The 68,936-nt window shown below is 60.2% G+C and overlaps 2 protein-coding genes across 4 annotated transcripts; one reads left to right on the top strand and one right to left on the bottom strand.

Moving 5' to 3' along the window:
* The first annotated feature begins 9,729 nt into the window (after positions 1-9,729).
* Positions 9,730-23,510, top strand: LRPAP1 (LDL receptor related protein associated protein 1). Its single transcript, XM_061191909.1, has 8 exons — positions 9,730-9,989; positions 14,797-14,941; positions 16,603-16,727; positions 16,999-17,119; positions 17,452-17,610; positions 18,872-18,954; positions 20,091-20,267; positions 23,087-23,510. Exons 1-8 carry the CDS (start codon positions 9,780-9,782, stop codon positions 23,147-23,149), a joined length of 1,083 nt encoding a protein of 360 aa, XP_061047892.1. The 5' UTR covers positions 9,730-9,779; the 3' UTR covers positions 23,150-23,510.
* A 6,530-nt stretch (positions 23,511-30,040) lies between these two features.
* Positions 30,041-63,921, bottom strand: DOK7 (docking protein 7). Of its 3 annotated transcripts, XM_061191062.1 has the most exons (11): positions 63,868-63,921; positions 63,750-63,795; positions 53,599-53,829; positions 51,363-51,563; positions 41,005-41,124; positions 39,075-39,191; positions 37,564-38,261; positions 33,663-33,705; positions 30,554-30,580; positions 30,328-30,462; positions 30,041-30,177 (listed from the first exon to the last, which is right to left on the bottom strand). In XM_061191062.1, exons 1-11 carry the CDS (start codon positions 63,919-63,921, stop codon positions 30,041-30,043), a joined length of 1,809 nt encoding a protein of 602 aa, XP_061047045.1. The 3 variants fall into 3 exon arrangements, with proteins under 3 accessions (XP_061047045.1, XP_061047046.1, XP_061047047.1); XM_061191063.1 differs by lacking the exons at positions 51,363-51,563; positions 53,599-53,829; XM_061191064.1 differs by lacking the exons at positions 30,041-30,177; positions 30,328-30,462; positions 30,554-30,580; ... (2 more) ...; positions 63,750-63,795; positions 63,868-63,921 and having other exon boundaries at positions 37,546-38,261; positions 51,374-51,545.
* Positions 63,922-68,936: the final 5,015 nt, after the last annotated feature.

The raw sequence follows: 68,936 nt of genomic DNA, 5'->3' as shown, positions 1-68,936 counted from the left end.
AAACAACTTTATCTGCTAGTCTGTCCTCATGGCTAATGGATGCCAAGCAGATAAACACAGATGCTAGGAAAACACCAATCAAGGGAAGAGCTGGGACTTCCCTGGTGGCGCAGTGGTTAAGAATCCACCTGCCAATGCAGGGGACACGGGTTCGAGCCCTGGTCCGGGAAGATCCCACATGCCGCGGAGCAACTAAGCCCGTGCACCACAACTACTGAGCCTGTGCTCTAGAGCCTGCATGCTGCAACTACTGAAGCCCACGCGCCTAGAGCCCGTGCTCCGCAACAAGAGAAGCCACCGCAGTGAGAAGCCCGCGCACCGCAATGAAGAGTAGCCCCTGCTCGTCGCAACCAGAGAAAGCCTGTGCGCAGCAACGAAGACCCAACGCAGCCAAAAATAAATAAATAAATAAATTTTTTTTTAAAAAAGGGAGGAGCTGGCAGGGGGACCGACAGTGGGAGGAGGGTGAGCTGGGGGTGCTTATTCCTCTGGCTCCTCCACTTCCCCTGAATAAACTGTGCTCCTCTTCCCAAAACCACAGGTTCTCTCAGGCACCCAAAGACAGTTCACACATTAACACGTTAAAGACACAATGCAGGGATTCCCTGGTGGCGCAGTGGTTGAGAATCTGCCTGCCAATGCAGGGGACACGGGTTCGAGCCCTGGTCTGGGAAGATCCCACATGCCGCGGAGCAACTAGGCCCGTGCGCCACAACTACTGAGCCTGCGCGTCTGGAGCCTGTGCTCCGCAACAAGAGAGGCCGCGATAATGAGAGGCCCGCGCACCGCGATGAACAGTGGCCCCCGCTTGCCGCAACTAGAGAAAGCCCTCGCACAGAAATGAAGACCCAACACAGCCAAAAATAAATATTAAATAAATAAAAGACACAATGCAGGTGAGCATCTCAACAGATGCAGAAGAATTCGATAAAATTCCATTTCTGTTCTTAAGAAAGCATGTTAGCTGCTTCAGAGAAGGGAACTCTGTTAATCTGATAAAGGCTGTCTACCTAAAACCTCGAGTTAATGCGGAAGTGTTGAAAGCTGTCCCTTTGAGATCAGCAAGGAAACAAAGGTTCCCACTGGTATCGCTGTTCAATGTCAGCCTGGATGTGGCGGGCAGCACGGTGAGTCAGGTCAAGTTTGTAAAGAAAGAAACAAAACTGTCCTTATTCACAGGTGACATGGTCGCATGTGCAAGAGAATCTGAAAAATCTTCAGGGAAATTAGGATAATGAATAGAGAGTTCAGCAAAGTTGTTGGACCCAAAATCTATGTGCCATATTCAACTTTACTTCTGTATGCTAGCAACAATGTTGGAAAAATAAAATTTCATAATTAGACATTATTTATAACAGCATCAAAAATATCTATAGTCTAGGAATAATGTAGCAGATCACTATAAGGAAGATTCTAAGACACTGTCAGACACATTAAAAAAAAAAAGGTCTAAATAAATGGAGATAAGCATGTTCAAGGATTGGACGGCTCAATATAGAGCCTCCCCAAATTCACTCATTCTTACCATATTGATTTATAGAACCAAAGAAATTTCTATCCAAATCCCAACCAAGTTTTTGTGGAACTTAAAATACTGATTCCAAGATTAACATGGAAACACAGATTCAATTCAACACGTATTTACTGCTCCTGCCACTTGGGAGACAAGAGAATAAAATCAGCAAAGATCCTGTCTCATGCAGCTTGTGTTCCAATGGAACTGTCATTCAACACAGCACGTCAGCGAATTTCCCGGTGTGACCAGATAGTAGATGTTTGCTTTGGGGACACGAAGAGCAGGGCAGGTGAGGGGCACTGGGATGCTGGGGGCGGGAGGGAGGGAGGGAGGGCAGCCAGCAGATGGTGGCCGAAGGTGATGTTTGCAAGACACAAGCATGGCTGAAACACCAAATGATAAGAGGTGGGGTCTTGCTGTACCAGACATCAGGGCACATGATGGACCTTCATCATCAAGATGGTGTGGGGTTGGCACAGGGAAGACTAAGAAACGAGTGGGACAGAATAAAGACCCCCAAAACAGACCCTTGTCTATGCGGACATTTGATTTAAGACAAAGCTGGCAGGGGTTGGGGGGCGGTGTGCTCCTACCTAAAGCCATCCTCAAAAATCAATCCCAGGTGGAGTGAAGACTCCAACGTGAAAGGCGAAGCTACAAAGCCTTTGGAAGATAATACGGAATGTATTCATGACCTTGAAGTTGGAAAAGCTCCCTTAAGAAAGACACAAAAAGCGGTAACAATCAAAGGAAAATGTTGATAATTTCAGGTATATTAAACTGCCTGTACATCAAAAGACGCCTGTAAAAGAATAAAACCGAGCCGCAGGATGGGAGAAGACATTTGCAACACACAGAATGACGAAGCGCGAGTGTCTAGATTATATAAAGCGCTTCGGGGACTTCACAAAGGAGGAACTGATACAGACGGAGAAGTGCCTTAACAGTCAGGAAGATGCTGTTAGAGAACCCAGGCAGGGAGCCTGTCACAGCTACGCACTGCCCGTGGGCACACAGGTGCCTGTGGCCAAGGAGGGAACAGGGTGAGCTTGGCTGTCCAAGCTGCGGACACGCAAGCCAGGGGACCCAGCAATTCCGCTCCTGGGCAAATACTCCATGGAATGCAAGCTTGCGCACCTGCTCTCAGCAGCCTTGTTGACAGTCGCCAGAGACCAGGAACCAGCCAGGGGGCCGTCATCACTGGACTGGATGAAGGAGGTATGGCGAACTCCTGAGACGCCTGCCTGCAGCCCTGAGCATGCAGGAACCAGAGCTCCTCCGGGCAGGGACGCGTCTCCCCAACGGGGTATGTCGTGACATTGGTGGCGGGGAAAAGTTGCGAGGAATACACGCAGTGTGAGTCCACGCGTACAAAGTACAAACCAAACCCTATTGTTTAGGGACGCGATCAATGTTGTAAAGAAATGCAAGGGACTGATGACAGTAAACATAGGAGAGCGATTACCTTACCGCTAAGGAGGAGGAAGTCTGGGGAGGGAGGGGTCCCCGGGCTCACTCGTGCCGGGTGGCTTAACCTGGCCGGAGCCAGCATCGCACCTGCCTGGGCAGGAGGGGCTCCAGGGCACGTCACCATGGCGGTTTAGAAATCACTTTCGTGGGACTTCCCTGGCGCTTCCGCGCTTCCCCTGCAGGGGGCATGGGTTCCATCCCTGGTGGGGAGCTAAAGTCCCACATGCCGCGCAGTGCCTCCTGGGAGGCAGGAATCAAGTCGTGAGTGGAAAACGCGCTCTCCTAACGCCTGGTCTAGGATCCACGCTCAGGGAGGCCGGGTCACTCAGTGGTGGGACAGCTCATTGTCAGCACCGCCTGGTGACCGCCCAGCAGAGCACTGCACGCACCTGCCCTAGAAGGCGCACGCCCTCACACCTCCCAAAGGCAGAGACTCTAGTTGTTTGTTTGCCACTGTGTCCCCGGCCCCCAAAACAGCCCCTGACCCACGGTGAGGGCTCGGCAGTACTTGCTTAGTGGACGAATGAACCTCTGGCTTTGACAAATACCATAGCAATTGACCTTAGGGGTCGGAGGGCAGGATGAGAGGAAGGAGAATCATCGTGTCCCGGGCTAGATCAGCTGACATGAGTTCGAATCCTGGCTCTGCCACTTTCTAGCTGTCTGACCTTGGACAAGTGACCTCACCACTCCAAACCGTAATTTTCTCCTCTGTAAATGGGGGTGTTTACGGGACACTTCCTAGCAGAAAGCCAGGCACCCACACAACCCTCGCTAGGCATAGAGGTCCTCACTCCCTCCCTTGAGAGCAGGAGGCCCAGCTGTGCTGTCCCCATCAGATGGCTGCTGCAGTCCCAGAAGCGTGTGACCTTCTCGAGTCACGCACCTGTCACTCTTGTCATCAGAAAAGGTGTTCTTTCCCCCCACCAAGTGCAACCACCCATTGAGATGGGGCCCTGGGAACTGGGCCACTTAGGGAAGCGCTCAGGTGGCCAGGGGGAGGCGGGGGGGGGGCAGTGCCACGGGCACTAAGCACAAGTCTCGAGGCAGAGTCCTGGCCACGGCGAGGGGCTGGGCCCAGAGCCAATTTAACTGCACCTCAGCAGGCGTTGCAAAGTTGGAGTCACACAAAAAGTACCTGAGTGCACGTCTCTTTGGGGGAGGCTGGAGCGCGGAGGAGGATGAACTCTTACAAAAACGTCAACTTTTTAAAATGCTTTTCCTTGCCAAGTTTCAGCCTGGTGGGAGTTTCATGTCGGAACCACTAAGTAGGAGTTGATAACGGACAGGTTAATCATCCTCATGCAGGGGTGCAGTGCTGAGCGATGATCCAGGCACCCAGGTGAGGTGCTTCCCGGGGCTGCCAGCGCAGGAGACCCCAGGGAGAGCAAAGGGCACAGGAGCAGGGGGTGGGAGAAAGCGGGGGGGGGTCCCTATGTCCCCACCACAGTACACACCTGGGTGGGAGAGGCTTCAGGCCAGCCCCCATCCCCTTGGGACCAGGATGCCAGAGTCTGCAGAAACACTGGGGGTGGGGGGACTTCCCTGGTGGCGCAGTGGTTAAGAATCCGCCTGCCAATGCAGGGGACACGGGTTCGAGCCCTGGTCCGGGAAGATCCTACATGCCGCGGAGCAACTAAGCCCACGAGCCACAACTACTGAAGCCCGCATGCCCTAGAGCCAGAGGGCCGCAACTACTGAGCCCATGCACTGCAAGTACTGAAGCCCGCGTGCTAGAGCCCGTGCTCTGCAACAAGAGAAGCCGCCACAATGAGAATCCCGTGCACCGCAAGGAAGAGTAGCCCCTCCTCTCGTCGCAAATAGAGAAAGCCCGCACGCAGCAACAAAGACCCAACACAGCCCAAAAATAAAAATAAATAAAAAATTAAGAAATTTAAAAAAAGAAACACTGGGGGGCAGAGGGGAGTGGGGAGCTGTCTGGAGCCTGGCAAGAGTTTTGAGCTGCCTTCTCTCCCCCAACCCCCAGCCCCAGCCCCCTTCATCAGCCAGCACATCCTGATGGCTGATGTCTCCCCCAAGACTGTTCTGGATCTGAAGTGGGTATGAGACCTTCACCATCTATTCCTTTGCCCATCATCACCAAGGGCTTTGTGACACCTTGTTTTGAAGAAAAGGCAGCATATTCTAGGACCAGTCTGGGAACAAGGGAAGAATTCATCATGCCTCCCTCCATCCTTCCATCCATCCACCCATCCATCCATCCATCCACCCATCCCTCCATCTATCTATCCATCCATCCATCCATTCATCATCCATCACTCCATCCCTCCACCCATCCATCCATCCATCCATCCCTCCATCCATCTATCCATCCATCCATTCATCATCCATCCTTCCATCCCTCCATCCACTTACACATCTACCCATCCATCTATTCATACATCCATCATCTATCCATCTATCCATCCATTCTACACACCTTCATTGAGCATCAGCTCTGAGACCAGCCCTGTGTTGGAGACAAGGATACAGGAAACACAGTCACTGCTCTCAGAGAACATATGGTCCAGGAGGGACGAAGACATGGACAGAAGCACAAGACAAAGACACAAAAGAAAGGCTGGCTCATGGCCCACATCCCGTGGGGACAACTGGAGTTATTGGTGTGATGAAGAGAAGATTTGAGGGAACTGGCAATTGTTGCCAAAACTGTTGGGTACCCACCATAATAGCTGGCAGGGGAAAAGGAGGACAAGAGACGGTGATGAACAGTAAAAATGTTACCAGGTCAGCAGATTATAAATCCCAGCGGCTGAAGGATTCTTGGGGCAGGGCACTGGAGGGTCTACTGGAAAGACAGGTGGTGTGATTGCTGCGTGGGTGCTTGGAACCGTGTTCAGGAGGCAGGTAGAGTTCACGTAATGGGTCACAAAGTGCTCTGGCCATAGGAGTAGGTGGCTGGGGTAGGTTGAAGGTCAAGTTCATCAGAGGAGAGCAGGTGGATGGATCACCCACCTGGAAATTGAAATCACTGAGGATGATAAGGGGAGAGAGTTAAGGAGGAATGCTGTCTTTGAAGGACAGGGGAGCACCCATTTTCAGTTAGAGCGAGGTCAAGGTTCAGACAAAAGGTCTAGGATATGGCGGTGTCATGGCTCAGAAGGGCACAGCTGGAGCGTTTGGGGGGTCAGGGGGCCATGGGGGAAGGGTCAGAGAAGGGATGTACAGAGCCGCACAGACAAGGCTGGCCTGGGAGACTTGAACGTGACGTACAGAGGGAGAAGCAGCACGACGAGGCAAGTCTCCAACAGCTAAGTCAGCCGGCCCTTAAACACTCTCGCTCCTGGAAGCTGACCCAGCCCGGACGACACGGCCCCCAAGGTGAGCGCTTTGCTTTGCTCAGGGAGGCGTCCCCCAAGCACAGCCTCCCTTTGCCTCAGCAGGCAATGGATGCAGCCAATTCCTGCGACACAGGTCGAGGGCTCCCCCAGCACTGTGTCTGTCTGTGGATGGACGCACCTGCGCCCTCACAGCAGGCAGGGAGGGGTTTCTGCTCCATGTGGAGTCCTCAGCATCCAGCCCGGGCCGGGCAGGGTGGGTGCCCTGAATTGAGGAAGAAGAAGTCGAGTCGGCAGCTGCTGAAAACCAACGTCCAACCTTGGGAAATAAGCCGAGGGGCAGAGACGGGCCTCACCTGGAGCACCTGTTCGGTGCCAGGCCTGCTCTGAGTGCAATTCACTCACTGAAAGGAAGAGTTCCTATTTTGACGTGTAGAACGCACACCGAGGAGTGTTTAAAAATGTGGGCACCCAATTGGAAGAACGGTGACAAGACACACACCTGTGCTCTGCCCCCTTCTGCCAGAGGGAAGGCATCTTGGAAGTCCTGCATTGAAGATGGGGCAGGCTGGGTCCCTGCATCACCACCTGCATGACAACTGCCTGCTGATTAGGAGCATCTGCCTTTCAGATTTGAACAGGAGGAAGAAGAAACATCTCTCCTCTGGGGGCCTTTATGCATTTTGTTGTACGTATTTTGTTATAGTAGTTAGCCTAATGTAACTAATAAACAGGATAAGTGCATTAACTGTTAATAGCCAAGCAGCTGGGAACTTGTGCTTCTGACTAAGATGGAGTAACAGGGACTGAATTTACCCTTTTGCCTGAAACAACTAAACAACTGGATAAAATATATGAAACAATGGCTCTCAAGATACTGGACATGAGGCAGGAAGGACAGCAAATCACCTTAATTCCAGGCACCTTAAACCCCTTTCTGGAATAACACAGGCTATGATTTAAAAGTAACTAAATATCATATTCAGCTGAGAAAAAGACTGAAATAATGCTATTTGCAGCAACATAGGTGAGCCTAGAGATGATCAAACTAAGTGAAATAAGACAGAGACAGACAAATATCATACGATATTACTTATATGTGGAATCTAAAAAAAAAATGATACAGGGACTTCCCTGGTGGCGCAGTGGTTAAGACTCTGAGCTCCCAATGCACGGGGCCCGGGTTCAATCCCTGGTCAGGGAACTAGATCTCACGTGCAACGGGGCAACTAAGAGTTTGCATGCCACAACTAAGGAGCCCGCCTGATGCAATTAAGACCCAGCGCAACCAAATAAATAAATAAATTTTTAAAAAATGATAATAAAAATTAAAAAAAATTTTAAATGATACAAATGAACTTATTTACAAAACAGAAATAGACTCACAGACATGGAAAATGAACTTATGGTTACCAAAGGGGAAAGAGGGGGGAGGGATAAATTGGGAGTTTGGGATTAACAGTTATACACTACTGTATATAAAATACATAAACAACAAAGACCTACTGTATAGCACAGGGAACTATAGTCAATATCTTGTAATAACCTATAATGGAAAAGAATCTGGAAAAGAATATATATATAACTAAAACACTTTGCTGTACACCTGAAACTAACACAACGTTATAAATCAACTATACTTCAATTTTATAAAAAGTAACTAAATATCAATTCCTGGGACTTCCGTGGCTGTCCAATGGTTAAGACTCCACACTTCCACTGTAGGGGGCACAGGTTCAATCCTGGGTCAGGAAACTAAGATCTAAGATCCCGCAAGCCGGCGCAGCACGGCCAAAAAAAAAAAAAAACAATTCCTCCCAAGGTGCCCAGGTTTCCTCCACTCCCTTCCTTTGCCCTCATCGACCCTCCACTTGGAATGCTCTCCTGTTACCTAAAAACTGGGTTTGCCTCTTAGTGGGTGTCAAGCCAAAACACACAATCAATTCAAGAAGTGGGAGAAGGATTTATTACTTGCAGTAAGTAAGGAGAACATCGAGGCTACTTCCCAAAGCAGTGTCGCCCTGAACAGCAAAATTGGGGAAGCTTTAAGGTAAGGGAACATGCATATTCATGAGGGGGCTTGTGCAGGAGGAATTTAGCATAGAACTGGGGCAAGAGTCATCCTCGGTTGACAGTCCAGGTCTTAGTTGATTGAATCCGGCAAAGATCAGTATCGTCCATTCTCTGGCTCCAGTTAGTCTGGTCGCCAATTGTCCGAGGAAGTTCGGACCCTGTAAAACAGCTCGAGAATATGTATCAGACTAATCTTTACCTTTGAAACAGAACTGGGAGTCTTTATGACTGATTTAGTATCTCCGATATGGTTAAATTATTTTCCTGGCCTGGAAATAGCTGTTTGCTCTTACATTCTTTTGTTTCCTTAAAATCATTAACTACTGAGACCTGTTCTTCCGCAAAGGCAAGCATTGTGGCCAGGTTTAGATTACAACATGGCCTACACCTAAAGTGGCTTCTCTTATGTCAAGAAAGCTATGCCTGGTTCTCTTTCTTTGGGGACTCCCTTGTCCCCCATCTGCCTGCACTCCCTCCCAGACACAGTCCAGAGTCCTTACCAGATGGACTCACCCTGTCCCTTCTCGAACCATCAAAGCACCTAGGGGGTGCCTCTACCCGACCCTATAAGCTACTTGAGGGCAGCGATCTGCTTCTCACTCTTTCCCTGTTTCCTACTCTTCCCCCAGGGCACTGACCGGCTCACTGGCCCCATCAAATTGGCTGCGTTCAATTTTGCTCGATTTACTAGACAACAGCAGGTGGGAAGAAAGGAAACAGGTACACAAGTATCTCTAATACAGAACAAGTGCATGGAAGATAAGCGGGATGCAGTTCAAAGACAAGTGTTGGGGTGCCAGCGCTCCCTGGGTCATGGGGAAAGCTTCGGGGGGATGGGAGCGAGAAGCCCCAGGACCCCTGGGGCTCCCTGTGCCTCCGCTGTTTTCCTCTGACAAGTGAAGGAGTGGGCTGGGTGGGTCTAGGGTTCCTGACAGAGACACTGACGCTGGAGTGCCGAGCAGAGGCCACCTTCCAGAGACCATAATGACAAGGAAGGCTCAAGACCAAGGCAGATGACACAGAAACTATCTAAGGTGCAGCAGACACGCTCCCGATTTCTGAACTGTTTACTCTTTCTACGGAGTCGAAGGGAAAGGGCGCTCCGGTCAATCCGGGCTGCGGGGTCGGGGCTCTTTTCTCCACCAAGTCCGCAGCAACCCCGCAATCCCAGCTAGGGCAGCCCTAGCTGCAATCGGCGACGCCCGGCGTCATGAGGCCGCGGCGTGGTTGCCTAGGAAACGCCCCCGTGCCTCCGCAGGGTTCCCCGGGCCTTGTAGTCCGCCGGCCACCTCTCTTGGACAGGCCTCGCGGGGAGAGACTACAACTCCCAAGAGGCAGCGCGGCGGGTCCTGGTGGGCGGGGCCGGGCTAGGGCCTTTTCCCTCCCGCAGCTGCCGGGGTCTCCGCGTCTGGAGGAGGAAGATGGCGTCGCGGAGGGTTCGAACCGGACTGCGCGAGCTCCGGCCGCCGCCGCTACTACTGCTGCTGCTGCTTCTCGGGCCGTGGCCGGCGGCGGGCCACGGCGGCAAGTACTCGCGGGAGAAGAATGAGCCCGAGCCTTCCTCGAAGCGCGAGCCCGGGGGGGAGTTCCGCATGGAGAAGCTGAACCAGCTGTGGGAGAAGGCCCAGCGGGTGAGCGGCGGCCGGGCCCCTCTACCTCGGGGGTCCGCGGGGCCGGGGCTTCCTCTACCTCGGGGGTCCGCGGGGCCGGAGCTTTCTCTAGTTTTGGGGGTCCGCGGGGCAGAGGCTTCCTTTAATCCTGGGAACATCGGAGCCCGGGCCGGGGTCTTTTCTAATCCTGGGGTCCCCGGGGCCCGGGTCTCCTCTAACTTTGGGGGTCTACGGGGCCGGGGCCTTGAGCCTTTGACAGCCTCAGACCTGCCCGCAGATGTAGGTGTGGGTACCCCTTGCCTGGCGCCTCCGGGAAGAGGGACCCTGGCCTGGTGATGACAGGCGAAGACTGGGGAGGCCGTGGTGCCTGGGCAGAAGGGCTGCCCCGCCAGTTTGAACTGGCAGCTTTGCAGCTGAGACCGAGATCCCTCCCTGCAGGCAGACCCAGGTCTCCTGCCTTGCAGGTTTTTGCCTTTTCTCCTACATTGTCTTTCTCTGTATGGAGAAACAAGAAAAACAGGTGATGCTGAGCATGAAGACAAGCCCAAGGACAGCAGAAATCCTAGAAGCAAGCCAGTTCTTGTGAAATCGGGTGAGGGGAGATGGTGAGGTGAGAGGAGAACACCTGAAACTTAAGATGCTAGTGAATGAAATCCGACCGTCCTCATTTTAGAGAAGAAAGCAGCAAAGCCCAGAGGGCAAAGGGCGCTTCCAAGGTCACTCCACCTGGGGGTAGAATTGGAACTACAGCTTGCTGCTTGGGGTGTGACCTCGACCAGCGGCCTCCTCGTTAACATAACGGCCCCTCCTTTGTTAGGTGGGGTTTGTTTTTAGTGAAATGGGTATTTACAAACTTCCCCCAACCCTCTGGGCCTCAGCATCTTCATTAGATCCAGTCTTCCAGTTTTAAGCATTCCTGAGTCCTTGAGAAGGAGAGTAAAACAAAGTAAGGACTAAGTTTTGGAAGAGAGGAGAAACCGGCGGGAAAGAAAGGCGGGGGGAGGGGTAAAGGCTGGGGAAGGGATGTGGCAGGGAGATTGCAGGGTAGGCAGGGGCGGGTGGATGCCCCCAGGCCCAGCGCTGTTCCCAGACCAGTGGCCCTGAGGATTCTGCTGGGGACCCAGCTGTCAGGGCCCACTGTGTGTGTGCAGCCTGCCCGGGTGAGAGAGAGCACTCTGGGCTGGAGAAGCAGGGGGGCTTCCTGGAGGAAGGGGATCTTGTGTCCAGGAACCTGCCCTGAGCCCTTCTGCTTGCAGGGCTGTCCTGGTCAGCCCCGCCTTGTCCGTCCAGATGCTGCTTTGCATCTGCCATCCTGGGCAGCCTCTTCACACCTCCTGGCCGTCACCTGCCCTCGAGCTGCACCCGCCTGAACCCGCCACCCCCCCATGCTCAGTCCACTGGTGACCTCGCAGCCTCAGGTCACATCTGTCCAAGAGAGTCTGACTCTCTCCAGGAACCCCAACCCTGCCCCAGCCTTGGACGGACGGGCCTTGGACTGGATGATCTTTCCGGGCCCCTTGGCCCTGAATTCTACAATTGCACGTACAAGTATCTTCTGCTGAATGAAATGTGCAGACCTTCCAGGGTGGGGTCCATGCCTGGTGGCATTTTCCGGGTCCCTCCTCACATCCGGACGCCTCGTGCGGGTAGGCAGACCCACGGAATACAAGCTGGCCTGTCCCGGGCCCTCTAGGCTGAGAAGCTTCAAGGGCGGCGGTGGAGCTGGTCCTGGGAGGCAAGCTGTGCAGTCCTCAAGCCGGGCCGGGCCGGGCCGGGGTGGGCACTCGCGCTGCTCAGAGCCGGTGCCCAGGGCAGTGAGGGGCGCCCGGCACACCTGTGCCAGGGTTCTCAGCCTTGGACACGTGCTCTCTGAAAACATCAAGTGTTTCTTTGTTTTCTAAATATGAAACAGTTTCATAGTATGTCATGCTAGCGTGTACCCAGGGTGAGGGAGAGGAGTCTGATGAAGGCGCCCACCTCGCTCTCTCTTTCCAGCCCACTTTCTACGGGGGTGGGGGGCAAGTCCCGCCTTGGTCCACAGATGCCATGGTAGGGGGCCTCCCCCCCGTGAGACCAGTTCAGGGAACTACTGGTGTTGCTTCATCACAGCCCAGCATCTCCAGTCTTGACTTGCTGTGAAATTGTGCAGTTCCTCTTGATCCAAGCGCTTTAGAAGAGCTGTGGGCCAGACGGCAGGCACAGGGTTACTTCCAGAGCCCCGTGGTCTTGTGACCTCTCCCGGGGTGTCGCAAGGCTCCTGAGCAGGGAGGGGCCGGAGCCGTCCTTGGAGCTCTGGGGGGTGGGTGAAGCCGTGGGGAGTCGTCCTGAGGGGTGGCCCTGTGGAGATGTCTGGATGGCGTCTCCCTCCCGGGGTTGCCGCGCGCGCGTGCGTGTGAATTATGTCTTAACCCCGCTGTCCCTGTGTGCGGCCTTGTTCTCTGCACCCAGGCACCACATCCTCTGCTCCGGGGAGGACTCAGGGAGGGCCGGCCGAGCGACCAGGAGTCACCTGTACACCCGGCACTCCTGTCCCTACAGCAGCTCAGAGGCGGGCAGGGCTGTGTTCTGTCCTCGGGGCTCCTTAGCGGACTTACGGACGCTGTGAGCAAGGGGGCTGTCAGGCCAGAGTGCAGAGCTGTGGCTGGAGGCCGAGGCCTGCGTGGACGCTGCTTCCCAGGGACTTGTTTTGGTTTTTTTGTTTTGGTTTGGTTTGGTTTTTTACCATTTTTTGAGGTATGGTTGACCTCTAAAAAGCTGTACGTATTTAATGAGTTTGGAGGTAAGTGTACATCCCTGAAACCATCACCACCGTCTGTGCCATAAACACACGTGTCACCTCCCAGAGTATCCTCCCGCCCTCTAGTTTGTTTGTGTGTGTGTGTGTGTGATAAGAACTTAAGGTGAGATCTACCCTCTTGGCGAATTTTTAAATAATAAGTATGCGATGTAAATAGCGGAGAGTGTTGCGCTGTGCAGTGAGCCTCGGCACTTACGCTGCATAACTGACTTTGTGCCCTTTGACCCGCACCTTCCATCCCCTCTTGGCTGTTGTGAATAGTGCTGCAGTGAGCATGGGACCACAGATCTTTCTTCAAGGTCCTGATTTCAGTCCCTTCAGATAAATACCCAGACGTGGGATTGCTGGATCCCAGTGTATTGATGGTTCTCGTCTTCATTTTTGAGGCACCTCCGTACTGTTCTCCACGGTGACGGCACCAGTTTGCATTCCTACCAGCGGTGCACGAGGGTTCCCTTTTCTTCTCATCCTCACCAACAGTTGTTTTCTGTTTGTTTCCCATGGTAACCATCCTCATGGGTGTGAGGCGGTACCTCATTGGGGTTGGATTTGCATTTCCCCGATGATTCGTGACGTGGAGCGTCTTTCCATGTACCTGTTGGCCATTTGGATGTTGTGTTTGGAGCAATATTTATTCAAGGTCTTCACCTGTTTTTTTAAAAATCAGGCCATTACTTCTATTCAACTTAGTAGTGGAAGTTCTAGTCAGAACAGCTAGGGAAGAAAAAAGAAATAACAGTCATCCAAATCAGCAAGGAAGAGATAAAAGTATCTGTTTGCAGATGATGTGATCTTATATGCAGAAAACCCTAAAGACTTCACGAAATAACTTAGATCTAGTTCACAAAGTCACCGCGGTTACAGGATACGGAATCAACATACAAGCCTCGGTTGCATTTCTGTACACCAGCATCAGATGCTCTGAAAAGGAAATTAACGAAACAGTCCCATTTACGGTAGCAGCAGAAAGGATAAAGTACCCAGCGACATTTCGCCGTGTGTCCTGGGCCAGTTCTTAACCTCCCTGGGCCTCAGTTTACCCGAGCAGCCTGCAGGGTGATTGTGAAAGTTGCAGAGGCAGAGGAGAAGGTGCCGGGCTCGTGAGGCCCCGGGCTGAGAGCAGCTCCACGGAGGGCGTCCAGGATGCGGGCCCGGCGGCGCCCGTCCCCGGGAGCGGCTTCCTCCTGCCCAGCTGCTTGTCTCATGGGTGTAGGTGATTTACTCCACTTTCATATTTGACAGAGCCTGCTTTGCATTTGGTGTCTATTAACTGGTTCTTTTCACATGAGCCATTAACATTTAACTTCAAGTTGAGGTTAGGAGGGTCCGGAGAGTGGCCTTTTTTGCCTGGGCTCCGTGCCTGCCGTTGGGGGCACCACTGTCACCCGGGGCACCTCCAGCCCTGAGCCCGCGGGCCTCCACGTCTCAGAGGAAGGCTGGCACCAGATCACGACTCACCCTTGTGAAACGCAGAGCCTCGGACGCTGCTGGGCACCAGTCTGCAGCTCGGGGCTCCGGCCTGGATGTTGGCTCCTGGGGATGTGGACAGCCAGGAAAGTGCGCAGGGGTCAGGTCCCAGCGCCCTCACCCGCTGTCCTGTCATCTGCGGGGAGTGCCTGCCTGGGGTGGCACAGCCATCCGGGGAGCTGATGCGCCCAAGGGCTACCCGGGGGGAGCCCCGCACTCGCAGCCTCCCCAGGGCCCCGGCTGGGAAGGTGAGGCGTCCTGCTACAGGAGCCCCTGGGCCACCAGCACCTGCACACTCAGGCCGCTGGTGGCGGGCGGCTCCCTGGGGACTTGGGATCTGACGAGGCTGGAGAGCGGCCTCGGGGTGTAAGGGCTGGTGGTCTTCACGCTGCGGGCAGAGGTCCCTTTGAGGTTCTCGTGGGAGCACATGCAGGATTTTGGCCACCTGGGACCCTGGCTCCGCCTCCCTGTCTCTGGCGTCTGCCCTCTGAGGTCAGTGTCTCCCGGGCTGTCGCTGGTCATCGTTCAGCTGGGGATCACGTGTCCTCTTTTCTCCTCCCGCAGCTTGATCTTCCTCCTTTGAAGTTGTCCGAGCTCCATGCTGATCTGAAGATACAAGAACGGGACGAGTTCAAGTGGAAGAAATTGAAGGCTGAAGGCCTGGATGAAGACGGAGAGAAAGAGGCAAAGCTTGCCCGCAGTCTCAACGGTATGTCTCTTCTCAGTCCAAGGGCAGCGGTCACCCAGGCTCGGGCCCCAGCTTCTTACTCTGACTTGGTTTGTGGGCAAGACGAGAGTCGGGGCTGTCCTCGTGAGCCTGGCCCTGGCAAAGTGACCCTCAGCCGCGGGCAGGCACAGCTGCCAGGCTGTCCTGTGCAGGCTCTTGGCACGTGGGAGGGAGGGCCAGGGCGAGGACGTCTGGCCGCGTTAGTGCACAAGCAACCAGGGCTGCTTGGTCCAGGGAGGCGGCTGGGATGGCCAGATGCCCACGGTCACCTGGACGAGGAAGCGGGGATGTTCCCAGGGTCTGGCCGTGTGAAGAGCACGGCCCCCGCCGGTCCGAGCCTTGTGGCCCCTGTGGCCCACCCTGCATCTAGGGCTCCCGGTGTGTCCAGGTGGCCCGGGGCTGGGAGATGGAGGAGCGTGGGGGGCAGGGAGAGGCGGCCGGTGGTCAGCTCCCTCCCCGCGATGCCCGCACCGCAGGCTGGACACCAGGAACACACACTCTTCACAGCTCACTCTCAAGGCTTCCAGTGGGCTGAGCTTCTGGGCAGGGTGAGTTCTGAGGCACAGGCAATGTAGACAGGGAAGTGAAGCCCCAGGAGGCGAGGTCAGGCTGAGCGGGGCGCTCCCTGGGCTGGCTCAGCTGAGGGTGGGCCCCGGGGCGAGGAGCTGGGTGTGGAGGCCGCGCAGGTGGGCCGCAGGGCCCCCGTGGGGACCACTCGTGTCCAGCGCTTGTCAGAGGAGGTGCTGGGGGTCAGGGGTCAGGTGGGCCACTGCCCGGATGAGGACCTCAGGGATGGAGCACAGGGGAAAGGGAAGCCCGGATCCAGAGAGGCCCGGGTGCGGCCTGGAGGGGGCAGTGGGGACTGTCTGTAGATGGGAGGAAGGACGCCCGTTCCTTCAGGGCAGGGCGGGCGGGAGGAGATGCTGGGAGGGGCGTCCTCCAGGGCAGACCCAGCAGCCCGGCCCTGCTGAGGAGCGCTGCTTCCGGGTGCCTAGTGGACCCGCCGTGTCGTGTTGGTGACGATGGTGCTGAGACGCAGGCCCCCGTCTGGCGCAGAGGCTCTGGGCGGCGCTGTGTCCTGGCGCTACTGACAGACGACACCTGGTCGCTGCCCCACAGTGACCGGCCAGCAGCAGGCTTGAGCCAGTGTCCCCTCCCGGCTACCGCTGTTAACTTTTCACCGGAAGCTGCCAACGCTGAGGTTTCTCCTTGTAGAAAATCTTTTCTGCAAATAAAAATATGACTTGGGCCGTGGAAGAGCTTCCCCTGGCCACCGCCCCGTCCATTCGGTGGACTGTCGTCCTCTCCCGCCCTCGCTGGAGTTCACCCCACGACAGAAACGGGCTGCAGGTTTTGGTTTTGCAAGCCTGTGAAGCTGGTCCTACAGGCAGTCCCGGGGATGCTGAGCGCGTCCTGCCGCGCCGCGCTCTCCACCGCGGGTCAGGGGACGGAGGGGTCGGCCGGAAGCGCGCGGCAGGAACCCCGAGGCCACCAGTGTGTGCTGGGGGGGGTGTTGGCAGAGCGGGATCCCCGGGTTGGCTCACGCTCCTTCCGCTGGGTCCTGAGTGGGCAGGAGAGCTGGGCGGGCGGAGGAAGGGGTGGCCCCCAGACCACGGCCTCGACCCCCTCCCGCGCTCTCCTAGTCATCCTGGCCAAGTACGGTCTGGACGGGAGGAAGGACGCCCGGGCCGTGAGCAGCAACTTGATCAGCCACGGCCCCGCCGACCACAGCCTGGAGGACCCCCGGCTGGAGAAGCTGTGGCACAAGGTACCCTCGGCGCTGCCATCCGCCTTGGAGGCGTCGGGCCTTGGCTTTTGGTTTCCTGCCCCCGCGTCCCCTAGCGAAGGGGGGTAAAGGCCGAGACCTGGGCCTGAGTACTCCACCCAGGAGCAAGGGTCCTGCCTGGCCTGCGGGAGTGATCCACAGGGGCACCCGTGTAACTAACCCCAGGTGGGCATGGCTGGCAGGGTGCACCCCGAGGTGTGGACAGGTGAGCACGGCCCACGGGGGTGTTCACTGGAGGTGGCTTTCCTTCCAGGCGAAGACCTCTGGGAAGTTCTCCAGTGAAGAACTGGACAAGCTGTGGCGGGAGCTCCAGCATCACAAGGAGAAGGTCCAGGAGTACAATGTCCTGCTGGAGACCCTGAGCAGGACCGAAGGTGCTCCCCGCAGGCGGCCCTGGCTCCAGAGTGTTCCAGAACAGAGCTGCTGGGGGGCTGGGGGCAGTGCCATGCTGTCAGGCCTCCCAGCTTTCTGAGCAGGAATCTCAGCGTTTAGGAGCCCGTCGGGGTGCCTACGCGCATCTGTGAGCGTGGGTTCAGATGAACCCGTTCTGCGGTGCCATGGGTTCTGTCCTGTCACTGCCGGTGTGACTTCAGGGGGACTTGTGGGGGGCTCGGGACCCAAGACAGCGGGGCTGGGGCTGCGGCGCACCACGGCATCTAGACGGCCCAGGGCCGGCCCTCATGGCCTCCTGCCTCTGGCTCCGCAGAAATCCACGAAAACGTTATCAGCCCCGTGGACGTGAGCCGCGTCAAGGAGGACGCGCTGCAGGTGGGCCACGCCGAGCTGAAGGACAAGCTGCGGGACATCAGCCAGGGCTTCGACCGCCTGCGGAGAGTCAGCCACCAGGGCTACGGTGACCAGGCCGGTGAGCCCGCGCCCCGCTGCCCGGCGCCCGGGTGACGGCCGCAGAGCCCCTCCAGCCCTTCCGCCCCCAGGGCCACACCTGGGCTGCTTTCTGTCTCCTGGAAGGTGCACGCACCTTTATTTCTAGCCTCACGGTGTCCTTTGACCCTCACGGTGGCGCGCGGCCCCGCACGCTGGGATGGCTGCTCTGCTCCCGTGCAGACGGCTCGCTGCTCAGGGGCCGAGGCCGGAGCTCCTCGCTGGGTGCCGCCCCCTGGAGGATGGCCCGGGCCTCTGCACGCGTCTCCCGCAGGAGCCCGCGGCTCAAGCCTGGTGCGGGCTTGCAGGAAGTCGGCCAGGTGCTCTTTGTACCGTCTTCTGTCACCCGTCCGTTCCTTCTCCGGCCTGTTCCCTGAGCACTGGCCACGTGGCGGGTGCTGCTTTTGACGCGGGGGTGCAGCGGGGGCGCGAGGCGGGCTCCCTGCTCCTCCGCGTGGCCCGGGTGCCCCGGGGCACGACTCTGCCCTGCTGGGCTCGCTCAGCTGCCGTGGTGCGGGGACCAGACCACCGTGTGGACCCGCTGTGCTGATCTGCTGAAATGCCAGGGAGCAGGGACCCCCAAGGGCCTGGCCGTGCAGAGGAGCGGGGCAACTGATGCTGTGCCTCGGCCCCTCCCCTCCCGGGGCTGCATCCAGCCGGCCCCTGCTGCTGGCCTGCCGAGTCCTTCCAGCAGCGCCCCAGGGCCCCGGGCAGCGGGAAGGGTCCGCCGCTGGGGAGGTGGGACAGCTGGAGAGATGGCCGCCGGGCGGGCCGCCGTGGCCACTTGCTCCCAGCCGCCTCCAGCCTGGGAGGGAGGTGGGTGACAAGCCCGCGCCCTCGCGCCGTGCTCTCTGGAGTGGTGGCTGAAGTCACGGGTCCCTTCCATTTGGTTTACTTCGCTTCAGAGCTACAGGGGCAGGCAGCGCCTGAGCCTCAGCCTGGAGCTGCGGGTAGGGGGACCCCCCAGTCTGAACCCCCCCCCCCAACACTCCACCTGCTTGCTCGCGCAAGTGCTCCCGCGCCCCGGGCAGTAGCGGCTCGACCAGGGGCTGGGAGGGCATCGCCGAGGCCCCCCCAGCGGGTCCCGGGAACCGCAGACTGAACGTGCGTGGAAGGAGTGCTTGGTCTGCTTGCAGAGGACGCTTGCACACGAGCACCGTGCACTGTGCAGGCGGCCTGTGTGGCTCCGGGCGTCCCGGGCTGCCGCCGTGCAGGTCTCCGAGCCTGCCTTTGCTCCTTCGCAGGGTTCGAGGAGCCTCGGGTGCTGGACCTGTGGGACATGGCCCAGTCAGCCAACTTCACCGAGAAGGAGCTCGAGGCCTTTCGGGTAGGGACGGCCTCTCAGCCACGGGGTCTGGCGGCATCTCTCCCAGTGGACTTTCTGATAATGTGGGGGAGGTCCTCTTCTTTAGTCCCAGCAGATCAGCGTTTTCACGGGAACATTCTCTCTGCTTGCCCTCTGTGTCCCTCTGCCTCCCCGGTTGGCAACCCGTGTGGGACGAAGCTGGCCTCTGGTGAACAGACAGTGTGGCTTCAGGGCATCTGCTCAGTTTTGGGTGCAGTGGGCGTGAGGCCGGGGCTTGTGGGACGAGTGAATTGAGAGGGATTTGGAGGAGCAGCCAGTAGGACCCTGCGGGGCTGTGGTGCTCGGCCCGGAGGGAGGAAGGGTCTTTGGGTCACCTGGGCATTGCCTCCAGGTGGGTTCTGCTGTGGCAAAGCTGCCACAGGTCAGGGGGTCAGGGATCAAGGAAGGGCACAGGCCCGTGGGTGTGAAGCTTCCGTCTCCTTGGACAGGAGTGCAGGGAGAGGGGAGCCTGCCCGGGGCCTGGGGAGTTAAGATCGCTGACGTGTTCAGGAGGTGTCTTGACGTGGGCCTGGAGGCACCCTTGGGGGGCGCTGGAGGAGTGTAGGGGTTGGGCCTGGAGGCCCACCTGCGCTGGGGTGGGGGGAGCCTGGAGGCCTGGGGAACGGAGAGGACGGGGGACAGTGTGGGGGTGCCCAGGGCTCAAGTGCCACATGTCAGGCTGGATATGGGGTCAGGGCCAGAGGGAACCAGATGCCTGGCAGGTGCCATTCACCTAGAGGGTAAGAGGTCAGTGGGAGTGGGGAGGGAGCGCATAGGGTTGCGACCCTTGGCCCCTGAAGCCGTCAGGTTCTGGTGGGTCCCTTTAGAGAGAAGGGCTGCTCACCTGATTTCCATGTGTGCTGCTTCATGATTGCGCACGGCAGCCGGGAGGGCGGAGCCTGCCGTCCCGCTCGGCCCCCGGAGCTGTCCTGGGCTGGGCGGGCTGCACGGGGAATGGGCGCAGGGTATGCAGCCTTCAGGGCGGGGGAGCCCCGGCCCCAAGCGTGCAGCCACCTGCCCTGGGTGTTTTCCTGAAGCAGCCGTGAAGTTCCATCAGGGACCCTAGGGTGGTAGTAAGAGCACGTTGGGGTAATTCAGTTGTTTAAACATTATTCTAGGAAGAGCTTAAGCACTTTGAAGCCAAAATTGAAAAGCACAACCACTACCAGAAGCAGCTGGAAATTTCCCATCAGAAACTGAAACACGTGGAGAGCTTTGGGGACCAGGAGCACGTCAGCCGGAACAGGGAGCGGTACGCCATGTTGGAGGAGAAGACCAAGGAGCTGGGCTACAAGGTGGGTGTGTGGCCGCCTGCCAGGCCTCCGCGGGAGCGGGAGCGGGCGCGTGACAGTTCCGTCAGCACCAGCGCGCCGGCCTCCGGGTCCCCCGGCCTCCCCTCCCTGGGCCTCGGCTCCCCCTCTGCAGAGGGGAGGGGATTGTCTCACCCTCGCGGAGCTCGGTGGGGGCAGTAGTGACACAGTGGTCAGCTGCAGGGGGCGGGGTGGGGGGACAGGGACTGCCCAGGCCTTCCCACCCCCACCTGCCTCTGGGTCTGTTTAGGGCCGCTCTCTGAACCAGGTGAGCAGTGAAGAGGTGTACACGCGCGAGGCGGGTGGGCGGGCGGGCAGCCGGGGCTGGAGCTGGGCTCTTCCAGCCGCACCACTGGCATCCTGGCCCCCAAAATATGTGGCCTGTCACTGGTTCTGAAGGTCCTGCGCTCCTGCGAGCTGCCCGCGTGGCTTTGGAGGCTCCTGAGTGGACGCGGGAGCCAGCGGTTTTCCAAGCGTTCAGCCTGGGGCGCAAGGAGACCATACTCGGCTCCAGAGCAGCGGCAGGGGTCCCGTGCGGGGCGCTCCTCACGTGCGGCTCAGTGGGGCTTGCAAATACCCTAAATGGGGGCGCTGGCTCCATTATGGGGTGACATGTGAACCCCAGACAGTGCTCAGGTGTGCAGGACATCGAGACTGAAGCACCCCTCGCTGGGGGACACCTGACCCAGCAGCGCCGCTGCCCGCCCTCCCCTGGTCATTCGTGGTGAAGCCACAAATCCAGGCACTTTCCAGGCACTAAGACGTGAGGGCCCGTCTGCAGCAGAGCCTCTGGTTTAGGTTAAGTGAGAAAAGGAGGGGCAGGCGGTGTGGACCCTCCTCAGAGCCAGCAGCACGAGCATGGTACGTCGCCACGGACGCCCAGGAAATTCAAAACGGAGGAGCTGGGCCCTGGAGGGAGCCTCCTTTGTGCCTTTTGCGCAGGGATGTGTTATCTATTCAAGAATAAACGAAACCTAAAAAGTGAAAGAAGACCAAAGTACCGAGAAGGAAGGGAGCGTGTGGATTCTTTCCTGTGTCGGGCAGAGCCGAGCAGGGGGAAGCCAGGCACCCCTTGTGGGGCGTCCACCTGCAGGTGACACCGTGACGGGCTCCGCAGCGGGGATGAAGAGGGAGCCGGTGCTCCTGGCTTCCCCGACCGTGGAGAAGGGACTCTGACGTGCCGTGAGCACCGGGGCTGCCGGAGGAGACCTCCCCAGGTCCCCGCCCGGCCCGGGCTCCTGCGCGGAAGGCCGGCAGCACCAGCCTGCAGGGCTCTTGTGAACTAGGAACAGAGAGCAGAGCCCAGGCCCTTGGACTGCCGCGGCGGCAGCGCCCGCCATCGTGTGACGAGGACAAGCTGGCAGGAGCCGCGGACGAGTCGGGGTCTTCATTTGCTGCTTTTGAAATGACGTGGTACCGTAGGCAGCCCGCCACGACAGACAGGCCCCCCGCAGCCCACGGGGTCACTCCCGGAGCATGAAGCTCTGGTGACCGGAGGGGACCGTGGTGCTGGGCCCTGTAGGACGTCTCCTACGTGAGCCCCGTACATGTGCTGCTGGCAGGAGCCTCGCCTCAGACCTATAGGCATGCAGACTGAAAGTGAGCCGGTGGAAAAAGGTATTCCACACAAATGGAAATCAAAGCCAGGACAGCAGTACTCACCAGACAAAATAGACTTGAAAACAAAGACTGTAACAGGAGACAAAGGTAGACATTACATAATGGGATCAATCCAAGAAGAAGACGTAACAATTGTTTAAATGCACCCAACATAGGAGCAACTAAACACATAAAGCAAATATGAATAGACATAAAGGGAGAAATTGATGGTAACAGTAATAGTGGGGGACTTTACCACCCCCCTTACATCAATGGACAGATCATCCAGATAGAAGATCAGTGAGGAAACACAGGCCTTAAGCGACGCATTAGACCAGATGAACGCTATAGATGGAGCATTCCATCCAAAAGCAGAATACACATCCTTCTCAAGTACACACAGAACATTCTCCAGGACAGATCACATGCTGGGCCACAGAACAAGTCTCAGTAAATTTAAGAAAATCATATCAAGCATCTTTTCCAAACACAACAGCTTGAGACTAGAAATAAACTACAAGAAAAAAAACTCCAAAAAACACAAACACATAGAGGCTAAACAGTATGCTACTAAACAATCAGAGGGTTGCTGAAGAAATGAAGGAAAAAATTTAAAAATACCTGAAGACAAGCAAAAAGACAACTTTCCCAAACCTAGAGGACACAGCAAAAAAAGAGGGAAGTTTATTGCAATGCAGATCTACCTCAAGAAGTAAGAATCTCGAATAAACAGCCTCACCTTACAGTTGAATTAGAAAAAGAACAGACAAAACCCAAAGTTAGTAGAAAGAAAGGAATCGGGAGTATCAGAACAGAAATAAAGACTAAAAAAAAGAAAAATAGAAAAGATCAATGAAACTAAGAGCTGGTTCTTTGGAAAGATAAACAAAACTGATAAACGTTTATCCAGACTCATCAAGAAGCAAACGAGAAAGGGCCCAAATCAATGAAAGCAGAAATGAGGCTGAGGGGGGTGGAGAGCGGAAGCAGCGCTGTTCGTCGCTCTCCTGCTTCTAGCCGTTCATAATGTTCCTTGCGGGCTGTTTGCGGTTAGTGAGCTGCCTTTATGATTTATTTATGATCCGTTCTAGATGGGTGGGTACTTGGACAGCAGGATCACCGAGCTGAGGAGTTCTCGGCGACAGGCTGCGAATCTCGGGTCACGAGCAGATCTGCTAACTGGTTCACCTGTGCTGTTCCCGCAGGTAAAGAAGCATCTGCAGGACCTGTCCAGCCGCATCTCCAGGGCTCGCCACAACGAGCTCTGAGGCCCCGGGGCCTGGCCGGCGGCTCCTGAAGATGGGCCTGGGTGCTCAGGGGTGGCTTGTCACCAGCAGAACCTCAGGGAAGGCGCGATGGGGACTGGCCACGAGGGGCCTGAGCCGGAAGGATAGTGCCGCGGACCGGGAGGAGGAGCTCCATGATCCCGCCCCGCCCACCCCCGGCTGGCCGCCCCGTTCCCTCAACACAGCCAGCCGTCACCTCTTTTGAGAACGCAATTCCCAGCTGCCCGTGGAGTGGTGGTCCCCTATGCTACAAGGTCACAGTTTGCATCAAAATCTTAAAAATCTGCCACTGGAAGTACTATGTACAGAAGTCCTTACAAATATATTGCAGTATTTAATTAAACCTTGAGGTCATTGAGGCGTCACTGTGTCTGCTGGGCTAGGGGACTTCAGTCTCAGGTGAGGTGAGCGGCTTCAGGCCACTGTGCCAGCTCCAAGGCCCCTCTTCCGCCCCCAGCCCCACCCCCCAATCTCTGTGGCGTGAGATGGAGGAGGGGCTGGTGGGCTTGGCTGGGCCCTCCCTGGTCTGGCGCTGAAGTTATGGGGTAGAGACGGCAGGGCAGAGGGGATGGTGCCCTGGACTCTGACCTGAGCTCCTGCCCCTGCAGGTCAGGGTTGGGAAGAGCCCAGCAGCCCATGGGGCTCCATGTCCAGCCAGGGTCGGGTGCACAGCACGCGTGGTTCCAAGAGGATCCACCGGGCGCTGTGTTCCTGTCTTTGCCACGTCTGATCTCAGCTTCAGCACTGGGGCCCGCCAAGTGCAGATACCCATTAGCCGTTCTTACAAGAAAAGCCAAGGGTAACACGCCAGGCCTATGTCAGGGCACCATGAACATGAGTGGGGAGGTGGGCCCATGACAGGTGGCTTGGGTGCAGCCTCCTTCCTCCGTGGGTCGGTTGGCCCGGCGCCAGGCCTGTCCAGCACAGGAGGTAGCCCTACCCTGGGCCTTCATGTCACGTCTGCCACCGGCCCGACCGGCTGTTGTGTCTCTCACAGCCCTGGCCAGGCTTCAGGCAGGGCTGGGGCGACTGCACTGAGACACCTGTCGGGCCCAAGGGAGGACTCAGTGCGGGGCTTCCAGGCTGCTCCTGGGAGCTCAGAGCTCTCAGCCACATGCTCGGGCACTGGGTCCCCCATGTGCACACACGGCCCAGCCCTCACGGGCTCACGCTTGGGGGTGGTGCAAAGTTGGCCCAGGACGTGGAGGCGAACGGGCTGACCCTCTACTCGGTTTACCCTCGGAGGAGCCAACAGCCTAGAGGCAACTCCTGGCTTCAGACGTGTGCAAGGGAAACGGAGGGGCCTTTACTGTGGTTTGTCATCGCTCTGGCCCTGGAGGAGATGGGTGAGGCGGAAGCCCCCCAGTTCAGGGGCAGTGGCTGCATTGTTTGATCGTAGCTTCTAAATGATCACTTCGAAGTAAAGGGGTGTTCGTGTGAGGGCACAGACATATGCCTGCGGCTCAGTGAGCTCTCACACAAGTGCTGGGGCCCCACCCCTGCTCAAGAAGTGCAGGGCCCTGGCCTCCCCAGGACCCCCTTCCCCAGCACTCCTCCTTCCTAGAGCTAACCACTTGCACATGTTCCCACATCTGTATATTGGAACCTAATCCCCAAGGTGATGGTACCAGGAGATGGGGCCTTTGGGAGGTGATTAGGTCATGAGATTGGGGTCCTCGTGAACAGGATCAGTGCCCTTATAAGAGAGACCCCAGGACTCCCTTGTCCCCTTCCACTGTGAGGCCACAGCGAGAACCAGGAAGCTGGCCCTACCAGACACCAAGCCTCCACAGCATGATCCTGGACTTCTGACCTCCAGAACTGAAAGTAAACGTATGCTGTTTAAGCCCCCAGTCTATGGTTTCCTGTTACAGTGGTCCAGGTGGACTAAGAAACCACTCTCTTTTAGTAAGGTTGGATTTCCCTGTTCAAACTTCATAAACACGCAGTTATGGTGGGGGGATGTGTCTGTGTCTGTTGGTGTGTCTTGTGTGTGTGTGTGTATGTTGTCTGGCTGCCAGTAGATGTGCTGGTGAGGTTCAACAATGTCTAGCAGAAATTTGTTCCTTTTCGTTGCTACGTAGTATTCCGTCATGGGGGTGTATCACACTTTGTTTTTACTCCATTCTGCTGTTGATGGACACTTGAGTTGTTTTCAGTTTTGTACGTAACATCAGTTAGAAATGGCTGTGATGAACATTCGTTGGGGGGGTGGAGCTGCTGCCTCCCAAGCACGTCACTTTCCTCCCCTGGGTTTCTCTCAGGTGCTTTAACAAGGTCCCTGTTGATGGGCAGTTATTTCTAATGCGTTTTTTCAAGATAAGATGTCCTCAACATAATAAAGCCCACAGCTCACATCATACTCAGCAGTGAAAAGCTGAAAGCTTTTGCTCTAAAATCAGGAACAAGGCAAGGATACCCACTCTCACCACTTCTATTCAACATAGTATTGGCAGTCCTAGCCACAGCAATTAGGCAAGAAAAAGAAATAAAAGGCATCCAAATTGGAAAGGAAGAAGTAAAACACTTCTTGCAGCTGACATGAAATTATACATAGAAAAAACTAAAGACTACATCAAAAAACTGTTAGAACTGATAAAGGAATTCAGTAAAGTTGCAGGGTACAAAATTAATATACAGAAATCTGTTGTGTTTCTATATACAGTGAAAGTAAACTACCAGAAAGAGAAATGAAGAAAACAGTCCCATTTATAATTGCATCAAAGAGAATAAAATACCTAGGAATAAGTTTAACCAAGGAGGTGAAAGTCCTGTACACTGAAAACTGTAAGACACTGATGAAAGAAACTGAGGAAGACACAAATAAATGGAAAGATACTCCATGCTCATGGATTGGAAGAATAAATATTGTTTAAATGCCCATACTACCCAAAGCAATCTATAGATTCAGTGCAATCCTCTAAAAATTCCAATGACGTTTTTCACAGAAACAGAACAAACAATCCTAAACTCTTTATGGAACCACAAAAGACCCCAAATTGCCAAGTCAATCTTGAGAAAGAAAGGCAAAGCTGGAGGCTTCATGCTCTGTGATTTCAAACCATATTACAAACCTGTAGTGATCAAAACAATATGGTATGGGCATAAAACAGACACATAGATCAATGGAACAGAATAGACCAGAAATAAACCCACACTTATGTGGTCAGTTAATTTACGACAGAGGAGCCAAGAATATACAATGGGGAAAGGACAGTCTCTTCAATAAATGGTGTTGGGAAAACTGGACCACTGTCTTACACCATGTACAAAAATTAACTCAAAATGGATTAAAAAACGTAAGACTTGAAACCATAAAACTCCTAAAAGAAAACAGTAAGCTCCCTGACATTGGTCTTGGCGATGATTTTTTGGATCTGACACCAAAAGCAAAGGCAACAAAAGCAAAAATAAATAAATGGAACTACATCAAACTAAAAAGCTTCTGCACAGCAAAGGAAACCATCAACAAAATGAAAAGGCAACCTATGGAATGGGAGAAAATATTTGTGAACCACATATCCGATAAGGGGTTAATATCCAAATTATATAAAGAACTCATATAACTCAGTAGCAAAAAACCAAACAATCCAGTTACAAATGGGCAGAGGACCTGAATAGACATTTTCCCAAAAAAGACATACAAATGGCCCACAGATACATGAAAAGGTGCTCAACATCACTAATCATTAAGTTTTGTTTTTTGGTTTTTGTTGGTTTTTCTATTTTTGGTCATGCCTCGAGGCATGCAGGATCTTAGTTCCTGACCAGGGATTGAACCCGTGCCCCCTGCAGTGGAAGCACAGAGTCCTAACCACTGGACCACCAGGGAATTCCATCGTCACTAATCATTAGGGAAATGCAAATCAAGACCACAGAGAGACATCACCTCACACATATTAGAATGACTATTATCAAAAAGACAACAGATAACGAATGTTGACTAGGATGTGGAGAAAGAGAACCCTTGTGCACTGTTGGTGGGAATGTAAATGGGTGCAGCCTCTGTGGAAAACTGTGGAGATTCCTCAAAAAATTAAAAATAGAACTACCATATGATCCAGCAGTTCCACTTCTGGGTATTTATCTGAAGGAAATGAAAACACTAACTCAAAAAGATATCTACACCCCTGTGTTCATCCCAGCATTATTTACAATTGCCAAGATATAGAAGCAGCCGAAGCGCCCATCGATGGATGAATGGTTAGAAGATGTGGTACATACATACAATGGAATGTTACTCAGCCATTAAAAAAATGGAACCCTGCCATTTGTGACAACATGGATGTACCTAGAGGGCATTGTGCTAAGTGAAATAAGACAGACAGAAAGACGAATATATGATCTCACATGTATGTGGAATCTTAAAAAAAAAAAAACTGAACTGATACAGAGGAGAGATGTGTGGTTGCCAGAGGCGGAAGGTAGGGAGTGGATGATGCGATGAAGGGAGTCAAAAGGCACAAACTTCCGATTATAAACTAAGTCACAGGATGTAATGTACAACACGGCAACTCTAGTTAACAATACTGTAGTGTGTACTGACAGCTGATGGAAACTTGGTCTTCAGAGTTCTCATCACATTCTGTAACTCTGTGAGGTGGTGGATGTTAACTAGACTTACTGTGGTGATCATTTCACAGTACATACAAATATAGAATCGTGACGCTGTACACCTAAAACTAATATAATCTGTCAATTAAACCTCAATAAAACAATAATAAGGTGTTCTGTCTGACACTGATATTCCAGAATTAAGACGCTAAACCCAGCACAGCATTGGAGGCCCCCCAGCCTCCAGGGCACCTCTCTGCCGGATCTGTGTCCAGCGCCCTGCACAGTCTCCCTTAGGCCAGCTCAGGCCTGAGGAGGGTCCAGCCTGGGGACCTGAGGGCACAGGGCATGACAGGACATGAGGGGAGTGGGAAGGGCAGTGATGGGGGCGTCACTGCAGGGGTGCTGGGCCAGGGATGCCCCTTCCCTCTCAGCAAAGGTGGGGAGCCCTTCCCAGGCTTGAGTTGGGGTCCAGGGTCCCTGAGACCTCCTTCCACGACCACACAGTGGCCCGTGGGCCTCACCCCTGGTGGCTGCAACAGCTTTGCCGAGGTGACCCCAGTGGACTTGGCCACCAAGTGCCGGCTAGCCGCCCCTTACAGCTCTGGAGGAAGGGCAGGCAGTTGTCTGGTCCCCACTTGGCCCTGCATGGCCGCCCTAGCTGGCTTAGCCCTAGCACCCCTGAGCCTTGCTGGCCGGAGGGCGGCCGTCATACGTCAGGACAAACCCCTGCCCTTGGCATTTGTGCTCCGTGGCCCCTCCACAGCCTCCCGGCTCCCCGACCACCCCTCTTGTGGTGCCCTTGGCCAGGCCCGGCTGACCCCGCAGGGAACTGCTCTGCTTCCCATGACCATGTGGCTCCAGGTGGATGCCGCCCAGGACCCCTCGGCCACCCACAGGGCCGGAGGGGGGCGTGGAGACCCTTCCTGGATGCCCCACCCATCCCTGGCCCTGTGTTAGCTTCACGAAAACTCAGCAGGCTCACCTTATTTGGAAAATAGGAGACCCCAGACGCCAGCCACTCAAGGTCACTGGTAAGGCCCGGGACCCCTAGTTGCCTGTCCCTGAGCTGGTGCGTACAGCCTGCCCAGGGCATGGAGGTCGGCCCCCCTCCCACCCGAGGGAACCCTGACACAGCTGAAGCCCCGGACTGGGGTGCACTGGCCACGCTTTGCCCCCACTTGCATCTTAAAAGGGAAGCCTGCTACCCTGGAGTCCCATCCAGGGCGTGTGAAAACCGGACCTGTTTGTTGAGCAGCCCCGGGGCCTTTGCATCCCACTAGGCACTTTGCCGCCACAGGCTCGGCAGGGGAGGGGGACTGAAGTTCTAGCCCCACCAGCCTGAGGGACCTGCCGCCAGGAGGAGGAGGTGTGGGGTGCAGCAAGTGGCTCCCCACGGGCAGGCTAACCACGGCTCGCTGGGTCCAGGATGGGATCACGGCAGGAGGCAGGGAGGGATGGGTCTGCGTGGGCCCTGGTCGGGATCCCCACCAGGCAGAGCAGGGCCCCATCTCATCTCCGAGGCCAGGGTGGGGCAGCCCGGCTTGGCGAGGACAGGAAGCCCACCGCCAACTCCAGGAGCTCCCCAGCATCCAGACTCCCATTGGCCAGCGCAGCCGGGACCACCGCACCGGCTCACGGAGCCCTGGAAATGCTCTACGACCCACCAAGGCCGCAGGGAGAGCCCCACCCAGCCACCAGGGGTCCCTCCGTGTGTCCAGAGGCACGTGGCACGAGCCCTCACCCTCAGGAAATAACTGGCCGGGTCAACAATGGAACACGAGTGATTTTAAACCATTTACAGAACTAACTAAATGGGTCCCAAGAAGCAGGCAGTCAGCTGAGCGCGCGAGGGCCACGCCATCCAGGCACAGGGCAGCAGTGACCCAGAGGGGACAGAGGGGGCCCTGCAGAGGACGCCACGTGGTGGGGCCTGGCCGGGTCCCCCGTGGTTGGGGACATGCGTTTGGCTGGGACACATCGTCGTCACCGGGCCGCCGCCTCCAGGGAAGGCGCGGGCAGGTCGCATCCCTGGACCGGAGACTGCTCGCCAGACGCCGCCTCAGGTCCACCTGGAGCCTCCCGACACCTGTCCAGGCGGCACCTCCCGCCGGCCTGCGGACCAGAGCAGGTGTCAGAGGAGCGCCCCGGAACCGTCCACCCGCCCCCACCGCCGCCCCCGCCCCCGCCCCGGGCCCGGGCAGCGCGCCCACCCTCGGCTCGGAGCCTGACCGCCGGGACGCAGCAGAGGTGCCGCGGAGACGCTCCCTCGAGCCGACGGGTCGCGTCGCAGTCCAGTCGCGTCGCAGTCCGGCCGCCTCACCGCGGGGTCCCCTTCCGCCTCTGCTCCAGCGCCGGCAGCCGCTCCTCCCGGGCCTGCGCGTGCCGGGCCCCCGCCCTGTGCGCCGCCTCTGTGGACACGATGTCGATCTGCGCGTAGCGGGAAGCACCGGCCCCTGCGAGCAGCCCCAGGTGAGCCGGCGGGGGCGCACCCACCCCGCGCACCGGCCAGGGCCTGAGCGCCAGCGTCGGGGCTGTGAGGGGGTGCCCGCGAGCCCCTGGCCCAGGGCCGATGCGCCCGGGGCTCAAGGCCCCTGCGGACCCACCTCGGATGCCCGCGCCGGCCTCCTGGAGCTGCAGGCCTAAGTAGTGCAGCTGCTTCGTGGGGGAAGGGCTGGCGGGGACGTTCACATATGTGGGCGCCTCACTGCACGGCCTCTCGGGTCCTGCGGGGAGAGGGGCTGTGAGTCCCCAGGCGGTGGCCGAGGCTGAGCTGACCCCCTAGACTGTTCGGGAAAGAGGTCCCCACTGCCCACCCCTCACGCGTCCCGCCCTCCTCCTCTCCAGGGCCTGGGGAGCCTCCCTGACTCCCCCGTTTTCCTGGCCATCTTTTCCCACCCCACCCACGTCCTCCCTGACCGGGGCGCTCCTGCCCCCCACAGCGGGCTGACCAGGGATGCCCCCTGTGGCCCGCTGGCCACACGTCTATCTTCAGCCCCTGGCCGCCCACCCTCAAACATCCCTCCCGGCCACTTCCTCCTTGGCTCCCGGGTGCCCTGCCCCTCCCAGGCAGGATGCCCCTGCCCTGTCCACGCCCCGCCCCTCCCCCTCGGCTGTCCTCCCGGCTCACCCCATCTGCTTCAGGGACCCTCTTTGGACCGGTGAGTCCCCACAGAGCATCGTTCCCTGAGCACAGGCCCACACTTCCATCCACTGTGACACCTCCTCCAGGGTGGCCCCAGGCACTTCAAGTCCCCTCCCCCATCCAAGAAACTGGCCCCTGCCTCCCCCATTTCCTAGAAGTCGATGGTTTCACTCAGCAAACGCCAACGGGGCTCGGGGCAGGTGCGACAGCAGCAGTGGTGGGGACCCAGAGTGCCTGGACGCACACCCGATCCACCTTTCCCCACCTGCCCAAGAGCTCTGCCTGTTGGGCCTTGGTGTCCCACAGCGAAGGACCCCGGCTGCAGGAGACCAGGGTCAAGACCCTGCCGGGCCATTCACCGGCAGCCGAACCACATGGGGTGGGGAGCCAGAGCCATACCAGAGGGCAAGAGCCCAGTTCCTCCCCCCTCCCTGAGGGCTCCACCTCTCGACACAGCCAGGCCTAGGGACTCGCACAAATCCACCTGGCCAGCTCCCGGCCCCAAGGGATTCAGGGGCTGGGATTCTGGTGGGGGTGGGATTTGGGGGGAGTGGGATTCCGGGAGGGAGGATTCAGGAGGCGGGTGGGATTCCGGGAGGGAGGATGCAGGAGGGGGGTGGGATTCAGGTAGGGGGTGAAGCTCCCACAGGACAGCCTGTCTCTGGCCACCTGCCCACAGGTCCGGGGGAGCTGAGCCCCGGAGGGTCCTGGCTCTGCCGGCGCCGGGCACTAGAGAGCCAACCAGCCCAAGGGGCCTCAGTGGGCAGACCCTACCCCACTCGCTGCCATGTCCTGGCACAGGGCACCACTGCGGGCACCACCTTCTGGAGGCCCGCACCTGCACAGAAGCCTGTCACCTCGTCCCTTTACTGCCCCAGCAAGGCCAGAGGGGGTCCTACTTGCTCAGTGGGGAGACTGAGGCCAGAGAGACCCTGTGTTCCCAAGTCAGCCAGCCTGGTGGGAACGGCCAAAGCTGGGGGTGGGGACGGCAGCCAGAGCGGGCTGTACCCGGGGCTGATCTGCGGCAACAGGGAGGGAAGGAGGAAGGCTTCTGCTGGACACAGACCCTCTCCCGTGTAACCCAAGATGACAGGCAGAGGTGCCCAGGGAGGCACCTAGACCGGGGGTCCAGGGGAAATCTGGGCAGGCTGCCTGGAGAAGGGGGCACACGCTGAGGGGTGAAGCTGGGGAGCGGGGGGCGGGAAGGCCTGGTTGAAGCTGGGAGAGCCCATCAGGGGCTGAGACGGGGTCTGAGGGGAGTCTAGGAAGGAGGCCCGGCCTCCTGAAAGCTGAAAGGAGGGCTGTGGCTTGACCTGAGGTCACGTGGACAAGCTCCCCGTGACTCAGCAGCTAGTTTTAGGGCTGGCTCCGCATTTTCCACAGTGGAAGCAGGAGAGGGGGTGGAGGGTTCTGGGCAGCCCAGCATCTCCAGGGTCACACCGGGCAGCACAGGAAGGCTGCCCCGTCCCGCCTTGGCCTCTAGCAGCGTCTGCGGGGGCAGGGGCGCCCCTCTGGTGGCTGCTCCCCAGCCCTCGCTCCCCCAGGCTCCCCTTTACCTCCCATCTCCCTCCCTGATCCTTCAGACTGAGCTTCCTGCCAGCATCTCAGGCGCTGTCTCGAATACTCTCTGGGCCAAGCGGAGATCGGGTGGGTCTGTCCTGACCTCTCCCTGGCCACACGGCAGACCCGACCACACTGGGTATCTCACCCATCACCGCTCTCTGGCCACGCTGTCCTGGGTCTGATTCATCTCTGCTCCCACCAGACCCAGGGCCCCTCCTCCCCCAGGCCCCCCACCCCAGAGGAAAGGTTCCTCGTCCTCCGGTAGATCCTGACGCCTGTCCCCTGCCTGTTCCCTGGAACACGCACTCTGTCTGGGTAAAAGGGGGAGTGGGGGGTGGACAGCAGGCAGGAGGCATCCAGGACCATCTGGGCAGGATGCCCGCTGCCCAGTGTCATCAGGGAGTGGTCCTCAGGGCCCCATCCTGACCCAGGGAACCCTAGGCTGGCCGGCATGGGGCTTTCCTGTAGCCCCTGTCTGACCCTGCATGCCCATGGCCTTGCCCTTTCCCTCCTGCGCCCTCCACTCTGGACGGGCCTGGGCCTTGCTTGGCCCACAGGGTCCAGCCCCAAACCGGCACCATGCGCCTCTGTAGAGGAAATAAAAAGATCCCGCCCCAGGCTGGAGGTGGCCTCTACTCCACCGAGAAAATGAGGCACAGAGCAGACCCTCGACCTCCAGCCACGCCACCCGAGGCCAACCTCCCCCGACTTGCAGCCTCTCCCAGCTTCCCAGGCCTTCCCCTGGGTCAGAGCCAGCATCTGCCCAGCCGTCACCTCTTAACGGGGCTTCTCCAAGGGGACCCCGCGTCTCCCCCTGGCTCCCTGCCTGGGCTTCCCCCCACCAAGGTCACCAATGCCCCTGCCCATTCCTGGGTCCCCGGACCATCATCACCTCTGTTCTCTGTCACCTGGAGGACAAGGTTCCCTCTTAAAGGCTGCGGCTCCAGGCCAGTGCTGACCCTGCCCGTTCTGACCACGCACCGTCCCGGGCAGGCTGGCCACGCTCGGCCACCTTGTCCTCGACTCGCTGCCTGGCCCCACCCCACCCCAGCCAGGGCTCACCCCGGCTGCACACTGCCGCCCTGCTGTCCACTGTCACCCCTCCCCGCTGTCACCCTCCTCCCACGGATCCCCCGCTGTCTTGTCTGGCACACACTTTCTGGCTGGGCTGTGACTGCAGCCACTGTGACCCCACGTCCCTTGTCCCGAGGCTGTGCCAAAGCCAAGGCCTACCTGAGTGCATCACCGGGAGCCCAGGGGGTGAGGCAGCAGCTCCCTAGACCAAGGAAAACACATGTCAGTCTGTCCATCCAGCTCCCGCTCACCCTGCACCCAGCCCAAGAGCCAGCATGCTACCCAAGAGCCACAAGGGGCCACCTGCCGGGGAGACCAGCCAGGGGCCCAACTCCTCTCCAGGGGTCCCTGCCCACCCTGACACCCACAAACCCATGTGGGATGAGGCGTCGGCAGCTCGGGCCTCCAGGACAGATCTGGCCTGGCTGCTCTTGTCGGTGTCAGTGGCCGTGTGTCACGCTGCCAGCTGTGCGACACGGTTTGTAGCCGTGAGATGCACGAGGGCTGTCACGTCACCCGCCCCTGGCCCCGGGCACTGCCGGCCTGCTCTAAGCAGGGCACCCCGGTTGAACCACTCCTGGGGGCCCCGTGAGATGGGTCAAGGCCCCCAGACTGCAGGGTGGCCACTTAGAGGTGCCTGATTGGAGGTGCAGAAAGACTCCGAGAAGGAAGGGGGTTTGGGGGCTTCAGAGCTGGGGGCAGTGTCTGCCGGCAGATTGGGAGGGAGGGATGGTGGCCCACTGCTGGCACATTCACTGCTGCCTGAGCCTCCATCTCCCAAACCCACTAGGAGATGGGCCAGCCAGGGCCAGGGGCACCTGACGGGAAAGGGTCCAGTATCCCCGGCGCTTCTGAGGCGGGCAGCCGGGCAGTGGGGTCTCATGGGGGGCTGCGGGCTGGAATAGGGGTGCAGAAGCCTGACCCGCTCTCTGGGAGGTCAGAGGTGCTGCCCAAACTCAGGACACAGCACCTCGACCCTGGTCCCGGACAGGTTGCTGGGCACCTGGGCTGGCCTAACCCATCACCTTGTGTAAAGGCGCCCAGGCAGGCTTGGGGACTTGGGAAGGGCATGTCTGACCTCCAACACCTGGGACAAGAGCCAACTGCCCTCAGGAGCCCCCATCACTAACTGCTCAGAGCCCCACCCACAGACGGCACCTGCTTTGCCTGCGGCGAGTCCTGCAGGCACAGTGTCAGACCCAAAGGACGAAACCACGTGCCGTGGGAGATGAGCAAACGCGGCGCCTCCTGTCCCCTCCCCCTGGGGGCCAGGGCCAGGTGGGGGCAGGGGGGTGCACGGGGCCTGGGGAGGTGAGGACGCCTCTCTGGTTGCCCCCAGCCCTGCCATTCCTGGCACCTGAGAAGCCCCCTCACACTGCCCACCCCACCCCAGGGAGGGGGAGTGAAGCTGGTGGCCCCAGGAGTGCAGAAGCAGGTGTTCCCAGCCAGGGGTGCGAGGCCCACCCCGTGAGCTCCGGAAAGACAGGGGACGAGGCCGAAAGCTTCCCGCGGGGCTATCCTGGCGGCCCACCTGGCGGCACCCGGTGAGAGGCTCCGTGCCCCTGGGCCGCCCTGGGCTGCAGGGGAAACTGAGGCACACTCTCTTGGGGGCTAGGCCCTCCTCCTGAGCCGCCCCATCGCCTCCCCAAAGGGCCGTGGTGGTCAGTGGCCACTCCCATGGAGGGCCCCTCCCTCCTCTGGGCCCAGGCCCCCTCCAGCCCAGAGCCTGTCCCCTCCAACCGCGCCCGAGTCCTCACCTGGGCGGCCCACTGTCCCCCCCCTCCCGCCTCGCCCCTCAGATGGCTCTTCCCTGAAGTCCCAGCCATCGACCTTGGTCCAGGAGACCAGAGCTCACAGCCAGGGCGCCCGCACGGGCCAGGGGCAGGCAAAACGCCCAGCTCCAGCCCTCCCTGGCTTCACATGGAGGGCAAGTCCCTTGGCCGCCGGGGCCTCCACCTGCCCTGGTGGAGAGAGGGCCGTCTGCGGGCAGGGCCCGTGGGAGCGCAGCGGGGCTGGGCCTGGAAGATGAGGGCTCTGGCCGGAGCGGGCCGCCCAGGCCTCCAGGGCCGGCCCCCGCAGCACCAGCACCTCCCAGCCTCTTTCTTTTGCAACAAGGCTGGTGGGTCCCTCTGGGGAGGCGACAGTAGCGGTGTGCCGAGCCCCGTGACAGGCAGCCACCGAGCACTGACATACGACACCTCACCAGGCCCCTCGGGGCCCAGGCAGGCAGGACTGTTGTCCTATCTACGGAGGAGGCTCAGACAGGGGTCGTGAGTTGCTTGGGGCCACCCAGTCGGCGGGCAGGGCCCCAGCTCGGCCCCCAAAGCCTGCCTTTCCCTCCACTGCAGTGTTGCAGGAGCCTGGCCAGAACCCCGATCCTCAGGGTCCGCAGGGACCTGGGCCCCCCGGCTCTCTAACAGGGTGGTGAGCAGGGTGAAATGGGTGTGACAGGGTGGGATGTGGCCTCCCGGGATGTGCAGGGGGGCCCCGATGGGGTCCCTGGGGCTCTGCCGCCCATGTAGGGGAGACTAGGGGTGGGGGGGTGCTCCAGGCTCAGAGCCAGGACCCTCACTGGCCCAGGAGGTAGGGTGTCCACCCTCACTGGACACAGGGAGCCACCTGCCTGAGCCTAAGGGACCACTGAGGACCGCATTGTGGTCTCCAGTGAACGTGTGCACACACATCACACAGGCCACACACGTGCGTGGGCACACGCATACACCTGGCACCCAAGCACAGATCACACCACACATGTAACACACGTGCACACAGGATGTGCACACGCCACACACAAGTGCATGCAAATGCACACACGCACATGCACGCCATGACACACACATGCACATTGCATGTCACACATGTGTGCACGTCTCACACACAGAACACATGCATGCAAATGAAAGCACTCACATGCACACATCACACGCTGGCGCACACACCACACACACATGCACAAGGCCTCTGTGCTGTCTGAGGCTGCTCTCCTTGTTCACGCCTCCGACGTGTTCAGGCTTAAGGCTGAACAGACAGGCGAGGCCTCTCCCTGCTCTGTGACCCACGGGGCAAGGGAGGCCGAGCCCCTGGATTTCAGAGACAGTTAAAGGCCCCACTGGGAGGGCCAGGGTGGGAGGTGGACAGAGCTGGCCACATGGAAAGGGACAAGACAATAAGAAAAAACAATTTTATTTCCAGTCTAAGAATGTATTACAAACAGTGTCAGGTTTTAAAAATGTGAAGAGCGACAAACGGCTTCAGCCAACAGTGAAGGTACAAAGCGAAACAGTTACAGGTGAGCTGTGTGCGGGACGCAGCCGGCCGGAGCCCAGATCGGACGGACACGGGCCTCGCCTTCCACGGCGGCGTCTGGAATCGTAGCGCGAATGGACAAACCAGGCCACGCAGCCAAAATCCATGCAGGCGAGCAGGCCGACCATGGAGGGCGTGGAAGAAGCACGACGCCCAGAGGCGACCCACCGGCAGCGCCTGGGGCCCCTGAATGCGAACGGATGGCCCGAGCCCTGCATCCTCTGGTCCTGACCACCAGCCCTTGGCTCAGCCACGGGGGCGGAGGGGGGCGCCCGCTGCCCGCGCTGTCCCGGGGCTCCTGGCAAGTGACCCCGACCCTGCCCTTCCCCCTGGAGCGCGCAGGTTCAGGAAGCGGCGGCTGTGAGTGAGCCATCGGGATCCCGGGGTCCCGAGAGCCAGACCCACACCAGTCCCCGGGGCCTCCTGAGCCTCAGCATCCCCCCCAAAGGACAGACCACCTGTGCACGCAAGCAGGTGAAGCCCCTCGGACACACAACGCAACGCGCAGGGAGGTTAGTCTCAGGCTCCTGTTTGACTTGGGCACCTGGTCCTTGGACTCTGCTGCCCCCGACCCGGCTCCCCACCAGCCTCCCACCTTCCAGAACGCACTTCCAGCTGCGTCCGCGGCCCTCCCTGCAGGCTGGGCCCCCAGGCCGCCCCACCGAGCCCAGTCCCGGCTGCCCCACGGCACGAGGGCAGCCCCACGAGGGCACCACCCACCCCGCAGCCGCCGCCCTCAGGGAGGGGCATTTACCTTCAGTCCTCCGCAGACGGGACACGCGGAAAAGAGAGCTGGAGGGGGCCCCGCGTGGGGGGCGCCCGCTTCCCAGGGCTCGCCTGGCCCCGACGGGGCCTCTGTCGCCTGTCCCCGCCGTCGCTCGCCCAGCCAGCCGGAGGGACACCCCCCCGATGGCCGGCCGCCCGAGTCCCCGGCGGCTCCGTCGCTGGCGCTGCCCTGTGTGGCGGGGGGCTGGTCCCGGGCCGCCTGGCGCAGGCTGCGGGGCGTGTCGTAGTGGGGCCGCGGCGCGGCGGGCACCTGGTACTCGGCCGCCCCGGGGGCGCAGGCGCACAGGCTGCGCTCGGGCGCCCCGCCTCCCGGCAGGCTGAGCAGGGAGCCCAGCTCGTCGGCCCCGCGCCACACGTCCAGGCTGCTGCCTGCGAAGGACGAGAAGCTGCCCGAGTAGGAGGAGTGGCTGCCCGTGGCGATGCCGCTGTCCGAGGAGCTCTGGCGGCCGACCTCCTGCAGCTGCCGTGGCCGCAGCGGCCTGGGGGGTGCCCTCGAGGCACCCGCTGCGGCCTCCCCGGGGGCCTGGGCGGCCGCCAGCCCGAGACCCTCCGGTGACGCGCCCGCCGAGGACGGGGACGGCTCTGGCCACGGCGCGAGCCGGCTGCTGGCGCTGACGTCCGAGTGGCTGGCCTCTGACGACGAGCTGGACAGGCTGCGGTCGTCCCCTGAGCGGAGAGTCGGGGGCTGAGACTCCTGTGGGGCTCGGGCTGCCCGGGGTGGGCTGGGGAGCCTCGGTGGGAGCTGACGTCTAGTCCCCCCACGCCCCCGCCCTGCTGAGGGCCTGCGCTCTCTAGTCTCCAGTCGCCACCCTGGGACGGCTCACCCACGCCCTGCCTGGACCTCCACGCCCAGCATCATCCAGGACGGCCCCTTCGCCCACACCAATCCCCTCCCTGCCGTCCCCCTGGGAACCAGACGTGAGCCCCTCCTCCAGGAAGGTGGCGGCCCGTGCACACCTGAGCCCCCGGCTCTAGGGGCCTGGACGGAGAGGTCGCCGTCCCCACTCTGCACCCGTGGGACTGGCGACAATCACACAGGACAGAGGGCCCGCAGAGCTCCCCCGCCTCTGGCCCAAGAGACCCCGGTGCAGCCCCCCACCCCCCAACCCCCGGGAGCTGCAGCGTCCCCTCGAGGGGTTGCCGGCCCTTTCCATCCGTCTCCCCGCGAACCGCAGCAGCTGAGGGGCCTCGCTCCCGGCAGCCAGCACCCCTGAGCCTTTTGTGTGGGCACAGACGGTGAAGCCACAGCCTCACCAGGCCACACCCCGGTGGCTGGGAAGGAATTCAAACCCAACCCGCCAGCCGGCACCCATGGCGGCACCATGCTTATGGTCAGCATCCTAGCCAGAGCGAGAGAACGAACGGACGAACAGAGGGAGGGGCATGAATGAACGAACAGGAGCTGGGAGGTTGCCTTAAAGGGGCAGCCCCGGCCCCAGGGCCGCTGGCCCTCCCTCACGGCCCAGGCCATGGCCCTACCTGCGCTGCCCGGCCAGCCGGAGTGGGAGAGGAGGCTGAGCCGCTTCTCCAGCTGCAGGGTTTCCAGGGCCTCCTGGGCCACTCGCTCCTCCACGGCAGGGCCCCCGGGGCTCAGGTCTGCAGCAGAGAGGACAGTCAGCGAGGAGGCAGCCCCAGCCCCGTCCCCGCGGCCCACCCACTGCTCAGGACATCACAGTTACCCCAGCACTGCCAGGGCCGTGTGGACCTCGGTCCAGTCGCAACACCACGACAGAGCCCCTGGGAGCCCCAGCTCCTCCCCACGCCAGCACCCCAGCTGCCAGGCACCAAGCTCAGGGTACCCAAACCACCCCCGTCCAGGTCCCCGGCCATCATTCTGTGTCCTGGGCCCAAGGACAGCGCCCCCTGACCACCAGCAGATGTCCCGTGCCCCAAGGCGGGCAGTCCCTGCAGGGGGTCAGGACACTGGCACACCCTCCTGCTGCTGGTGAGGCAGCAGGGCGCTGGCACTGGACGAATTCACAGCCCCACCACTTGCCCTCCCTGAACCTCACAGCAATGACTGCAAAATGTGGGAGCAGAGACAGTGCATGCCACGCGCGATGGGACCAAGGTGGGAATGCACAGGACACGCCTGGGGCAGGGTGGACCCCAGAACTCTAACTTCTCCCCTTCCCCCTCCCCACTGTATGTGAGGCAGCTCCTGCCTCTGGGCCTTGGTGTCCAAGTGGGTCTGACCGAGCAGCGGTCAGCTTGAGAAGACACCCCCAAATCTCAGAGTGTTAAGGCTGCTGACCCAGTGGAGGCCACATCTCAAGAGTCCCCAAAGATCACAGGCTTCAACACGACGCCGGCCAGGCTCAGCGAGCAGGGACCCACCAGCCCCGTCCACACCCTTGCCGTCCACACCCCAGCTGTCCACACCCGCCCCATCCACGCCAGCCCCCTTCTGATCCCGGCCACCCACACCACTACCTGCGGCTGCAATGCAGGAAGCCGCCAGAAGAGGGCGCTGCCGCACCACCCAGCAGAGCCCGGGCAGCGAGGCTCTGGTCACAGGAGCTGCCTCCTTCCTCCCCACCCCGCCCCCCCCCCCCACCCCCCGGGCCCGCTTGGGGGGTTGCGGGGCTGAGGGGCCCACGCTGGGAGAAAGGGGACCTGGCACGTGGCCAGCCCCTGCCTCCCTAGGAGGTCCATCTGCCCCCGACCCGGCTATGGTGCCCATGCAAGGAGGCCACGGATGTGAGCTCACTGACCACCTGATGCCCAGCCACAGGTCTTGGTCTCCCACCTGGACAAGGGGACAAGCACTGCCTCACTGGGGCGAGGGGAGTATCGGTGACCCTGGGTACCACCCACCCGGAGGGCCTCGGTCAAAGGAAGCTGCGATGACAAGGACCAGCCTTTGTCCCTCCCGTGGGCTTGGGCCTCCCCGCCCTCCCCGAGGGGAGGGCAGACCTCACCCTGTGGGAGGAAGTGCCCAGGTAGCGTGGCCCTCCGCGGTCCAGCGCCATCCCTGGTCCAGGACTCTTGAAGAGCAGTGTCCCAGCCGCAGCCAGGGAAGTGGGAGAGAAGACCAGGCCAGCTCATGCAGCCCTGGCACCTACCAACCCGATGCGCTGAGACCCCAGCTCACAAGGCGACTTCCAGCCCGAACTCTGGCTCCCACGGAGCCAGTCCTGACCCCAGCGACCTCAGGCGAGGGCCCCGCCCAGGTCTGGGAGACGGGCCGGCTCGGAAGGTCTTCAGGGTCCCGGGCTCGGGCCTCTTCCTGGTCCACCTGGTGCAGCTACAGTAATTGTCCCAACCGGAAGCCTCGGCCTCTGAGCGTCCCAGCAGCTCAGACGCCGTGGAGGAGGGGCTGTGCGGGTGTGAATGCCCCCGGGAGCCTGAGATCAAGCAGCCCACCTGACCCTCCCGCCAGGCCAGGCTCCCCACCTCCGGCACCCACCTGGGAGAACAGGCCGCAGCCCAAAGGGGCCCTTGGTCGGGGAGATGCCGCGGACAATGCAGTCGAACAGGAAACTGATCTGCTCTCCCTCGGCCGAGGACAGGAAGAAGACCCCAGCCCCTGCAGAGGGAGGACAGACCCTGGTGTCAGCCTGGCCAGAGCTCGGGTCGGTGGGCCCCCTGCAGGGTGGGCTCAGGGCCGCTGGGCGGGGACTGCCCACAGAAGCCTGAGCCAACCCGTGAGACCTCCCCCCGAGCACCGCGGCGATGTCCCCACGGCACTGTGGTGACGTGAGCCATCCAGGAGGCTCAGCCACACCCCGGCTCTCCCAGGCCTGAGGGCACCATCCCGGCCCGAGTCCAGGCTGCATGGCATCAGCAAGGTGGGAGAGGGCGTCCTGCCCGCCGGTCCCGGGCCGTCAGCCATCTCTCGTCTCCCGGGCTGGTGTGAGGAGCTGGGGCGACTTCTGGAGGATGGGGGTCACGGAGGAGGCCGAGGAGGGCATCCCGGCTGCGTGGAGAGCCCAGCAGCCCCTCCCTCTGGCCCGCGCTCCTCTGAGGGGTGGGCGGCCGGTGCACATCCAGGAGGGCAGCTGCGAGACCTGGTTTCCTCACCCGGGCTGTGGTGAGGGGGAGCTGGGAAAACACAGGCGGTGGCACCTGCCCTGCAGACGAAGCAGCCTGGCCCACTCAAAGCCCCTCCCCTCTTCCCGGGCTCGTTTTCTGGGTGGGGGGCACTGGAGCCCCTGGTGCGCAGTTGCAGGGCTGAGATCCAGCCTCGGGGGTCCCACCCACAGAGGTGATAAAAGACACGTTTACGTACTGAGATACGGGAAAGTCATCGTGGCTTATACACGAGTTCACTTGAATTTGATGCTCACTAAAATAGCCTATTTGTGGTCTATCAAATTGTACATCTGCTTTAATTATTAGAGAAAAGGGCACGTCAGCCTGCAGTAAAGATGGTCCATGTTAAACATAAAGATTAAATACATGCCCCTCCTCCTGGGCACCAACGCTGCTCCTCCTCCGACGGTAAGCCTCCCTCCCAGGTGCCAAGGCCACGCTGACTCGCTGGGTACGCGCTGGTCTGTTTTTCTTTTTATTATTTTTTGAAACCTTGAAGAAATGTCACCCTGACTTCTTTGATGTTCTTTGTTCTGACAAGATATAAAACTGTGCTGAAAGCCCTGCTTTTCCGGAGTCATCGGGGAAGCAGGTTTCCGGGCTAGTCCTCAGTTTGGCTCCAATAAAACTCTTTTCTATTCTTATCATTGATGGTTTATTGATTATTTGCGTTGACAGAGGGGAGGCCAGGCTGGGATCCCAGCCCAGGGGGCTCGGGAGGAGGGGGCACGTGGGCCTGCAAGACGCCAGGGCGGAGAGCGGCCGCAGGGCCCCACGCTGGGCCGGAGCCCCGCCAGCGTGAATGAAGTCCCGCGGCCGAGTGAATGGGGACACCGGGTCACGGGGGCTGGACGCCCGGCGTGGTGTCACCACACAAGAATCCCTCGGTGCCTCGCCCTCCTCCCTCTGCCCGGAGAGAGGCCTGGTCCCTCTGGAAGGAGGGAGCCCGGGGGAGACAGGGAAGCTGCACACTAAAACTGTCCCGGTCACGCTCGCCGGCACCGAATCCCAGGGACCCGGGCCAGTCCCACACGTGGCGACGCCGCCGTGCCCCTGGGCGGCCACCAGGGCCCAAACCGGTGACGCGCCTGCTCGAGAGGTGAGGAAGCGGACGCCCAGAGAGGGGCCACGTCCTGGCACCACGGAGCGTCTGACCAGAAGCAGAGCCAGGCCCACCCTGGGGGCCCCCAGGGGCACCCACGAGGCTCGCTGCCCAGAGGGGCTGGTTTGGCGGGTGGTCCCTCCCAACCTAGAACTTGAGCCCGGGACCTTGGCCGATGGCAGGCGGGCGGGGAGGAGGCCCCGTCCCGGCCACCCCTGCTCCCCAGGGCCAGGCCTCTAATCCGGAGCTTACGGTCAGCTGGCAGAGGCCTCGGCACAGTCAGTCCCCCGACTATAAAAAACCACATTACGGGGGGAGTGGAGCCGGTGGCATTCCACGGGCGTCTGTGAGCTCCCGAGCCTGAGCCGGCCGCCACCCAGCGTCCGCGGCGGCTCCAGGGGCTCCTGTGGGGGGACGTGCGTCTCTGAGGGCCCGCCTCAGCCTCACGACCAAGGGACAAGGCCTCCTGGACCCAGCGGCGACCTCTTGCTGCCCCGTGGCTCCCCTCCCCACCCCAGGCTTTGAGGGCAACAAGCTCCCTAAGTGTGCCTGGCCCGCCTGCCGCACCTCCCCCGGGGCGGCCACCCCCTCCACCACTCGCCTCAGTCACCCGTAACACCGCTTCGCCTGTTGAGACTCTGCTCGGGTAACATGGCCTTTCCTGACCTCTGACCCCTGACGGTTCACCCGGTGATGCTTTCAGGGGACGCCTCCTCTGGGGCAGACCCCGCGACCCTTTACCTCCCGGGTCTGATGCTGTCCCGGCCGCCAGGCCCAGCACCTTGAGGCAGGACCACTTCTGAGTCGTCCGCAGTCCCCTGTGTCTAACCCAGGGCCAGGCGCCCAGGAGACCCCCATGCTCAGTGTGGATGGAAAGGGGGGCGTGGAGGCAGCCCAGGGAAGGGCTCTCTGCATTTCTTGTTTGCTTGTCTGTTTTGGGGGAGGGGAGGCAAGCTAGGGCCTGGACCCGTTTTGCCACGTTGTACTGGTGTGGTCACTGCCACGACGCCCCCCGTGCCTCCTCTCATCCATGTCCGTGAAGCCTCCACCCCAAGGCGGGGCCACTCCCCTCTCCCGGGGTCTGCGCCACAGGAAGTAACCGAGGGACGCTCCTTAGGGTTTGGGGCCGAGGCCTTAGGGGCTGGAGACCCCCACGTTTGCTCTCTTGGAACCAGCCACCCTGTGAGAAACCCGGCTGTCCTGCTGGAGGGGGAGGCCCCGGAGGAGAACTGAGGCATCCCGGCCAACAGCCAGCACCAGGGCCCCAGGCCGTGCCTGAGGCCACCCACCAAACGCCACTGCCCGAGTGACCCCAGTGCACCATGTGGCGCAAAGAGAGCCCTGAGGGCCCTGCCCAGACCACTGACCCACAGAATCGCAAGCCATGAAACAGCACTAAGTTTGGGGTGTCTGTCCCGCAGCAATAAATAACACGGGATATTAACAGACGGAGGAGAGAGTCCTGCGGAGCAGGAAACAGCCGTCCTGCCTGCGGGTTCACGGACACAGACGCTGTGGATCCTCAGGGGTGCAGCAAAACTCGCCCGCGTTATAAATATCTCCAGTGGAAAAGCATCGTGTTCAACTCAAAGATTCACCAGCCGTGAGAAAGAAAAGCCTTCCTTCAAACGCTCAATGAGCCCAGTTAGATCCCGGCCGATTCCCATCTGAAGTTAGTCCTTAATCTCCAGTGTCCAGACCTTTGTCACTGGACCCTATTAAGAGCTCAGTCCCAACTCCTCAGAGAATAAGCGTTCCACCCTCTGCTGACAAAGACCCCACGGTGAAGTCCAGTTGAGGACAGAGTCTGAAGGCGTTGGAGGACTTTCCTGCCGAGAAGTTTCTAGAAAGCTCAAGTCCAGACAGCACTGATTATCAGTCAGAAAGTTGGCACAGCTAACTGAGCCCCTTGGGATATTATTTTGCAGAGAGTTTCCTAATAGAGTAAAACATCTAGTAATTAATGCTTCATTTGTCTCTGCCCTTATTTGGGGAGAAAGAAGCAAAAGTTCAATGAAATAAGTGCATTCGAAATGAAGTTTTAAATTTCACCTGTTCATTTCATACCCACTAGGAGGACTACTATTTAAACAACAAAGAAAAAGAAAACTAAAACGAAACCGAAAACAAGTGCCGGTGAGGATGTCAAGAAACTGGGCCCTTCGTACACTGTTGGTGGGAATGTAAATTGGGGCAGTCGTGTGGAAAACAGTGTGGCAGATCCTCAAAAAATTAAACAGAGAACCACCATCTGATCCAGCAATTCTACTTCTGGGCACACACCCAAAAGAATTAAAAGTAAGGTCTTGATGAGATATTTGCATACCCATGTCCATAGCAGCATCATTCACAATAGCTAAAATGCGGAAGCAATCCAAGTGTCCATCGACAGATGGATGGAGAAACAGAATGTGGTCCATCCATACGGTGGAATCTGGTTCAGCCTTAAAAAGGAAGGGAATTCTGACACCTGCTACCACGTGGATGAGCCCTGAGGACACTACGCTGAGTGAAACAAGCCGGTCACAAAAGGACAAATCCTGCATGATGCCATTTATAGGAGGTCCCTAGAGTCATCAAACTCAGAGACAGAAAGTAGAATAAAGGGTGCAGGGCTGGGCGGGGAGAGGGGATGGGGAGAGAGTGTTTAATGGGGACAGGGCTCGGGAAGATGAAAAGATTCTGGGGATGGTGGTGGTGATGGGGGCAGAACCATGTGCGTGAATGGGCTCACTGCCACTGAACTACATGCTAAAAGTGGTTTAAATAGTACATTTTGTGTTATGTGTATTTTGCCACAGTAAAACAAAAACAAACAACTCCTCCGGGAAGCAGGCTCTGTCCCATCCTCGAGTGAGCCGTCTCCCCACCCTCTTCAGCCCATCCCATCCCCATCCGGGCAGGAGGCGGCCACGCCGTGCAGGCACCTCACATCCTCACGGCCGCTGCTAAATGCCAGCCGCCTGCCCTGACAACACCGCCTGCACGCTGCGGGCATCTCCCATTTGGAGATGTGGGATGAGGCTCGCATGCCATCACGTCCAGATGGTCCCAAGAGGCCACCCTGCAGGTCCCCAAGGACAGGAGGACACGGGGCCTGCTTTTCTGCCTAGGAGGAAACAGACTGAAGCAAAACACCCCAAAAAAGAATCCCGGAGTCTGCTGAGAGCTGAAAAGTGTCTGGTCCTGCCCCACTTAACCCCAGTGCCAGGCAGGCGCTGGGCTGGCTGGCAGCACAGCAGGGCACACAGTGTGGGGTCAGGTCCCCCCAGGGCCAGGCCTCGGCTCCACCGTGCTCAGAGGGACAGGCCAGGGCAACTCATGGACAGCTCCGTGCCTCAGTTTCCCTGTCTGTAAAATGGGGATGTGCACACACCACATAGGGTTGGTGTGAGGGCCTAGAACCCCACGAAGTATGGGGCCCTGCAGGGGCGTCTCTTGGGGTGACTATCACCCCAGCCCCATCTCTCCCTGGCCCTGTGCAATTGAGGTCTCTCTGGACACCCAGAGTGTCACCTCCCTGGACACGCAGGGAGGTGATGCAGAACCATCCCTGTGTGCAAATGCCGTAGTGGAGTACAAAAGGGTGACAGATTCCGGGCCCAACTCCCACCCCCAGAGCAGAGACTTCAGGGCAGAGGGCTGAAATCAACCACAAACCCGTCAGAAATGTGACAGGGGCCCTAGACCCCAAGGGGAGACTCAACCGCCAAGTATAAACCTGAACAGGTTCTTGATGGGGCCTCTGCACGGGCTGCAACCCTGCCTGGGACGCCTGCCCCACCCCCATGGGCAAAGCACTGGACCGCTCAGCCCAGGCCCACCCTGCTGGGACCCTCACCTCGCCCTCCTCCCCGCCCACCCCAGGCTGGCCCTCCCTCCCTCCTCCTCTCACTCACCGCCTTAACATTCCTGAACCCACAGGCCCTGCCCACCCGCCCAGCTGCTGCCCACAGCAGGACCCTGCCTCAGCGGGACCACATCTCGCGCCCGCTCACGGCCCCTGCCTCCATCCCGTCTGCACCCTGGGGCCACAGTTATCGCCCTCAACACAGATCTGTGGGTGGCACTGTCCTGCTGTAGCACTTTTGATGGCTCCCTGCTACCCTGGGATCATAGTGCAAGCTCTGGTCCAGATTCCTCCTCTTACCTCACCTCTGCCACCCCGCACACACTGTTCCCGTCACCCAGCCGCGCTTAATGTACGACTGGAGCACCTTTTCTCTTCCCCCCAGCCCTCCCTACCTTCGGCGGCTGGGCCAACTCCTATTCACCCTGCAGAGGCCCAACTCAGGTTCACCTCCAGAGGGCCTCCCCAACGCTCCCGGGCTGGGGTCTGTGGCCCTTCCTGGCTCCCCTTGTGCCCCCGAGGATTCTAAACGCCTTGTGTCCTCTCACATAGGCTGAATCTTCCCAGCCGTGTGCTCCCAGCTCCAACCCCTCACCCAGTGCAGGCCACAGAGAAGTCCCTGAACACACTCCCTCCTCCCCAAGATTCCTGGGCTTCAAGACCAGGGCTCCAGCAGTTCCAGTGAGACCAGCATTTGGACCACAAAGGCCCAAAAGAGGCACTTAAGGGCTTCTCAGAGCTGGACAGGCGTAGCAAGACGGCCTCTCCCTAGTTCAGAGCTTCATCCTTTACTCCATATAAAAATCATTTAAAAATGCTCACTGCACCCCAAGGGGCTGACAGGATGGCCTGGACCCCGAGGAGCCAGGGAGAAGGAAGGGGGGAGCAGCCTGCACAGACTCAGGGGCCAGCCTTGGACTCCCGCCCCCCACCACCTGCTGAATTCCTCCGCATCCGAGGACCCCGATCCTTGTGTCCGCAGCCGGCTCCTATGGATGTGGAAATGCCCTTGAAGTGCCCTTGACAGGACCTGCCAATGTAAAGGACGGGGACTTCCTCTGGGGCCCCTCATCCTAGAAACTTCCATTCATGCTTAGGCCCTGTTCAAATGCCCCCTGGCCCTCTCCAAAGCCCTCCCTGGGCTCCAGACCCCGGACAGACCCCCCCTCTCCCGGGCCCACCATTCTCCCTGCCTGCTGAGTCTGTTGGTGGGGAAGGGCCCCCAAATCTCTGTGCCACCCTCACCAGCATGCCCTGCCCCTGCCCTGCAGCCCTAAACACACACAGCGGGCCGTGACCACCCCAGAGACAGAGAATCGGGCCACGCTGGGGGACCTCAAGCTCCCGGCCACCAGGCCCAACCCCCATCCGAATAATCTGAACAGGCTGCCGTCCATGTGGAGGCCACACAGAGGACACGTCCACCCACGCGGTACCCAGAGCCACACGGAGCCCCCCACACACCTGCCAGGTCCTGGTCACACCGGCCCGACCCCTCCTCCACACTCTCCAGGGCCCTCTCCTGACATCCAGTCACCGACGTCTCAGGATGGGTGAAGGGGGCCAGGGTCGAGTTACTGCTCTCTGGAGTGGTCTGAGGCTGAGGGCCCAGGGGGTGTGGCCTGGGGGGCCCAGGGTCCAGGCTGGGACCTGCCCCAGGGGAGAAGATGTTGATTCCTTACATCCAAAACCCTCCAGGGCCTTCTGGTGACTCTAACCCCCTCTCTGTCCCGGTGCCCACAGACTCATCAAGATCTGAATGCTGGCACCTTCACAGTTCAGATGACCCCTGTCACGGGCTGAACGGTGGCCGCAAAGCATAGGTTCACATCCTGGAGCCTATGACTGTGGCCTTATTTGGAAAAGGGTCTCTGCAGGTGTGCTCAAGTGAAGGCTCTCAGACAGACCATCCCGGAGTATGGGGTGGCCTTAAATCCAACGACTGGTGTCCTACAGAGACACCCCGTGATGCCGGAGCAGAGACGGGAGTGATGCGGCCACAAGCCCGGGAACACCTGGCCCACCCGGGAGCTGGAATAGGCAGGGAAGACCCTCCCCTGGAGCCCCTGAGGGAGCCCGGCCCTTCCCCAACTTTGACTTTGAACGAAACGGGGAAGGAACAAATTTGTGTTGTTCTAAGGCCCCGGTTTGTGGTCATTTGCTACGTGGCCCCAGGACCCTAACTCACACCCCTTCCTGGACCTGAACTAGCCGCCCTCCTCCCAGGACGGCCCGGGTCCTGAGCGGCCTGGCGCTCTGACCACACGCACAGGGGTGCACCGTCCCCTCCCACCCAGCCCTGCATCAAGTCCGGTAACAGCCTAAAAACTGGCTTAAACCAGCAGAGCGGCGGCAAGCTTGTCCCTGGAAGAGAACGGAGCCCAGTGGGACCTGCCGGGGGCAGAGGGTCGGGACGGGCTGTCCTAGCCACCCACCACCGTGTTGGGCCACTGTTGACCGGGTGGGTTTGGCCAGGGGCCTCCAGACAGCCTGGAGGGGAGATGAGGATGCCCAGGAGGGACTCTCTCTCGGTCCAGGGTCCCTCAGCGGGAGGGAGAATGTCCGGCCTGCAGCCTGCAGGTCAAGGCAGATCCGCCCGGGTTTGTGGACGGAGCTAACTCGAGGCCTCGGGCAGAAGCACCAGGGCGGCCCTGTCACGGTTCAGGCTGGGGACCCAGGGAAGGCACAGCGGCGCGAGGTTCAGCTTCTGCCTCGCACGAAGCGCTGCTCCGATGCCTGGAATTGCTGACGATGGCAGAAGGAGCCCACCCACACCAAGAGTCGGAATTTTCAACTCTGAGGCCTCCGGGGAAAAATATCCAGAGGGCTCTATTACATTATGTCCGGGCAAATAAAACGGTCTCCAGGGAACCGGTCGTCCTGGCCTGCCCCCGCTCGAGGGCACACGCCAGCACCAACCCCAGGTCTGAACCCCAGTCACAAGCCATCCTGTCTGAGCCTCAGCGCTCAGGGATTCCACAGTTCCAGCCAGGACGCTGGTCTCTCCCCCCACCCTGCCCAGGGTGCCCCCAGCAGCTCCAGGGCCCCACATGGAGGAGATCTCGGAAGGGAAGGGCCGCCACGTGCCAAGTACACGGTGACCTGCGGCTCCCGGCCAGCCACGCAAGGGAGGGAAACAAAGCTGGGCCAGGGTCCCCTGCACCACCCGCTGCTGTCACCTCTAGTGTACCAAAGACGAGGTGGCCCAGGGCTTGTCCAGCAGAAAGGACTCTGGCCAATGTCCCGTGCGCCCTTCCACAACAGCCCAGGCAGGCAGGCCCTTCCACAACAGCCCAGGCAGGCAGGCCGACAGCTGTGCTCACCCCTCGCTCCTGCTCAAAAACTCCAGGTGGGAAATGCACAGGCCCAGCCGCGGTCAAGGCCCTTCAGACGCTGGCTGCGGCCACCCCACCAGCTCCAGGGCCACTGCGCCAAACTGCCCGCCCCAGTGGCCCACCTACGCCTCCGCTACATCACCCCTCCCTGCCTCTCTTTGCCTCTCCAAGCTTTTAACCTCCCCCAAGCCCAGGACCAGGGAGCATCATACAATTCAGTGGCTATAGACATCTTGCTGCCTTGAGCAGGAACTTGGCCCTCACCTGCTTGTTCACCTGTTTGCTAAGCGCCTTTGAAGCTCACATCTTGTCCCCTCAAAGGCAGGGCCCTGCGGGCTGCCCGGCTGGGCCGGATCAGCCTGTCCCACCTCACACACCCCTTGCGGAATGAGGGGGCCAGATGCCCAGCACGCAGCACCACCGTGTCCTCTGTCCAGAGAAATCCAGGCATGACCGGGGCCCCAGAGCCAGGTGGACCCCCATCCTGGCCATACCGAGAGTGTGCCAGACCTGCGGTAGGCCCTTGCCATCTTCGTCCTCTCATGAGGCTGCGGGTGGTAGAGAGGGGGGCGGTTAATGCCCCTTTACAGGGGTGGGGAGGTGGAGAGAGGTCGCCCCCCGCTTAGAGCCTCCATCCACCCTGCACACGAGGGAGGGGCCGATGATCCCCCTGACCAGGGTCCCAGGCTGAACGGAGGTGGGGATGCACAGCCCACAGCCCAGCACACTGACCGTGGCCCTCGAGGCCGCCCAGCTGGTCAGCAGGAGGCACTCGGCCGGCCGCGAGCCCGGGGAGGCCACGCAGATAGGCTCGGCCCCTCTGGAGAGGAGGGGAGGGACTTCTCGCTCCCTGTGGTTACAGCAGGTCCACAGCGGCCCCCAACTCGGAGAACAGCAGGCTGGGGGCACTGGAACATCCCCCACTCCCACCACGCCCCTCCCGGCCTGGAGGCCGGCTCCCTGGAGCTCGGACACCACCTCGGCCCTCGGGACCCCTGCCTCACTGCTGCGCCCTCGCATTTGGCCCCCACCTGTGACGTCCGGCCTGGGAGGGCCGAGGGAGCTGGCGGGTCCACTACGGAGTTTCTCAGCACATCCTCAATAAATGCATCTATTCTTCTTCTTCCCCCTTTTTTTTTTAAAGCCAACCTGAGCTGCTCTGATGCTCTGTGACCTGGGATGTAGGCCCATGAGCTGCCTCCGGGTGGCCCCTGCAGGGGCTTCCTGCGGGAGGGTCCCTCCTCTCAGCCTCCAAGCACCCACCCTCCAACAGCAAGAACAGAGACAGCTGAGGGTCTGGGCTCGACATTAAAAGACATAACCCTGCCGTGTCCCCGAGAGGCCAGATGCAAGCAGGAGGGTCGACTCTGAACCGCGGTTGGGCCGGGAAGCCGGGAGGTCTGGGGCTGCCCGCGGCCCAGGGTCCCCACGGCCCACATACTTACAGTACCCACACCTGGTCCCTCCTTCAAAGATGAACCCGCTGGGCACGGCCCCATAGCGCCGGAGGTCCGACAGCTTCCACTGCCCCGTGACGGCCGGAGGGACGTCCCTGGCCACGACGAGGATGTCATTGCAGAGGTGCAGGGTGGCGGGTCCGCTCTCCAGCTTGGTGCCGGGAGCCACGGTCACGTGGAACCTGTGCACTGAGGGCAGGGCAGGGGCGAGAGGTCGTCGCTGGGGCAGAGGCGGGGGAGGGGCGCGCAGCATCCCAGGGTCGGCTCAGAGGGCAGGTCTGCCCCGCCCCGCCTCCCAGCACAGCGTCCAGCCCCGAGGTGGCTACACTCACCTCTCCCATCCTCAGGGGGCCCCCTCCCCATCCTAACTTGGCCCCGGCGAGCTCCAGTAAAAGCTCACATGCGACTCCTGGTAGGTCCGCAGCCTCAGGACTCCTGTTCACAGCACGTCCTCTGAGAACCCCCGCCAAGGGTAGCTGCTGTGGTCCCATTTCAAAGATGGGGAAACGGAGGCCCAGGAGGCCCAGCCTCCCGTTGGTCCGTGGAGAGTCTAAGGTCTGCCTCAGAGCCCAGACTGACCGCAGGGACGCTCGGGAAACCGTGGACCCCCTTCCCCCTCCAGTTAGGGGTTCTCCCTGGTGCCGAGCAGGACAACTTGCTCCCCGAGATCTCATCCACTACCTCGGCTCGGCGCTTTGCCCCTAAAGCCCCTCAGGAGGATGGTCTTCTCTCCCCAGATGGCTGCCACCTCGGAAGAGGGTGCACCCCCGAGTAGCCAGACCCAGGAGTGGACGGCGGCCTACCCGCCCGTGCCCACCAGCCTCATCTCCAACCCAGAGGGGCCCAGTCCCAGCCCCACTTCCTCCTCCCTGAGCCCCACCCAAGCCCCTGCAGTGGGGCGTCGAGGGGCTCCTAGGCAAGGAAGCCCTGAGGGCCTGCTCTGCCCGGCCCAAGGAGGCTGGGGGTCACCGACCCCATCAGTGTCCTGGTGATTTCTGTCAAGGTGCCGAGACAGGGTGCCAGCTGCCTCTGTGCAAGGGCCCTGCCTGCCCCGTAGCAGAAAAGGAGCCGTGCCCTGAGCCAGGCTGAACTGGCGGGAACCCCCAACCGCAGAACTTTCTGGAAAGGCGTGGCTCTTCCCTTCTGCCACTGCATCCCCTCACTGAGCCGTCCACACGTCCCCAGACTAGGGGACTGCTCTGGGGGCGCCCGGAGGTGGGAGGGGCCGCAGCCCCCTAGCCGGGCTGGGCTGGGGTGAGGTGAGAAAGGCCCTTCCTTACCTGGGCACAAAACAGTGGCCAAGATCACTGACATTTTAATGATTACTTAAACAACAAAAATTAATGCAAAGAGCCCACGGTGAGTGAAACAGCAAATGCGTAAATCGAGACCAGGCTGGCTGTGGCGCTGGGGCAGCTGAGGACAGGAATGTCTGAGGGTGGCTCTGAGCCCGGCTTCACTCTAAATTCTGACACTTTGTTCGTCACGGGCTTTTGGCTTTAATTTTGAATTTTCAAAATACGGTGTTAAAATATCACGGGTTTCGAGATAAATTAGGACGTGGGGATTAAAATATACACACTACTATATATAGAATGGGTAAACAACAAGGACCTACTGTATAGCACAGAGAACTATACTCATTATCTGTAATAAATTATAATGGAAAAGAATATGAAAAAGAATATACGTATATGTGTGTAACTGAACCACTTTGCTGGACACCTGAAACTAACACAACATTGCAAATTAACTATACTTTAATTTTTAAAAATTTTTTTTAAAATATCATGGGTTCTGATGGCTCAGCTGGGGGCCCGCCCGCCTCTGCTCACACAGCCGGGTGGGCAGCGGGGCTGAGAGGTGGGCTGGGTCCTCCCCATCTCCCAAGCACACTCCCCGCACCCCGCTACTCCCCTTGAGGGACACGCGGGGGATGGCGCTCCCGACACCGCACCGCCCCTCCTGCCCCGGCTCTGGGCTCAGGCAGCCGCCCGCTGGGGCTAAAAGCTCTAGTTCAGATGAATGGGGTCAAGTTAGGGAGCTCAGGAGGGGCCAGCCCCCCAGCCCCCCTCCCCAATTGCGGCCGAGCGGAGGGCGCTCAGCAAGCACTGGTCTCCATGGCCTGGAGTCGCGTCCTGGCCTCTGCAGCCCGTCGGTGAGGCCCGTGGGACGCTTCAGGACAGAGGCTGGGCCCTCGGAGCCCTGCACCGGTGTCACTCACCCTCACCCAGCGCGTGGCGGATCCGGGCGTCCCAGGCGCACATGGCCTCCCGGCTGTCGAAGCCCAGCATGATGGCCTGCGACAGGCAGACGATGGCCAGCGTGTGGGCCAGGCCCTCGTAGGGCAGGCCGGGCTCCAGGCCGCAGATGTCCTCCAGCGCGAGGCTGCTGCGCTCCCGCATCCCTCTGGCTCGCTCTGACCTGTCCTTGTAGGCCAGCATCAGCAGGCAGTCTGCGGAGGGCGCGGGGGGCCGTCAGGCATGCCGGCCCAGTTCAGCTACCGCCCGGGTCCCCAGCATCCCCTCGCCCGAGAGCCTGGGCCCCAGGCACGGCCCCGGGCAATTCCCCGGCCACCCCGCACCTCCACCTCCTCTTCCCCGGCCACCCTGCACCTCCACCTCCTCGTGTGCAAGAGGGTGACCCCACCCACAGGGCCCCAGGCCACACAGCGGAAGTGGGCTCAGAACACACCCTGGCTGGCCCGCCCACCTGACCCTGGCCCCCAGCCAGGGCCTCCACCCTGCCCCAGACCCTGGGGCCACAGGGGCCACACTCAGGCTGCTGGCAGGACAGCACAGAGCCTGCCCGGGGACTCAGGCCTCCCACCTCGGCCCTGCAAGGGTGGCTTCCTGCCACACCCAGACCCACTTCACCTCCTGGATTTCTCCATTTCCAGGGTGTGACCCGGACTCCAGCGCTGGGGTCCCTCTGCCAGACCCAACACGAGCCACCCCCGAGACCCTGCAGGCAACGTGCCTGAGTCTGTCTCAAGTTCCCATTTCCCTCAACACCCTAATCGCTGCGCTGGTATCCCCGCCGCTCCTGGCCACCTGTGTGGCCCTGGCGAACCGCCCGAGATCAGAGGACAAGCGTCCCTCCTAAGCACGCCCACCCCGGCCGCCCACCCCGGCCACCCCAGCCGCCCACCCCGGCCGCCGCCCGGTCTCTGATGAGGGTGAGGAGTCCGGGGCCTAATGTAAACACCTAAACACTGAAGTGTCAGACAGCCCTGAGCCCCGCACCGGAGCTCTCGACGATCAAGCCCCCTCGCCCGGGCAGGAGGGGACAGAGGGGCGGGCGCAGGAGGACGTCGCGGGATGGAGCGATGAACTGCTTCCCCCCGCCCAACCCCCGAAGCCTGGAAAAGCAGCCCCACAGACCCAAGTGACAACCAGATCCCAACGAGCTTGACTCAAGACTCATCTTTGCCACCAGACGGAGAACAAGGGTGGTGCCTCCTGCCTGTTTGCCATCAAACCACAGTCACAGCCCCTTCCTTATGAAGGCAGAGGTCGGACAGTCTGTCCCGGCCACCCACCTCTGCCGTCGGGCGTGAAAGCAGCCCCAGGCAGTACATAGACCAGCCTGGGTGACTGGGATCCGACACGCCTGTATTTACAAAATCCGGGGATTGTGATGGGGGAGCTTCACTTCCTATCTGAGGCCCTGTTTGTAGTGTTTGAAATGCTTATGTCAGAAAAAAGCAAAGATGTTCTCATTTTGAGGGAAACAAACAAAACCCCAGAACCCACAAAAACCCATCTGCCCACCCAAGAGTTCCAGCGTGTTCTCTCCCGAGCATGGCTCCCTTAGGAAACTCGTGGCCCGGCCCGGAGAGAAATTAGTCACACACGTGGCATGAAGGGCATGTGTTGTTATGGAAGCGTTCCCTGATGTGTCACCAGAGGCCCAAGAGGTAAAAGCCTGGGGAGGCGGTGAGCACAGAAGGACTCCCAGTAAAAATGTGTGTGGACAAAGGGAAGCCACCGAGGCAGCTAGGGAAGGGACCACGGGCGTGAGGACAGCCCTGCCAGCCACACGGGCTGCTCCACCCCCAGACACGCCAACCGCCTCCTGCCACTCCTCTCCCCAGGGAAGGCCAGCATCTCTCGGTGGCTTTTCTAGGTAGCTGTCTGCCCCCTGTCTATTTCTTGTCTCCCCACTCCCCACCCTGGAAGGTGAGCTCTTGAAGGCAGGCCCTCTTCTGCTGGAGAAGTGACAGCCCCATCACCTGGCACAGATGAGGGTGAGGGCCTCTGTCACAGGAAAGACCATTCGCTTTAGTTGTGGCCTTAACAGCAAGGCAGGGCCAGACTGTCACCCCTTTGCTCTAGGAGTTATGCTCCCAGTGATATAGCCAAGAGCAAGGTCCATAACCCTTTCTGTGAAGAGTCAGACAGTAACTGTTTTCGGCTACGTGGACCACGCAGCCTCTGTCACAACTACTGAACTGCGAAAGTAGCCACAGACCACACATAAGTGAATGGCTGTGTTCCAATAAAACTTTATAACAGAAACAAGCAGCGGGCCGGCTTCGGCTCAGGGCCCTGGTTTGCCGACTCGTGGTCTAGAGTCTAGTTTGCTACGAGCCCCTGTGTCGCCCCATAGCTTCTCATGCTCCTCAGATGCCTCCTGCTGCCAAGCAGGTCTTGCCACCCTGGACGCCTGCACTTGCAAGGCTGGTTTGGGGACCTACATGCAAGAGCCAACATGTGTCCCCGAGACCCTTTTCCCTGGGCCGGTCCAATCTTTCTGGATCCTGGCTCTATCTGAAATGCAGCTCACATCCTACTCCTTACATGTCCACGTCCTGACCCCCCCAAATCTGCAAACATGACCTTATTTGGAGAAAGGGTCTTTGCAGATGTGAACAAGGTAAGGATCTCAAAATGAGTCACCCAGGATTTAGGGCCACGCCCTCCACATGGCCTTAAATCTAAAGACGAGTGTCTTGGGACTTCCCTGGTGGTGCAGTCGTTAAGAATCTGCCTGCCAATGCAGGGGACACGGGTTCAATCCCTGGCCCGGGAAGATCCCACATGCCGCGGAGCAACTAAGCCTGAGCGCCACAACTACTGAGCCTGTGCTCTAGAGCCCACGACCCACAACTACTGAGCCCACGCGCCACAACTACTGAAGCCCGCACACCTAGAGCCCATGCTCCGCAACAAGAGAAGCCACCGCAATGAGAAGCCCACGCACCGCAACAAAGAGTAGCCCCCGCTCGCCGCAACTAGAGAGAAGCCCGCACGCAGCAACGAAGACCTGACACAGCCAAAAATAAACAAATAAATTTATAAAAAAAAAACAAAGACGAGTGTCTTTATAAGAGACAAAAAAGGAAACACGGATGCACAGAGGAGAGGCCACGAGAAAACAAGTCACAGAGTGATGTGCCCACAAGCCCAGGAGACCTGGAGTGGCCCGGAGCCAGAGGAGGTGGGAAGGATGCTCCCCAGCGCCTTCAGCAGGAGAACGTTGCTGGATTTTGGACTTCCAGCATCCAGGACTGTGAGAGAGCACATTTCTGTTGTTTTAAGCCCCCCAGTTTGTGGCAATTCATTACTGCAGCCCCAGGAAGCTAACACACCCTCGGCGTCACTGATTTCATTTTACATATGAACAGAACGGGGTGAGGGACACGGCTGTGTGACGAGCTCCCACCTTCTGCCTGGTGGAAGCTGCCCAGAGTCACAGCCCGGGTTACGGCTGGAGCAGCTGCGGTCCCCCCCTCACCCGGCACCTCCCAGCCCCCCGCAGTGGGCTCCGTTAGCTGAGGAGGAACACCACTCCTGCGAGGGGCGTGGCTGGGGCCCTTCGATGGGCAGCTGCTCCACCCCCTCTCCCTCCCCATCACTTCGGGCCATGAATTGATCCTATTTTTAAAACCTATTCTGTGAGGAGTGCTGTTTAGTGGAAAGCTGTTCAGTACCAGGCACCGGAGAAACAGAAATTCTCGGGTCTGGGCCTGAGACAAAGCAGGTGGTGCCCGGGAGAGACAGCGCCAGTGCCCCCAGGGAGCAGGGACACCACCAGCCCTTCCTGCGGACGCGCCACACAAAGGGACACGGGAGCCTGCACTGACTGGCCAGCTCCACAGGGGACCCTCGCTGGGAGCAGCCAGTGCTGCGCCCCTCGCAAGAAGCCCAGCAAGGCTGGTCACTCGGCGAGGGAGCGTCACTGGCCTTCCCACCCCGCGCCCCGGGCCACCCACTCACATGGCCGCTTTCTCTCCACGCCGGGCCGCGAGGGCCTGAGGACCCCGCTCACGGCAGCACCCATCCAGCCGAAGTGCGGAGCTGCAGGGGCACAGCCAGCCTGCAACCTGGCCCTGGGCGCCCGGACTCCAGGGGCAGATGTAGCCGCCGCAGGGCCTGGGCGGCTCGCTGCCGGGGCAGCTCTCGGCCAGTGGTGGAGGGGACTGGGGTCATCGTAGTGAAAGGAGGCACGGATGGGGCGATGGCAAAAGCGCCAAAGATTAAACCAAGGGGGTGCATGCAGAGGCACACGCACAAACACACACTCCTGTGCACAAGCACGGCCACACACTTGATCACGCGTGCGTGCGCGCTCACACACGTGCTTCCACAAGCACACCTGCACGCTTGCACATACACACGCGCACACTCCACCACTATGCACGGGTGCCACAGTGGGGACCAGCTGACCCGGTTCACGTCCCACATCCGCGTTTGGGAACCCGTCCCTCAGCTCTTAGAGCCTTTATTTTCCATCTGAGAAATGGACGCCACTCAGCCTGCGGAGTCAAGGCACCAGCACAGCCCCCGCCTGGCACACAGAGGCCCTCGGTGAATGCCACACGCCAGCAAGCACAGAGCGGGATGAGCAGGGACCTCGGCCTTGGCCCTGGGACATTCCCCACCACCATGAAACCCAGTGGAGCGCGCCCGCCTCAGGGGTCAGCCCACCCCTGCCCTCTTCAGCCCGTAGTGGGCCCTGCTCACCAAAAGGGCCACTGAAAGACCCCCAGTGGGGCCCCTCGCAGCCCACCCCACCTCCTTTTCCGTCCCTCAGCAGGGCGGCCTCCCCCATAGCCCTCAGCCCAGTTCATTCTGTCATGAGCAGCCCGGGGACCCAGGGGACACAGGCCGGCTTCTGCGGAGCTGAAACCCAAGAGGGGAGACAGTCAAACGCTGAAAAAGTCGATAAAGAAGAAAACTCTGAGGAAGAGCTGTCCAGGGGACCGCATTTGATGGCAGGGGTAGATGGCATTTGGGGGTGGACGGCATTTGATGACAGCAGCTGTCATGGGGCCTGAGCACGGGGGTCAGAGACTCTCCCAAAGGGACAACGGACTCCCAAGGGATATAAGGCGCCAGCCTGGCAGCACCTCAGGGAACAGCATTGTGCTAGAGGGAACAGCCAGTGCAGAAGCCCAGAGGCAGGGACCCAATGGGCAGGGCTGGCACAAGCGGAAGGGAAGAGTGATCCGAGGTGTAGGCGGGCTCCAGCCAGGTGGGCCTGCTGAGCCAGGCCAAGGCCGCATCCCAGCACACCAGGGGCCCTGAGAGCTGTGAGCAAAGAGGGCCCAGCCTGGCTGCGTGTGGCGAAGGGACACAGGGTGACAGCAAAGCTCCAGGCCCCTGCAGCTGTCCAGGCCAGAGAAGCTGCTGGCCTAGGCCGAGCAGAGGAAAGGGGCCCAAGGCTAGGCTCTGCAGTAACCATGGTGACAGCGGGAGGGGCCTTCCCTCTACGGAGGCAGCGCTAACTCATGGGACCTCTTGGTGGGTGGATGACGGGGTAAGGGAAAGGAAGAGGAGGGTGATGCTGGATTGGGGAGGGGAGCTCCTGGAGAGGGGGTGCGGGGCCGGGGGCAGGGGGTGGGGTTGGGGTTCTGTCCCGGACACGTGAGCCTGAGAGGCCCATCAGACGCCAGGCGGCGTGCACGCAGGCAGCTGGACACACGCGTCTGAAGATGTAAAAATAACCATGGAGTCAGTCATGGGCACTCAGAGGCGTTTACAGCCCGGGGCCGAGAGCCTGGGGAGGGCGGGTGGCCGGGAAGAGGCAAACCTCCGGGCCTTGTGGGGGGCAGGGGGAGCCGGGAGAGGAGACGGAGGTTGACACCCACCCACGGGACACAGCCGGAGGAGCGGCTGTTGGATTTAGCCCTCGGAGGTCACCGTGACCTCGGGCAGTGCCTTCAGCCAAGTAGCTGGGCAGCGGCCTGGGGGCAGCCGAGCACGGGGGATGGGGGCTGCTGACAGCGCCCGCCAGCCGGTGCCTCAGGCTGAAGCCCAGAGGGACCCCCTCTGACCCACAGGTCCAGGCCTGTTCCTGATCCAATTCGGGGGGAAGCGCGTTCACTGTGTATGCAGGGCGCAAGGGGGCTTCACGGGCTCCCACAGGCAGGCTACCCCAACCTCGCCGGCAGCCGCGGAAGCGGACGGTGCCCCGGGCCCAGTGCACGCCCACCACCCGTCCACCCTCCCCAGGGACCAGCTAGGACTCGTCCAGGTCACACAGTTGGTCCGAGCAGAGGCGAGACCTGAGCCCAGGTGCTCCGATTCCCGGTCCGGAACCAGGGGCTGCAGGAAGCCCTGGCCCCCTCGTCGAGGTCTCCATGGGGACGGGATGGCTGGCCACCACCCACACCCTGTCCTTGAGTGCCTGCCCAGCCCGGGACTGAGAAGTCATGCCCATTCCCGGGGGACACGGCCGATCCAAGGCCAGAAGGTGGGACCGGAGAAGGGACCCTCCCCACCATCACCACCTGGGACCCCCAACCTCTCGGAATGCGCCCACCTTAGTTAGCAGAGCTGCCACTGCACAGGAGAGGCACGGGCACAGGCCAGTGGGACAGCTCAGGCGGCTTAAGGGGCAGGTGTCGCGAGGCCCCGGTTCCTGGGCAAGTTTGCAGGGCCCAGATGTTGCCGAGAGTGGCTGGGCTCACAGCACCTCACCTGGCAGGTCCCAGCCCCTGCCAGGTTGCCTGTGAGGGGTGATGCTGAGTCAGGGACCCTCCCCTCCAGGAACTCAGCACCTGGACTGAGGGCAGGGTTAGGAAGGGGGTACTGAACTAATACCTCACCTTCAGTGGCAGGAGCAGGTGCTGACCTCCCAGCTGGCCAAGGCGCTGGGGGCAGAAGGCAGCACCCAATCATTTGTGGGCCAGACCCCTTGGGTCAGCAAGTCTCAGCCCCTGTGCCTATAATGACCCCCCAAAGGCCCTGCCAGCTCCAGGAGTCAGGGTCCCTCCCAGTGGCTTTCCTGGGCTGAATAAAGCCCCAGCAGCTTGCACAGGAATTGGTGAAGCAGGGCCCTCGGAGCGGAGGGCCGGGAAGCCGCCCTGGCTGCTCAGGACCCCTCTGGGTGCCTCACCCGTGGGTGGGCCGCCCCCTCCATGGGGCAGCCACGCGAGAGACACCCCTCCCACCATCCTAAGCCTCAACCCGGGGAGGAAGAGAGGGGCTGCCCAGGGTCACTAGGGGTGGGCCCAGATCACCCTCCTCTCAAGGGAAAGGATCCAGGCATGAATTCTCTGGCCAGGACAGAGGTCGAGACCCCAAGGAGAACAATCCCACTGAAGTATTACTGCCTTTTATAAAGATTGTTACTTCTTTCAATAAGAGGTTTTCCCTTTCATCTCTTTAAGTGAGGACACGGGGGCGGGGGGAGGGGGAAGCTGGGGCGAAGTGAGAGTGGCATTGACATATATACACTACCAAATGTGAAATGGATGGCTAGTGGGACGCAGCCCCATAGCACAGGGAGGCCAGCTCGGTGCTTTGTGACCACCTAGAGGGGTGGAATAGGGAGGGTGGGAGGGAGACGCAAGAGGGAGGGGATATAGGGATACATGTATAGGTATAGCTGATTCACTTTGTTATACAGCAGAAACTAACCCAGCATTGTGAAACAATTATACTCCAATAAAGATTAAAAAAAAAATCAGAGCTTTTCCTTCCTTCCACTAACTAAACTTTATTGTAAGAAGAATAAGTGGTCCTAGTTAAGGAAAGCGAAAACAGGAGAAAAGACACAAAGCGGAGAGGGGCCCTCCTACCCCCCGCCCGCCTGCAGCCCCTGATTCCCTCCTAACCTCTCCTTGTGGGCCCTCCTGGGAAGGAAATACTTTTCAAAAACAAGAGTCCTGGGTTTTCATGACGAGAAGGCAGGGCAGCCCCTCCTTTCTCCTTCCCAGGCTCCCCCTTGGCTGCAGCCAGGATCTGAGGAGTCTTAGCTGTGGGGACCCCAAGTACAAGGACCTGCCCCCAATACCCAAGGCCACCCGAGGGAGCTGGTCTTCAGGATAAGGGGGGCCAGGCGGCTGCACCCCTCCCAGCCAGGCCCCCCAACACACTAGAGAGGGGCCAGCTCATCAGCTAAGGGCCAGGGAGGGGAGAGCGAGGAGGGTCCAGAGCCTCTGACCCGTCGGGGAACCACGGCCACTGGCACTGGCCAGGAGGGAGAGGGAGGGCTGGCGAGAGCCGGGCAGTGGCCCGGCGGGGTCAGCTTGGCAACTCCGCCTCAGGCCAAGCACTCATAAGAGGATGACCGCGGCCCTCGTGCAGTGTGAGGGTAAAGGGGGCGCTGCTAAGATGACGGCACTGACAGCGGGGGTTCTGAGACCCTGGGGACCAGGACGTGAGATGCAGGGCTCAGAGTGGACAGCAGCCCAGAGGGGCCGCGTGTACCTTCCACCACCCCTAATCCCCTCCCGCCCCCAGTCCCCGGCCGCGTCCTGCCCGAGCGCCTTTCCCCTCTTCTCCGCGACTTCCCCTCCGGTCCAGCCCTGGCGCCCCTGCAGAGGAGGCTCTTCCCTGACGCCCCCGGCTCTCTACCGCTGGGCTGCACGTGGTAAGACCCAGGAAAGGCCCGATGACCACAAGCCCACTTACAGACTCAGAGTCTACGGTGTTGAGGACCCACTGCAAACTCCCCTGCAGTGCACGAGGGCCCCCTCCACAGGTGTCCTCCAGGGCCGGCCAGAGCTCACCTCTCAACCAGCGCTCTCGGATACTGGCATAAAATCCACCACCAGGGGCTGCAAATCACTACCGCCCCTACCAAGAGGGACAAGGCCCACCCCGGGACTGCTCTTCGGGTGGGCCACCTGTCCCAGAGGCCCGCACAGGCCCCGGCTAACCACCGTCCCAGCAAGCAACCCCCAACCAACAGCCAGCCCCCTGCCTCGGGCCATAGCCTCTTGGGTCAGCACGGCCTTCGTCCCCGGCTCTGCCACCCTCAGCTGGCCGGTGCCTCCATTCCCTGCCGGCTGGGGCCCCCCGTCTCCCCAGCTCCGACCCTCCCCCACCCCTACCAGGCGTCCCTGAGCTCCCCAGGACTAGGACCCCACAGCTCCAGATGCAGGGGCTGGGCACGAAAGACGGATCGGATGCACGAAAGGTGCACGGAGCCCAGGCCCCCTTGCACGGGAAGCTGAGGCCCAGACAGGAGGTGAGTGTGTCCGCGGCCAAAAGCAGACCCTTCTATCGCAACCACGAGGCTCTCAGAGCCGGCTCAGCGGAAGGGATGGAGGAGGGGACCCGGGAGGGGCGCAGGGAGGGCGCCCTCCACACCCTGCCTGGGAAATGGCAGACACCCCAGGCGTCCCGGAAGACTCTCGCGCAGCCCGCACGTGTGAGGCAGCGTGCGCTCACACCCCCAGCATCCCGCACAGACCTCCGGGTGCCTGGCCCGGCTCCAAGGCACCTGTCTCCGGAAACAGCTGCAGCGGCACAGCCCGGACCCTCCGGCCGCCGAGCTGGAGATGCCCGGCTCCGGGGCTCCAGCGGGCTCCTCCCGGCCGGGGCGCCGGCTCTGCCCGGGGGGCTGGGAGGGGCCGTCCTCTCCTCCCGGGACGGATCCCACACGCAGGTACATTTCACTCTTCTCCGCTCCCACCTGGCGGCCCAGCCTCGGCTCCACCCGGGGAGGCTGGAAGGGCCGCCTGGGGTCAGCGCTGCCCGGAACACCCGTCCGCATTTGGATTCAAAGACACGACTCAATCCCCAACTGGGGCAGAACTGTCTGGGATGCTCTCTGCTGCGTGATGGGGGAGGGAGCCAGGACAGGCTCCTGCCCTTTCGCCCCTCGGGCCTCCACCGGCTCCCGCAGGCCCCTCCGAGCCTCAATCCGCCCTTCTGCCAAGGGGGTTCCCGCCCCGGGCCTGGAGTCTGAGATGACGGCTCCCGGGCCCGGTGCGGTCGCGGGAGGGTCCCGCGTCCCGGCGTCCGCGGCAGGCGCAGGCCGGGGCGAGGCCGGAGCGCTCTCCGGTTACAGCCCTCGGCCCCGGCGCCGCCGGCTATTTCGGGCGAGCTGGCCGCGCTCCGGGCCGGCCGGCCGCAGGAGGCCGCCGCCGCCCGCCCCGCGCCCCGCGTCCCGTGCCCGCGCCCCGCGCCCGCTCACCTGCCACCGGCGACGGCTTGCGCAGCACCAGCCACCTACTCTTCCACTGCGGGGACAGAGGGAGCGTGAGCGGCCGCCCGCGCCCCGCGCCCGCCCCGCGCCCGCCGCGCGCCCCGACCTTCTTGCCGTCCCGCAGCTTGACCTGGCCCTCCACCAGCGCCGCCTCGGTCATCTTCTGTCATGGTTCCCGCGCGCCCGCCGCGCCTCTCCCCGCCGCCCCGCGGCCGCCCAGCCCAGGGTCACTTTCAAAATAGCTCCGGGAGGGCCCTGCGCCGGCCGGCGGGGCGGGCGGGGCGGCGCGCGGGCGGGGCCGAGGTGCGCGCCCAGCCGGCCCTGCCCGCGCCCCGCCCCGGCGATGCGCCCCGCGGCACCTGAGGCCACCTGAGCGCCCTCCGGAGCCAGGCACACCGCGGGGCTCGGCCGCTGGCGCTCCGGCACTGCTCACGCCGGGGGTGGGGGGGGGGGGTGTGGGGAGCGGGCTCCCCTCCAAAAGCAAAGGAAACGCCCGACGGGAAGGGGGCGTCCGCGCGTCCAAGCGCTTGGCCCAATTTTAAAGTGCGCCTCAACCGAGCTGGCTTCGCCCTCTGGCACCTGTCCCTCCCACCACCCCGAGCTGTCACCAGACACCGCTGACCACAGAATGACCGTGGGTCGACCCTGGCCGAGACATTGCCCCGCCCCCCAGCCCCCTCTCTGCTCCCCCCAGACCACCCCCACTCCCCAGGCAGGGTGATGGAGGGGGGTTCATTCACATCCCCTGGCAGCAGGAATCCCAGTGCAGGTTGCTGCCCAATAGTGAGTGGGACCACAATGCCGCAGTCTCCCTGTCTGGTTCCCCCTTCCCCCCGGGGCTGAGAGCTATCCCTCCAGGCAAGGATGGCACAGAGGTTCTCTGCTGCTCTATAAAGGCCCCCTGAGAGTCCCCTTTGCGGCGGGGGAGCTCTGACCTTCTGGATTTCCCCTCCTCCACCCTGTAGCTCCAGTCTAGCTGCCCGAGTTCTTTGGGAACCCAAGTGCTTGGGGGACCTGGCAGGTCTACATCTCAGACTTCAGCCCCCGTCTCTAAGACGACCTCTGACATTCATGCCTTCAGGAGCATCCAACAAGGTAAGGGGTCAGTGGCAGAGATGGGGGCAGCACCCTAGAAAAGCGAGGAGAAGCAATGTACCCTACTCGAGGTCCCACCCTAAGGAGCTGATGTCCCGGCAGGGAGGAGAGGGGAGGGCTCAGTGGTGTCCTGTTACCCTGAAATCCGCATGGGCGGGAACAAGTGTGTGCATCTTCATCCCATCCAGGTCTTGCCTCTCACGGAGGAGGAACTAAGGCTCAGAGCTGCGGGCGCCTCCAGGACTGAACCACGTTGGCTGAGCCCCAGGCAGGGCACAGGATCCGTGGGGGCAGGCAGAGCCCTGGGCTGGAGTCCCAGCTCAGCAGCCACCATGCTGGGCACAGAGAGGGCCAGGTCCTTCCTCCCTGAGCACCCACTCCCCCTCCTCACTGTCCCTGGGGAGCTGAGAAGGCAGGTCCCTGGTGGGCACCAGCTTGATTCAGATGCCCTGGGGATGTCTTGCCAGGGCGTAATGCAGAGCAGCGGCACACCAGGCCCAGGAAGCAGCTCTGTGTCTCCTGTGTCCCCTCCTCCAGCACCACCTCCAGCGGCACCTGTGCAGCCACCAGCCGCCTTCTGCCGAGCAGTTGCCCGACTACAGAGCCCCATTCATGCTCCCCGCACATCTCAGGCCCCCAGGGGCTGGCCCAGGACAGCCGGCGTGGAGCCGGGTGGCGCTGGGGGCTGTGGCCACCAACACATCCGCCGCCCCAGGCGCCTGGCACTTGGTCATCCCCGCAGGGAGGGTCAGTGCCCTGCTGCATTCCCGAGCGCTGGACCCGACCCAGGCTCCTGCCATGCCTGGCAGCTGCACCTGCTCCCACACTGGCCCGAGAAAATGCGGGCCGCTGTGGAGACAGACGGCTCCCCCCGCCCCACGCCGGCTACTTAGAGGTGGGATGATCTTCCTGCCTGGCTCCCACTCCCAGACCCTGGGTGGGCTCCTGGCCTCTCTCTCCTAAGTTCCTGCTGTGGACCGAATGTTTGTGTCCCCACCCCCCAAATTCATGTTGAAGCCCAACCCCCAAGGGGATGGTAAGAAGAGGTGAGGCCTGTGGGAGGCGATGAGGTCACGAGGGCGGGGTCCCCAGGACTGGATCACTGTCCTTATAAGAAGAGGCACGAGGGACAAGTTCCTTCTCCTCACCCACCACTGAGGACACAGCCAGAAAGCAGACATCTGCACGCCTGGAAGAGGGCTCTCACCCGACCCCAGCCAGGCTGGCATCCTGATCTCTGACTTCCGGCCTCCAGACCCGTGAGAAATGAATCTGTGGTTTTAGCCTCGCAGTCTACAGTGTTTTTGTTACAGCAGCCCGAGCGGACTAAGACAGCTTCCCCAGCTGTTGCAGCCAGAGTTGCTGCTTGCAAGTGGCAGAAGCTGACTCTGGCCACTGAAGCAGGAAGGAATTTGCTGGAAGAATGTCAGGCGTCGGGTAGAACCCAGGGGAGGTGGGGATCCAGCAGGAGCTGCAGGAGGTCGGGCGCCAGGGGAGCACAGCCACGCTCCCGAGACCGGACGCCACTCCCGCCCTGCACCACTGCCCTGCCGGACTCCACAGCCACCTGCCAAGAAGCCCCCGACCATGGGTCAGAGCTGTACCACCGGCTGGCCACACGGCCATGGGCGCTGCTGCTGGACATCACTGCCAAGGACACTGCCACCACTACCAGACTCCATGGCCCCAGGGCAGTGTCACCCCATCAATGGCTCTGCAGCCAAGGGACCTGCCATCAGACACTGCACCTGCCACTCACCACCCAAATGAACTTTAACAATCACACGACTTTTCTGGCCTGTTTCCTCTTCCAGCCTGACGTTATTACGATGAGCCCCTAAATGAGATGATGTATGTGAGGGTCTTTCAAAATGATCACGGGTTTTACAGACACAAGGGAATGATGGGGACCAGGGGACAGGCCGCCTTGTCTTGTATCTCCAGGTGCTCAGTGAGGCTGGAGAAAAACACACACCAGCTGATCGTGGCAAACACTATGCCTGTGTCCACCCGAGCGACACCCTGTGTCACTCGTTTTACAATTCCCAGCTCCCCTCAGCTAGGTGGGGCCATATGAAGGGGGCTCTGGCCAGCAGAGTGGGAGGAGGTGATGACTGCCACCTCCCAGCCCTGCACGTCTGCCACCCTCCTCATTCACTGCATGGCGAGATGGAGTCTTATGGACCCAACTGTGTCCCTGCTAATCCATCTGTTGAAGCCCTAACCCCCAATATGACTGTATTTGGAGATGGGACCTTTTTTTTTTTAATATTTAAATATATCTTTATTTATTTACTTGGCAGCACCAGGTCTTAGTTGTGGCACGCAGGATCTTTTAGTTGTGACATGCGGCATCTAGTTGCCTGACCAGGGATCGAAGTGCAGAGTCTTAACCACTGGACCACCAAGGAAGTCCCTGGAGATAGGATCTTTAAGGAGGTAATTAAGGTTAAATGAGGTCATAAGGGTGGGCCCCTAATCCCATAGGACTGTGGCCTTAAAATACAGGGAGAAACACCCGAGCTCTCTCTCTCTCAGCACACACACAGGGCAAGGCCGCGTGAGGACACAGCAGGACAACGGCCGTCTGCAAGCCTGGAGGAGAGGTCTCCCCAGAAATCAACCTTACTGGATCTTGATCTTGAACTTCAACCTCCAGAACCATGAGAAATTTCTGTTGTGTGAGCTCTACAGTCTGTGGCCTTCTGTTACGGCAGCCCGAGCAGACTGGTACAGAGAGTGTGGGAAGGTTGAATAAAAGGCTGCAAATGCCCCTCACCTGCACCCACAGCCCTTGAAACGTGACCTCCTCCCGCTGAGAGGTGGCGCCTGCCTCTCTACCCCGGAATCCGGCTCGCTTTGAGCAGCTCACGTCCGCTCCTTCTCTGGAACCCGGCCACCACCATGTGAACGGGCCCAGGCTAGCCTGCCGGATGACAGAAGACGTGTGGCCCCGGTCACCCCACGGCCTCAGCCAAGAGCCAGACAGCCCCCGGGGGCAGAACCGCCTAAGACCCACTGACGACCCAGGTACGTGGTGGAGCCGGCCAGGCGGCGAGAAGCACCCCGCCAAGCAAGGCCACGCTTCCAACCCCCCCAGCATCGTGAGCTCAGTACGGGGCTGCTTGTTCGTCACTGCGTTCGGACGCCATCGGTGTCATCGAAGCAGCATTGTGATACACAGTGTCTGGAAGCTCTGCAGAGAAGGAGCCTGGACCCCCGCCGAGTCGCCACGGCCAAGGGCACCAGCAAACGTCCAAGCTGAGCAGGAGTCCGCACACAGCAGGCAGGATGAGTCGGGGAGAGGCCCCCACACGCACGTGCTGTGGTGAGGCCGCAGCGCAGCAAAGACAAAGGCACGAAGGCTGCCGGGCGGGGCTGGGGGGAGGCGGAGTTATGTCAAGAGAACAACAGTTCGACTTAAAGCAGATTTCTCGACAGGAGTGACAGCAGACAGCGGAACACCACCCAAGTGCTGACAGAGAGTAACTACTGATGTGTGAGGTGAAATGCCAAGCGAACAGCACGGACAGCTTTATGGCAACAGATGTGGAAATGGAGACAGATACACTCACGAAAGTGTAAACTTCTTAAAACTAGCTCAAGAAGAAACAGCATTCTCAACAAGTCCCAGAGTATTAAAAAATGACTCAGTAGTTAAATAACATCCTGTAAAGAAAACACTGGGCCCAGGGAATTTTATAGGAGATTCTACCAAACTTTCAAAACACAGATCATTCCAGCTTTCTGCAGCCCTCCAGTGGATCATGAAAGAAGGGACATTCTTGAACTCATTCTATGAGATCAGTATAGCCATTCACAAGAGTATAAGACAGTCATTCCAAGAGTATACGAGAGGAAAATTACAGGCCAATGTCACTCAGAAACGTAAATGTAAAATCCTAAACAAAATTTAAGTAAATCCAAAAAAAGCTTATAACAAGTATGACAGAGTGTGTGAGCCAGGGTCCCAGCAGCTGACACTACATTAGGACAATTCAAGGTGGATTATTCACAAAGGTGTGCTCTTGGAAGGAACCACACCTTTGTACATAAGGGGCACAGTACGTGACTGTGTAG

The sequence above is a fragment of the Eubalaena glacialis genome, chromosome 5 (genome assembly GCF_028564815.1).
Source record: "Eubalaena glacialis isolate mEubGla1 chromosome 5, mEubGla1.1.hap2.+ XY, whole genome shotgun sequence".
Lineage (NCBI taxonomy): Eukaryota > Metazoa > Chordata > Mammalia > Artiodactyla > Balaenidae > Eubalaena > Eubalaena glacialis.
This window is presented reverse-complemented; position numbering and strand designations above follow the sequence as displayed.

Bases quoted from the DNA above. Each gene is read 5' to 3' on its own strand.
- LRPAP1 (XM_061191909.1), top strand. From the start codon at position 9,780: ATGGCGTCGCGGAGGGTTCGAACCGGACTGCGCGAGCTCCGGCCGCCG. The intron at 17,120-17,451 runs GTGCTCCCCGCA...CTGGCTCCGCAG, and splicing joins GACCCTGAGCAGGACCGAAG to AAATCCACGAAAACGTTATC. The intron at 17,611-18,871 runs GTGAGCCCGCGC...GCTCCTTCGCAG, and splicing joins GGGCTACGGTGACCAGGCCG to GGTTCGAGGAGCCTCGGGTG.
- DOK7 (XM_061191062.1), bottom strand. From the start codon at position 63,921: ATGACCGAGGCGGCGCTGGTGGAGGGCCAGGTCAAGCTGCGGGACGGC. The intron at 41,125-51,362 runs GTAAGTATGTGG...CTCCCTCTGCAG, and splicing joins AGGGACCAGGTGTGGGTACT to GGGCTGGGGTCTTCTTCCTG. The intron at 38,262-39,074 runs GTAGGGCCATGG...CTCTCCGCTCAG, and splicing joins CGGCTGGCCGGGCAGCGCAG to GGGACGACCGCAGCCTGTCC.